A 55,673-nucleotide genomic window follows, 5' to 3' on the forward strand; every position below is an offset into this window, starting at 1 on the left:
GGGGCAGAGGCCCCAGTAGGGGTGGATCCAGGGGGATGCACTGATGCATGCGCACCTCTCTGATTCCTGCTCCACCCAAAGTTTAAAGCCTGCAGTGGCAGCAGTGTTTCTAGTCAGGCAGCGCTGACAGATCAGTGGACTTAATGGCTCACTTTCGTCTACCTGCTTCCTTCTGAACTCTTCACTCCGCAGCTGTTAACGACCCTCTCTCCTATGTAATGGCCTCAGTGTTCCCCCAGTCCAGCCAGGACCCGCTCTGCAACGCTCCTGGGCACGGAGCTCCTATTTTACAGCCCTGCTGACTGCCTTGAACTCATTCCAATAAAGTTAGATGGATGCAAAAACAAATCTTCAAGTGAAGACTACAGCCCCAGGCCCATGGCCTAGTAGGAAAAGGACGCAAGAGTAGGGGTTGACGTCATATACAGACTTCAGGAAGGCCTTCGATATGGTATCCCACCCCATACTGGTGAACAAGTTAAGAGGCTGTGACTTGGATGACTACACAGTCCGGTGGGTGGCGAATTGGCTAGAGGGTCGCACCCAGAGAGTTGTGGTGGATGGGTCGGTATCGACCTAGAAGGACATGGGCAGTGGGGTCCCGCAGGGCTCGGTCCTTGGACCGATACTCTTCAATGTCTTCATCAGTGACTTGGATGAGGGAGTGAAGTGTACTCTGTCCAAGTTTGCGGATGACACAAAACTGTGGGGAGAAGTAGACACGCCGGAGGGCAGGGAACAGCTGCAGGCAGACCTGGATAGGTTGCACAAGTGGGCAGAAAACAACAGGATGCAGTTCAACAAGGAGAAATGCAAAGTGCTGCACCTAGGGAGGAAAAATGTCCAGCACACCTACAGCCTAGGGAATGACCTGCTGGGTGGCACAGAGGTGGAAAGGGATCTTGGAGTCCTAGTGGACTCCAAGATGAACATGAGTCGGCAGTGTGACGAAGCCATCAGAAAAGCCAATGGCACTTTATCGTGCATCAGCAGATGCATGATGAACAGATCCAAGGAGGTGATACTTCCCCTCTATCGGGCGCTGGTCAGACCGCAGTTGGAGTACTGCATGCAATTCTGGGCGCCGCAATTCAAGAGGGATGTGGATAACCTGGAGAGGGTCCAGAGAAGGGCCACTCGTATGGTTAAGGGCCTGCAGACCAAGCCCTATGAGGAGAGACTGTGGCACCTGGACCTCTTCAGCCTCCGCAAGAAAAGGTTGAGAGGTGACCTTGTGGCTGCCTATAAGTTCATCACGGGGGCACAGAAGGGAATTGGTGACTTTTTATTCACCAAGGCACCCCCGGGGGTTACAAGAAATAATGGCCACAAGCTAGCAGAGAGCAGATTTAGACTGGACATTAGGAAGAACTTCTTCACAGTTCGAGTGGCCAAGGTCTGGAACGGGCTCCCAAGGGAGGTGGTGCTCTCCCCTACCCTGGGGGTCTTCAAGAGGAGGTTAGATAGGCATCTAGCTGGGGTCATCTAGACCCAGCACTCTTTCCTGCCTATGCAGGGGGTCGGACTCGATGATCTATTGAGGTCCCTTCCGACCCTAACATCTATGAAAACTTCCAGTTTCTTTTCACCGGGAGAAAAACGTGTGATGTGTCCTTTGGGAAAATGAACCACAGCATCCGCACCCCTTTTACCTCGGTCTCAGACCGTGGCTGAAAGGCTAAAGGGGCCCCAACACGTGGGCATCTTTCCCTGCAGGGTGGCAGGGCCCGCCCCTGGGTGCAGACATGCAGATCTCCTGGGGCAGCTGCCGGGGGAGCAGCATGCGCGACCCCCCGGGCGCCCAGCTTAGGCTTGGGGCGCCCGCAGCATCTTAGAAGCCAAGCAGGGCCCAGAAGGGTCAACACCTGGATGGGAGACCACAGTGGTGGGTTAGAGTAGGGGCGGGGCCACTGCGAGGAGGCAGCTCGGGGCAAGCGAGGCTCCACCCTCCTGCGCAGCCGCCAGCGATCACTCAGCGTTCGATTGGTTCCCGGCGCTCGCCTCCCGCACCACTCTCGGCGCTCCCAGGCCGCGCAGTGGCTGGCCGGCGGGTCGATCCCAGGCCGCGCAGTGGCGGGTCGGCGCGTCGCTCGGCGCCATGAGCCTGGCGGAGGGGAGGGCGCCGCGCCGCACCGCGGGCAACCGGCTCTCGGGGTTGCTGGAGGCCGAGGAGGACGAGTTCTACCAGACCACGTACGGCGGCTTCACCGAGGTGCGCCCGCACGCGGGAGGGACCCCGGGGAGGGCGGAGTTTGCCAGGGCGGGGCCTATGGGGTCATTTGCTAGGGTGGAGTGCTACTGGGGGCGGGGCCTACTGGTGGGGGTAATTGGGGGGCAGGGCCCACTAGGGTGGGAGGCATCTGGGGTGGGCACTATGGGGGGTTGGGGCATAGGAGAGTGGGGGAGAGGTTTTGGGGGGCACTTGGGAAGGGCTGGAAGAGGGGCGGGTCTGTGGGGGGTCCTTTGTGGCTGGGGCACGAGGCCCTTTGGGAGGGTTGGGGAAGGGGCCGATCCGGTGGGGGGGCCGGGGCTGACGGCAGTGTCCGGGCGGTGCCGCAGGAGTCGGGGGACGACGAGTACAAAGGCGACCAGTCGGACAGCGACGATGAGGTGGACTCGGACTTCGACATCGACGAGGGCGAGGAGCCGGCCAGCGACCAGGAGGACGGCGAGCCCAAGCGCAAGCGCCGCGTGGTTACCAAGGCCTACAAGGTGTGGCCGGGGCTCTGCTTCCCGTGGGGGTTTGGGGGAGGGGAGGCGCCCGCTCCACGGCGCAAGGGGCTGGATGTCTGGGACAAAGACCCAGGCATCCTGTGCGCCACGGGGCTTCCCGTCAAAGGGGGCTACAGATGCACTAGGGTCACCTGGATGTTTGAGGGAGGGGCGGCTGGGAAGGGGGTAAGGCCCGCTACAGCGGGAAGGGGATCGTTGGGGAGGCTTGGGGTCTGGACTCAGCAGCAGAGTTGGGGTCTGGCCTCCTGGGTTGCCTCCCTGGGAGGAGGAGGTGCCTGGTGGTAAGAACTGACCCATGAGGGGTAACAGGTGAGGAAGGTAGCATCCCCCCGGCAGCTCTCCCCTTCCTCACCCTGCTCTGCTGTGACTCCCCCAGGAGCCCCTCAAGAGCCTGAGACCCAAGAAGGCCGATGCCCCCAGCGGCAGCTCACAGAAGGCCCGAGAGGAGAAGGTGGCACCCCTGGAGCTGCAGGATGACGCTGGGGACAGTAAGTGCATGCATGGCACTCGCTAGCAGAGCTCCCCTGGCTCCTCTGTCTCTGGGAGCCTGGGGCTGCCTCCCTGCTCTGTGTCCCCCGTGCCCCCTGACCCCCCCCCCCACCTTGTTGTCCCCACCAGGCCGCAAGCACATGCGCCAGTCGACCACAGAGCACACCCGCCAGACATTCTTGCGCCTTCAGGAGCGTCAGGTGCAGTCCAAGCGCAAGAAGGGCGGCCCCAACTATGACCGTCCCCTGACACAGGAGGAGCTGCTGGAGGAGGCCAAGATCACAGAGGAGATCAACCTGCGCTCCCTAGGTGAGTAGGACCATGGCCATCACCCCATAGGGTACAAGGAGGGTGCTGGGATGGACCTGGGGCTATGGTCATGGAGGGATAGGGCTGGTGGGACCATGGCCATCACCCCATGGGGTACAGTGAGGGTGCTGGGATGGGCCTGGGGCTATGGTCATGGAGGGATAGGGCTGGTGGGGCTCACGGGCAGCAAAGGACCCCAGAAGACAGAGGCATTAGAAGCTGCCAGCCTGGGTTCCCTACCCAGAGGAGAGCAGGATGTGGTGGTTAGCGGTGGCTAGGACTCCTGGGTTCTTTGTCCAGCTCAGGTGCTACCTGGCTGGGTGATTCGTTTCACCGCTGACCCTCAGTTTCCCCCCAGTGTTAATTGGAAGTCTGCGGGTGATGTGAATGGGCACTGTCTCTTCTCACCGGTGCATGGTTGGGAACTAGATGATGATTGTGGCTGGCTCTGCAAAGGCTGCCTGCTAGGGGAGACCCCTGTCTCCCCCCTGGGTGGGGGGCACTGACCCGCCTGCTGTGACATGTCACCTTGAGTTGTGTCCCAGTGGTGGGCAAGTACCTGCAGGAGATGGGGCCTGGCACCCTAGGCGCTGAAGTGAGGTCCCCCCCAGGCCCGCTGTGCTGACATCCGGTTTCTTCATCCCTGCAGAGAACTACGAGCGCCTGGAAGCCGACAAGAAGAAGCAGGTGCAGAAGAAGCGCAAGTGCGTGGGGCCATTGATCCGGTACCACTCGGTGACCATGCCCCTTATCACCGACCTGGGCGTCAAGGAGGAGAACGTGGATGTGGAGGGGTAGGTGTTTAGGGCGCAGGGGGACCCTTGGGCCCAGTCCAGCCCTTCTCCATAAAATCCTTGTGCCCCTTCCCTTTGTAGATCCTGGAGCTCGGCTCCCGCATACCAACCTCTGTCCTTGGGCACTGCCCCCAGTCCTGGCCATGGCATCTCGCAGCTGCCAGCAACTCAGCTGCAATGCCCTGACATTCTGGCTTGCAGCTGCTCTGAGCTGGGATGGTCTGTGGACCAGAGCTGTGTGTGTATGGATTCACATAGGTCTGCCAGGGTGGTGTTTGGGGCCTGGTCAGATCCTTAGCTTGTACCAACCTGGATTAGACCCCAGGCTCTGAAGGGCGGGGTTGGGGATGGGGATGGACTGACCCAAGCAGAGGCCCTGGGGATCATGTAGGTGGCTGCCATGAGCGCAGGTAGCCCTGCTCCCTCTCTCCCTGGATGCCTGTGTCTCCTGGAGCTGAAGCCCAGACTCACCCCAGTGGTAATTCCCCCATGCCCAGGTTGGATCAAGATCTCCACCAGCCCTCAGAGGCAGCGCTGGCACCAGCTGTGGCCCCCATCACTGGGAAGTGCTCACGCACCTTCATCACCTTCAGCGACGATGAGACCTTCGAGCAGCTCTTCCCCAAGGGGCGCCAGCCCCGGCTGCCTGTGCGCGAGATCTGCCCTGTGACCCACAAGCCGGCCGTGTATCGCGACCCTGTCACTGACATCCCCTACTCCAACATCCGGGCCTTCAAAATCATCCGTGAGGCGTACAAGAAGTACATCACTGCTCATGGGCTGCCCAATGCTGCTGCCACCGCTGCCCTGGGAGCTGGGCCTCCTGGGGCTGACCCTGGCATCCGCGCCACCCGCCAGAAGATCATTATCAAGCAGACAGTCCCGGCTACATAGAGCCCTTGTGGGCGGGTGGGGGGCTCCTGTGTTCAGGGGGAAGGGGAGGAAGCTTTGTCTTTGTTTCTCAGGCCTGTGGGACTGAATCAGCTGCTATTGCTGTTATTTTTGGGGGTGAAGCAGACTGACCTCTCCAGGGGACACGGACTTATGTTGGAAGCCTCCATATGGCCCCGTGTCCTCTTCCTCCCTTTGCCTTTGTCAGGCTCAGGTGGGGGCTGCTGGTTGCTCTTTGTTTTTTTATTTATTTTTGTATAATAAATGCAAAGCCAGGTGGCAACCCTACAGAAACATAGAGGTGCGTATAGCCCCCAAGGTGACATGGGGTGGAAAGGGACCCTACAGAAGCCCAGACCAGCATGTACAGCTCCTGAGGCCTGGGACAGCCCTCGTAAACAAAGGGGGGGTACAGAGAGTCTACCGAAACACAGACTGCTGTGTACAGTTCCTGAGCCCTGGGACAGCCCTGGGAAATGGGTGCAGAGGCCCCACAAATGGTGGAGCAGGGCTGGGCTGTGTCCGTGAGCCCCGGAGTCCTGCGGGGCAGTGAAATGAAGGCTGCCTCTAGCAGAGTGGGGAGGGGTCTGGAGCTGTGACAGGCTGCTGCTGCCTGGCTCTTGCGGGGGCTCTGTGGCTGGAGCCGCTGCATGGGATCCATCGCTGAGATGCCCCACCAAGAGGTCAGATTGTAGCCAGTGGGGGGAGTGTCTGCCCAGTTGGGAGCTCAGGCCAGCTCCTCCCATCCTGCCCCCAGACCATTCACCTGCAGCTTTGCCTGGGTAGCACAGCCGGGCTGGGGTTTCTCAAGCTGGCGGTTGCAGGTGATGTCCTGTGGGTGGATGCGTGTCCCTGAGCTGCCTCCTGGCCCCAGCTCCAGCTGGCTGTATGCACCCAGGTGCTTCCTGGTGGGGTCCAACATGGCTAGAGCACCAGTGACACCCCAGCCTGTGGCCTCCAAAGCTTCCCCCACCCCAGCTCCTTGCGGCCAGGCTGCTCCAATTTCCAGCCCCCAGCTTTGTTACTAATCAATAACATGGTGCCTCAGATTCCCTGGGCTGCCCCTGGTGCTAGGCGCTGTACAAACCCCAAGTCCCTCCCTAGCTCAGCGGATTCTCCCAGCAGGGCTGGGCTGTGGTCTCTCCCTATCTGAGTCTGGGTGTGTCCAGAACAGGCTTATCCCCTCTTCTGCCTCCCTTGAGCTGTGTCCAGCCTGGAGCCTCCCATCACAGCCCAGTTCTGGCCCAGCAGGTGCCTGGTCCTTTCTCCCCTTGTCCCAGCTGGGAAGACTGAGGTCCTCCACCGCAGGAGCCAAGCTCAGCCCCTGGCACACCCAGCCTGATGCCTCCTCATGCTCCCACCTGCTTCCATCCCCTGTGAGCTCTGGGCAGGGGCTCAGTCTGTGTGGGCGGGGTCCAGGCCTGCCCGGGGGCTCCTGGCCGCTACGTAACACCAGCCATAATCCTCCCGCCCTCCCCTGCCCCCTCTCAGCTGTCCCCCTCCATCACGCCCCTCTCCCTCCCGCAACCAAGCTGCTCTGAATTCCAGCTCTGCCGGCTTCAAGGCACCGTTACTACAAGGCACGTCGGAGCCGCCTGGCCTGGTCCGGCCACCCCTTGCACTAGGGGCTGTACAAAGCTGGCAGTCCAACCTGTTCCCCTTGACCTCTGCCTCTCCCAGCCTGGGGGTCTCCCTGATGTGCACCCTGCTCAGCCCTAGCCCCCTGAGCTCTCCCTGCCTCCAGGCCTTGCACCTGGCCCTGGGAGGACAGAGGGGTTGGGGCACCTGGCACTGCATGGTGCTGCCTCCTGGCCAGCAGTGTGAGGCCTCGGCCACTGGGTGTCTGTCGGGCGCCGCAGGGTGCTGGGCGTGATTGATAAGGAGCCTGTATATGTGATCTCCGCTCTCCCACCCCCCACGGCCCAGCGGGAGCTAAAATAATAAAATGCTGAGCTCACGCAGTTTGCTGCCCGGATCCCTGGCCTCCGCACGGTGCTTCGCTTGCTGGAAGGCAGCGGCCCAGACGGCCTGGGAGAGGTAAGGCTGGGAGCCCGGCTCCTGGGCTGTATACATCTATGGGGGTGGTGTGGGTGGGGCTGGGGTCCAGCCTCTGCTTGGTGCCTCCTGGGCTCTCCCATTCTCTCCTTGCTGCGTTGTCATTTGCCGTGGGCTGTGCATCTCTCTCAGGGTGGCTGCTTTGCTGGGAGCTTTTGGCTGTGGCCATTGGGTTGGGTATCCAGGGGGCTTTGCAGCTTGTCTTCAAGCCTCTGAGTGTGTGTGCGAGTGGCCAGGTGTGCTGCTGTGCCTCTGCCTGCTGGGTCCCCAACACGCGAGCATGGAAAGCAGTCGCTGAGCTGTCACGGGAGCTTCTGGGGGCTGCAGGGATTCTGAAATGTGGCTGCTTCTGGGGTGGAGCGTAAAGGCTGTGCTGAATGCCTGGCTGCCTTGGCTGGGATTCCTGATAGGAGAAATTGTTACGGCGCACTGCTGGGCTCTGGGTTAGCCCCCGATGGTAGGCTGGAATTGTGGCCCAGCCTGTCCAGGCATCCCCGGGGCCGATCCCTGCTGACTCAGGAGAACGCTCCTATTACTTCTGCAGCTCTGCAGGGTGCTCTTATGTCCCCGGTCTCCCAGCCCGGCCTAGCATCTAGGTCCCACTGACAACCCAGTACAAAGGGATTGGAGCAGTGATGACAGCAATAGTATGCATGCAGGTGTCACCGTGTCTCCCAGCTGAGGCTGGAGAGCCCTGGCCCTGTACAGCACCTGGGGTGGGGTGGGGTAGGGAGGCTCCCTGCAACTTCCTGGACCAGGGTGGGGAAGGTGGCTGCTGTCAGGTCCCCAGAGCCACAGGGTCACCTTGTCTGAATGTGGAACCTGGGTCCCATATGGGAGCTCCTGGGCCCAGCAGGGAGATGGCCCCTGCACTGGTGCTGGGGCTGCACAGAGGCAGGCACTGGCTCAGCTAAATCCCTGTGTGGCAGGGGCCCCGAGCAGAGGCGCTGGGCTGGCCAGTCATGCTGGGGGCCCTGTCTGGCTTGGGCCCCTAGGACGCAGGCAGGGGATGGTGGCAGTCTGGAGGATGCAGCTTACAAGCAGGGAGCACGCAGGTCCTGGTGAGCGAGGCCTTGCTTTGCAAGCAGCTGTTGACACCACTGCATGCGCCCAGAGCTGGGCCTGGTCTCCCGTACACAGGCCTCCTGGAGGGGAGTGGTCAAGGCTCTTTCTCAGCCCCTCCCTGAAGCCAGGTGGTTGGCGGGATCTCAGTGTCCCTCACAGTGGGGTCCAGGTGCTAACCAGCACCAGGGCTTTGGTTGTGGTTGGGTGCTGGGTCCCAGGCTCCCAGGACAGAGCAGGGCAGTGGAGAGTCTGTTCTTGGTGGCTTTTCCATAGGACACTCAGGTCAAGGACCAGGAAACCCCTTCTCTGGGGAAACATGTATTGCACCCATTGTGCAGATGGGAAAACTGAGTCCCAGACAGGGGAAGGGGCTGGCAGAGTGCAGCTAAGACTGAGTAGGTTGGACCCCTGGCCTCTGAGACCAGCCCATCTTCCAGGGACAGGCCCAGAACCCAGGTGGGAGTCTGAGGGTCAGGACTCCTGGATTCTCCCAGCTGCAATGTCACTGGGGTCTCAGGCGCACGGTGCTGGGAGCCAGGACTCCTGGGTTCTAGTTCGAGCACTGCGGTGCCTCTATTTCCTCAGCAGGAGTCTGAGGCCCCTCCTTGTGGTGAGGCTGAGTTGCTCCCTGCTACCTTTGTCAGGCTAGGGGTGCCCCTTGCTCTATGGCCAGGAGATGCTTGGGGCCCAGCCCTGGGCTGGAGGGGTGGTGCAGTTTGCAGCTGGGGCTGGGCCCGGGCTGCAGGTCCCTGATAAGGGTGGGGAGATGCCGGGCAGGAGGGGCAGGGCTCTGTTTGTGCCCCTCTTGAGGGCTGGGGGTGGGGGCAGCCGGGGGGCTTGTGTCCGTGCAACTCGGGCCAGCGGCACCTTCAGTGCAGGGCATGAGACCAGCAGGGCCCTGGGCTGACCTCACTGCCTCCAGTGCAGGGAACCCCCTGGACCAACTTCACTGTGTCCGGTGTGGGAATACCAGACTTACCTGGGCCTGTGTGTCCGTGTCTGTGTGTGTGTCTGTGTCCCTGTCCGTGGGTCTGTGTCTGTGCCCGTGGGTCCATGTCTGTGCCCGTGTGGCATGCCAGGGCGAGGGGCCGCCGCCATGTCCTCAACCTCGTACCGCCAGGAGCTGGAGAAGTACCGGGACATCGATGAGGACAAGATCCTGCGGGAGTTGTCACAGGAGGAGCTGGATCAGCTTGACCTGGAGTTGCTGGAGATGGACCCTGAGGTGGGGTCAGGGGAGACAGCAGATCCCAATGGGTAGAGCAGGGGAGGGGCAGGATCCAGGACCTGTGTTCCCTTCCCAGCAGAGCGGGGGGTGGGGGCTTGGAAGCAGGCTGGGGGCGGGGGGTTCTTCAGCTCTGGGGAGACCCCACCCCCGCCTCAGTTACCCTGGCTTCCACCCAGTTCCCTGCGCCCATTCCTGGGCCCTGCACGGGGGCACCTGACCCTTGACCCTTGCACCCCCAGAATGTCATGCTCCCGGCCGGCATGCGCCAGCGCGACCAGACCAAGAAGAGCCCGACGGGGCCGCTAGACCGGGACGCCCTCCTGCAGCACCTGGAGAAGCAGGCGCTCGAGGCCGAGGAGCGCGAGGACCTGGTGCCTTTCACCGGGGAGAAGAAAGGTGCTGGTGGAGGGGGGGATGAGAGAGGGGGCAGGGGAGACCCCAGGGTAGGGGGAGGGGAGAGGGGAGCAGGGTAGGACTTATATTTAGCTCAGTCTGGCGTTGCGGCGGCTCCAAAATAGCCCTGCCGAGCAGCTCTGGTGTCAGTGCCGGGCTTGTCCCCCCACTACAAGAGGCCTGGGGGGGCTATACCAAAGCACAGGACACCTGGATTCCTTTCCTGCTGAGCTGCTGGGCTCTCTTTCCCGTGCCTCAGTTTCCCTGGTGTCTGGGCAGGCTGGGAGCCATAGGGGATGGAGGGGCTGGGTCTCCCCAGCGGGGTCTGCACAAGGGGGGCTGTGCGCTCCAGATGGAGGCAGAGAGACCCCCCACACCAAGGAGTTTGCCTGGGCCCCTGAGCCTCCCCAGGCTCCCCCAGGATGGCTGAAGGAGGCCGTGGGCAGCACAGGGCATGGCAGTGTGGCTCTACCCAGTTCAGAACTGGAGGAGCAGGGAGCTCCCAGCTGCACCAGGGCAGGGTATCTTCAGCTACCCAAGGCCCCATCTCCACGCCAAGCCTCTGGCCTGGGCCGCCCCCCCCCCCGCTGGGCGCTACGGCTGCTCCCAATTACACAGCGGATGCAGTGGCATTAACCCTCCTTAAGCAATTAGCGCCAGGGCCGTGGGCGCAGTGGCTGCAGCTGCCAGGCCCTGCCAGCCGAGCCTCCCGGTGAGACCGGGCCTGTGCCAGCCGCCCATGTTCGCGCCTTCCCCTGCCACGTGTGCCCAGGCCGCTGCCCCCCCGGGGAGCCGCTGCAGCCCCTCTGCTGCAGCCCAGCACTGAGACCCGTGACCAGCACTGCGGTGGCAGGGTCTCCACCTCCCAGGGCTCAGGGACGTGTCCTGCCTCCCCTTCCTGGTCTCTGCCCCTGCAATGAACAGCCCAGGTGCCAGGGATCCCCGGCTTGCCTGGCTCTTGGCATGGGCATGCAGCGCTTGGTGTGGAGCAGGGAGCAGGGTTGGGGCATGACAGGGACCCTGGCAGAGGCAGAGATGCCCGGGGAAGGCCTCTTTGCTGGTGTGGGAGTGCTGCCCTCTGGGATATCTTCACTTCCTGACCCAAACTCAAGGCAGTCATGCACAGTGGGCTCTGCCCCAGAGGCGGCTGCATTTGGAGGTGTGGCCTGGGGCCAATGGGTGCTTCTGTCCCCAAAGAATCAGGCTCAGCCAGGGTTGGGCGGGCATTGTCGGGGAATCCCTCTGTGGCATGGGGGCTGTGACACGTGGCACCACCTGCCCGCAGGGAAGCCCTTTGTGCCCAAGAACCCCAAGCGGGAGATCCCCAAGGAGGAGCAGATCACATTGGAGCCGGAGCTGGAGGAGGCCCTGGCCAATGCCACCGATGCCGAGATGTGCGACATTGCTGGTGAGGGATATTGTGTGCATGAGGCACTGTCATGTGCATGTCTGCATATGTGTGGATAGGCATGGGCAGGTAGCTATGAATGTGTGTGTGCATAGGTGTGGACAGGCAACTGTGTCCATGTGTGTGTACATATGCATGGTCAGGTGTGTGCAGGCAGCTGTGTGTCTATGTGTGTGTGGGTGAGTGTGCACAGGTAGTTCTCTGCTTATTTGTGTGTGTACATACATGTAGTAGATGTGTATGGCTAGCTGTGTGTGTGCATATATATGGGCAGGTGTGTGCAGGCAGTTGCATGTGCATGTGTATGTATGTGAATATGTGTGGGTAAGTGCATACAGGTAGCTGTGTATGTGTGTGCGTGCATGTGCACGTGTGCTGGGGGGCATGCATGTGGTGTCCCCATCCCTGTGTACAGGCACACACATGTGTGCTTCCCCAGCACTGAGCCATGAGGGAGCTGTGCAGCACCTGGCCCCGTTACAGCCCTTTGCTCCGGTGGTGGCAGCACCTCAGCTCCAGGGCCCTGATTCAGTCTGCCACGTGTGGGCTGGGGTGGGGTATGTGTGTGTGTGCATGCATGTATGTATGTGTCCCACCTGCATGTGCCTAGATCGGCATGCTGGTGCCCATACTCCTTGTGTACACCCACCCGATCGCACGTACACATTGTGCCCAAGTCCTGGCGTGTGCTATCTTTGCAGCTGTGTGAACACATGTCGCTATGTGCACGGGCCTCCCAGGGCCCTAGAGGAGCAGGCTCAAGAGCACACATGTATCTCCGTGTTTGCGTGCACTATGCCAGGTGAGGGGCCTGCAGGGGAGCCAATACAGCACTGCTCCTCTGCTTCCCCACCCCCATGCTGGCTCATGTGCTGGGCTCTGATTCCCAGAGCAGAGGGCACCGGGCCATGTGCCAGGCTAAAAGCAGCAGCGCCGGGCGCAGGGCTATCCACTTACCCACCGGCTTGCGTACACTGTGAAACTGCCCCACCCCCTTCTCCCCTCCCCCTGCTGGGCATGGCTGGGCACAGCACTGAGCATGTAAGGGAGTTCTCACCCACCTACAGCATGCAGCCAGTTCTGGGGTGGAGCGCGGTGGCTATATTTATCAGGTGTATCCCCCCATGGTCATGCAGCCAGTTCTGGGGTGGAGCGTGGTGGCTGTAGTAGTATATACCAGGTGCAGACCCCCCGGGAGTCATGCAGCCAGCTCTGGGGTGGAGCGTGCTGGCTGTATATATCAGGTGCACCCCACCCCCATAGTCATGCAGCCAGCTCTAGGGTGGAGCATGGCAGCCGTTTATACCAGGTGCAGCCCCCAGGGAGTTATGCAGCCAGCTCTGGGGTGGAGTGCAGTGGCTGCAGTGGTACATACCAGGTGCAGCCCCCCATGGTCATGCAGCCAGCTCTGGGGTGGAGTACGGAGAGGGGATGGATTAAGCAGGCCCTTAACCCCAGCCCACTGCTGTTCCCCCACCAGCCATCCTGGGCATGTACACGCTGATGAGCAACAAGCAGTACTACGATGCCTTGTGCAGTGGGGACATCACCAACACCGAGGGCATCAACAGTGAGTGATCTTGGGTTGGCAGGGGGGACGGGAGGATCCACCTGTCCCCCAGCTCCTGCTGGGGCCCAGCCTGGCTCAGACCCTTTGCTGCTAGGGTGGCGTCAGGCCTGAGACCCTGCTCCAGGACACAGGGGAAATGAATCTGTTCCTCACAGGAGGTGGGGAAGAGCCTGGCATCCAGCTCTCTGAGGAGGGAGGGGGGCAGATTCCCAGGGGGCCCAGGGGACATCTGCCCTGAGGTCTCTGCAGCCGGGGCCCTGCTGACCAGATGGGCAGAGGCTGATAGAGGCCAGCTGGGGATTGGGTCCAGCAGGGAGCAAGGGAGAGGGTTGGTTCTCCCTCCCTGAGCAGGTGGTGTGTGTGAGCATTTGTGCGCATGCGTGTCACCTCCCCAGGTGTGGTGCAGCCAGACAAGTACAAGCCGGTGCCAGATGAGCCCCCAAACCCCACCAATGTGGAAGAGACATTGCAGAAGATCCGGAGCAATGACCATGACCTGGAGGAGGTCAACCTGAACAATATCAAGGTGCTGTGTCCCCACTGGTGGCGGGAGGGGTGGGTGCCTGGAGCAGGGGCAGCAGTGTCCCTGGGGTTGGCCTTGGAGTGGGCAGGGCTCCGGGGCACAATCCTGCCCTCCCTGCACTCCAGGGAGATTTGCTACTGACCAGCCAGGATCTCTACCCTGGGCAGTGAGCCATGGGCAGCCACCCCGGGGGCCTCTGGCTCTGACTTTCTGGCTGGGGCAGGGCAGGCACTGTGCAGCCTGGCACCAGCTGGGTCCTGCTGTCTCTCCATCCATCCGTCCTTCCACCCACCCACCTGTCCATCCATCTGTCCATCCATCCGTCTGTCCGCTCATCTATCTGTCTGCCCACCCATCTGTGCACTTGCCTGTTCTCCAGACCATCTATTAATTCATCCATCCTACACACATGGCCCTCTCCACCCTTCCATCTTGGTGCTAGGTGGCTACCCACACAACACACACATGCACACGTGTTTGTGCACATGAACACACTCTCACCCCCACTCTCCCATGTTCCCGCAGGACATTCCCGTGGCGACGCTAAAGGAGGTGTGTGAGGCCATGAAAGCCAACACGCAGGTGAAGAGGCTCAGCCTGGTGGCCACGCGGAGCAATGACCCGGTGGCTCAGGTGAGTGCTGTGCCAGGGGCTACTGGACATCACACTGGCCACATCCTTCCCTGCAGCCCCCAGGCCCAGCCTGGCTCAGCCGTGGGCTGCTCTCAGTAGAGGCTGGGGGTTGGATTGGCACGGCCGGGACAGGAACCTCTCCTGAGCCAGGCTGTGGTGTGCCAGCTATGGGACACCAGGCCGCAGGGTACCGAGTCCGGGGCGCCCAGCTGTGGGGTGTCTTCTCCTGGCTGCCCCCAGCCATGCTAGCCAGATGTGGGCAGGCATTTGCTGGTTGGAAGCAGCCCCCTGCCCTGCCTGCCCCCACACCCAGTCACTGTGGGCTCCCGCAGGCTGTGGCTGAGATGCTGAAGGTGAACAAGACCCTGGAGAGTCTCAACATCGAGTCCAACTTCATCACGAGTGCGGGGATGATGGCAGTTATCAAGGCCATGCGGGAGAACAGCACGCTGGCTGAGCTCAAGGTGGACAACCAGGTGGGGCTACAGCCAGACCCGGAGGGACAGGGGAGCTTGTCTGGGAGGGGCTCATCTGCACCCCCTGCCTCTGCCAGCACACCATGGGTACCACAGCATATGGCAGAAGGAATGAGCCTGTCTCCAGTGGCACCGGGGAGGGATGGGGAGGTCTGAGGGAGCCTGGACCAGCAGCAAGTGGTGGACAGGTACATCCCCCAGCCATGGCCATGATGGGGCAGGTATGGGTGCCAGGTGTCTGCACAGACAGTGCCAGGCAGGGGGCAGGGCTCTGCACTCCCACAGGGGCAGCTAACAGTGCCTGTTCGGTGCCCACAGTGCCAGCGCCTGGGCGACTCGGTGGAGATGGAGATGGCCGCCATGCTGGAGAAGTGCCCATCTATTGTCCGCTTCGGCTACCACTTCACGCAGCAGGGACCACGTGCCCGGGCCTCCATTGCCATCACCAAGAACAACGAGCTGCGTGAGTGCTGCCCCTGCCCCACGTCACTGTGCACCCCTCTTGCTCCCCCCAGGCCAAACACCACTGTACCCAGCTCTGGAGTGCAGCTAGCTGATAGCTGCGCCCAGCTCTGGGGTGGACCAGTCTGGGCCCTCCTGGTCCTTCCCACTTCCTTTCTCTGTACCCTGTGTGTCACTTCTTGTGGGGAGCTGGAGCAAGGGGGGAGGTGGGTCCCACTGGCTTAAACTCCCCGCTCTGTGCCCCACAGGCCGCAAGCAGAAGAAGACCTAATGCCTGAGTCTGTGGGTGTCTCTGCTGCCCTGATGCCCAGTGCTGCCCACCCCCCACTCGCTGCTGGGAGAGACGGCGCTTAGCTGCCCCCAGCCCCAGCCCCCTCCGACCCAGACTCCCCTTGGATCTTCAGGACTTCTGTCCTCAGAGCTGTAAATAAAGAGATGGCTGGAGCAGCGGCTGGGCTCTGTTCTTGAGCCCTTGGATGAGGCTGTGTGCAGGGGAAGGGGTCTGGGAACTTCTACCCAGAGGAGCCAGACCCACTGGATTCCTTCCAAACCTCCCACAAGGGACCTCCGCCACCAGCTAGGGCCTCCAAGTCCCTGCCCCAATCAACTGCACACAGAAGAGGAAACTGAGGCACTGGCTTGTCAGCACGATGGAGCCCCCTAGCCTTGTGCCCCCAGCCAGGACCCTGCTGACTCCTGCCAGGGCAGGGATGGGGGGGGGTCCCCTGAGCCCCCATTCAGCCCCCCAGGATTGCCACAGAGCTCTTGGTCCTAATCTGGCCTAGCCTCAGGCCCCTGCTACAGGTACCATGCCCAGCTGAGCCCTCTCCTCCCTGGGGGGCTTCCTGGTTCTCGGGGCCCAAGGGTGATGAGTGGGTGGTAGGGCCCTGCCTATTACAGCTATCATGGGGAGGTCAATATGGACCCATAGGGACTAGGCCCTCATGCCGGTGCTGGGGGAGACAGGGAGCATGGATGCTGGGGTGCACCCTCTTCTAGCCAGGCACCTCAAGGAGACCCCCCAGGACAGCCCTGCAGAGGTCCTGGGGGTAGGGGCAACAGGAAGGGGGGCTGCCCCCTTCCATGGGGTCTGGGGAAGAGATGGGGCCTGTCTGCTGCCATTGTGGGGGTTAGACAGGACTCCTGGGTCCCCACCTGGAGCACTGCAGCTCAAACTGCTCTCAAGGCCAAACAGCATGGCTCAGTGGTTAGTGCATACCCAGGCAGGACACCTGGGTTTTATGGAGGGGTGGGCTCTGCCCATGCCCCCACAGGCACTGCCCCCCTCCTTGCCCAGAGCAGCTGGCACTGGGGAGGGGAGGCGGGAGGTGCAGGCAGGCAGCTCTAGCTGCCTGGAGTATTTATACCCGGGGGGATTGGGTTACAGTCTCCCTCCAGGCTGCAGTGGCCTCAGCTCTCCCCCTCCAGCACCCAGCCAAGGGGCCCTGCAGCAGCTGGCACCAAGACAGTGGCCAGGGCAAAGCAGCAGGGGCTGTTCTTGGGAGCCAGCCCCAGGCCCAGCTTCCTGGGGGGGGGGGGGGAATCTCTCAGCCAGGGGCGCTGTGGTGCCATCTCCCCCAAACAGCCAGACAGGGGCAGGGGCTGAGGAGACAGGGCAGGGGAAGCCAGGTCAGCTATGCCAAAGAGGCTGAAGGCAGGGGGGAGCAGACAGTGGCCTTGGGGCAGGCTGCAATCATGCACTTGCAGCTTGCCAAGGGGGGACCAACAGGCAATGGGAGAGCCCCTGTTCCCGAGCACTGCCGGGGGTAGCAAGGAACAATGGCCATAAATTGACTGAGAGTAGATTCAGGCTAGATATCAGGAGGCACTATTTCACAGTCAGGGCAGCTAGGAGCTGGAACCAACTTCCAAGGGAGGTGGTGCTCGCCCCTACCCTGGGGGTCTTCAAAAGGAGGTTAGACAGCCACCTAGCTGGGGTCATTTGACCCCAGCATTCTTTCCTGCCCATGGCAGGGGGTCAGACTTGATGATCTGCTTAGATCACTTCTGACCCTACCAACTATGAAACTGGCATCGGGGGGCAACAGAGCTCTCCCACCACAGGGGCAGGGTGCCAGGACTCCAGCGTTCTGTGCCCAGAGCTGCAATCCCTTGGTACTGCCAGTCTCCTGGGCAGCTCCGGGTTCAGGTGGCACCCAGGACCTGGCCCAGACAGGCTGGAGGGCAGGGGGGGCTCAAATGGCCCGGTGGCTTTCGGGAGAGGTGCCCCCTCAGCCAAGCACAGGGAGACCCAGAGAGGATTGGGCCCAAGGGGTCCCTGTAGCCTGACCTCCCCCAACACCCAGCTACACGTCTGAGGATGGTGCCATCCATGGGGCACCTGCCCCCTCAAGATCTGGCTGGGAGTCCTGGCACCAGTGCTTAAGGCCCTGGCACAGCCCACGGCCACCACTGGGAACTCGTGGTGCCAGGGGCTGTTGCTATTTGTAGTCAGAAGTCTGAGCTGCAGGGAGAGGTGCCCAGCCACACCCAAAGAGCAGGGGCTCTGGGTCCATGGCATGGAGCCCCCTCTCTGCCAGGGCACGGGGTATCTTGGTCCCTGTCCCAAGCAGGGAGGCTGCATGGGCATGGAGACCACAGCATGTGGCTTCAGTGTCATTGGTGTCCAGACTGCCTACCTGCCAGTTGTCCTCAGGCATGGGCATCTCCATCCTGCTGCCAAGAGGAAGGCACTGAAGCTGGGTTGATGGACCCCATGCTCGGTTCCCCCTACCCTGCCAGCAAGGCAGGGGATCGGGGTCCTGCTATCTCCCCCAGGCCCTGTATGTGCTCAGGCCACAGGGGAGCAGGGCAGAGAACCTGGATGAGGGGGTGCAGGGAGAAACCACAGGACAAGAGTGCAAATTGAGGGATCTTTTTGCCATCAGGACAAATCCATCCCCAAACAGCTCCCTGAGCCGGACTGGCTTTGCTTTTGTGTCTGTACAGCACCTTGCACCTGGGGCTCCTGAACAGGGAGGCCGGACTCCTGGGTTCTGCTCTGATCTCTTTCTCACTGCCTCACTTAGGCTGAGTGGCTGCAGCTTGGAGCTGGTTTCCAAGCTGAAAGGATTGGGAGCTTCACAAGTGGCCTTGGAAACACTGGGGACTGGGAAGCCTTGTCTCAGTCTGTCCCTCCCAGGAGCCAGTCCTGGCTCTGGGCTTCCCATGGTGATCCGATGAGCTGCCTGGAAACAGCCAGGCAGAGTCCAGTCTTATTGTCCCTGGTGACCCTGGCATCAGGGGGGTGTTGGTGCTGGTGGCTCGTCCTCGTCTGAGTCGAACTCCACGTTCTCGTCTTTCACCCACTTCCCTGAGGGGTCCTGGATCCAGCCCGAGCTGGGAATAAATGGATGGACGGGCAGAGTCAGTGCCCCCCATCAGGCAGTGTGAGATTTCTCAGCGAATGGGGCAGGGAGCCAGGACTCTTGGGTTCTGTACCCAGTGCTGGCAGCCCCGTGGTAATGCCCATGCCCTGGGCAGCTCTGGTCTCCAGCTGGCATCCAAGGTCCAGTGGGGGGTTCAAGTGGCCTAGCAGCTATGGGGGGAGGTGCCTTCCAGCTAAGTGTAGCCTCCTGCCAGTAGGCACTGCTGAATGCCAGGCTGAACAAGATAAATCCCCTAATTCAAGATTGGGGGGGGGCACCCCTTGGGCTCATCCCCTAGCTCCTTCCCTTACGGACCCTGCCAGGTCAGTCGATGCCACTGCATCTCTTCCTGCCCCTAGTTATGCTAGTATCTCATGTGCCCCTGTGCCTGTTTCCCTCACCTCCGCAGCAGCAGGTAGTGCTCCAGCTCCCGGCGCCTCTCAGGGCTGACAGGGTCCAGCTGAGTGGGTGTGGGTGGTGCCTTCCCTTTACCACTACCCTTGGGCCTTGAAGCAGCATCCTGCTGGGCATCTGCAGCAGAGAGAGGAGCGGGTCATGGGATCTGCTGGGCCAGAATGGAGCCCCAGTGCCCGGCTGCTGCTCCTCTGCAGGGGTAGGGTGGGCAGCATGCAGGGGCTGGCAGCAGGCATGTGCATGGTTCCCACAACAGCCCTTTGCCTCTCCACAGCCACCTAGAAGCCCCCTGCAAGCACCTCGCAGCCCTCTCCCCCAGGGAAACTGAGGCAGGGACTTGACAGCAAGGCAAATGGGTTGCAGGAGCCTCAGTCCTGATTCCCTGTACTCCAGTCTTACCCAAACCTGGAAGAGGAACCAGGAGTCCTGGCGCAGTCTGTGGGGTTCCAACCACTAGACCATCCTATTGCAAGCCCCCATGGCACCCAGGAGTCCTGCCTCCCAGCCCAGCCCAGCCGTGGATGGTGATAGTGGAGCATGTTCAAAGCAGGGACTCTTACCTGTTGCTTGGTGGTTGTGCCCTGGGAGCAGCACCACAGGGGTGGTATCTACAGTCATGCCACCCTCCTCACCCTGCGACTGGGAGCTGCTGAGCCCTGGAAGTGCCTTCCTGTCACCATGCCTGAGGCCAGGCCCCGGCTGTGCTCCCACACGGCCTCCATCGCACCTGGAACAGGAGGAGACAAGGCCTTGTTCAGCAGTATCTCATGGCCACGACTCCTCCTATGGGGACCCCACTGCCAAAAGAACCCAGGAGTCCCAACACCTGGCCTTCTGCCCTACTCTGTGACCCTTGGATCTCACTCCCTTCTCCCAGGTGACATCTTAATGCAAAGCAGGCCAGGGGGAGACAGCAGCCTCCCTGCGCTGTTTCTCTCATGTGTGACCTTTAGCTGGTATAAGTCAGCAGAGCACACCTGAAGACTGGGCCCCTAGAGCAGGCGGTGTAACAGCACCCTTACTAGGAGGTAATGGGATAGCTGGTGGTGCTTCCCAGAAGCAGCTGCCTTGTCCAGGCTGGGAGCAGGTCTCCCCGCAGCCTCCCGCCCATGGCACATATCCCCCAGCCCTACCTGTTCCTCCGGCAGCAGCTGCTGTAGGGAGTGGCTTTCAGCAGGGCGCTCTGGGTGATGGCGCGAGTCTGAGTCAGCAGGGGTGCAGGGCATGGGAGGACCTGCAGAGAACACAGACAGGGTGAGGGTGGGGCTGGGGTCACTGGTGGGGGGGGGGAGGCAGGGCCACGTGTGGGGCTTACCTGTGTGCCCGTCTCCTCTGCCCGCAGGAATTCCTGCTGCTGCCACTTCTGTAACTCATTCTCCCGTGAGTGCTTCCTCCCGTAGAAGGTCTGCAGGCCTAGAGACAGGGGGAGGCAGGGGCCTGGGTGAGCAGAGCCCAGCTCAACCCAGCTGGAGGCTCACGGTGGGGGCACAGACCAGGGCCAGCATGGGGGGGTCTCGAGCTGAAGCAATTGGACAAGGCAGTTCTGACATGCTGGGCTCTCTGGATGGCACATGGCAGTCTGCATGAGGGCTGGCCCTGATGAAATGCCTGTGGGAGCCCTGGGGCTGTGGAGGTGCTAGGAGGGCTCTGCTGTCAGAGGCAGAGAACAGCAGGGCAGGCAGCCAGGAGCGGTTTAATCCAGAGGTGCCAAACATATGGCCTGTGGGTCAGACCCAGGCTGTGGAGCTGGGTCATCTGGCCTGTGGGGCTCCCAGAAGGGCTGGGGATTCAGGGGTGCAGACCACGGCTGTGATATGAGGCTGGAGCAGTGGATAAGCTGCATCAGTGTGGTTCTCAGAGGAGCCCCTGATTTGGCCCATGGGCCAAGAGAGTTTGAAACCCTTGGTCTAATCCAGCCCCTGCCCCCAGCAGGACCTGACCTTACCCCAACCCCGATGGCTACTGCCCGACCTGCCAACGCCCAGGAAATCTGGCCTGGCGTTCTGCTATCTCGACCGGGTCAGCGGAACCAGTGGAGCCTAGCGGGTTTATAAGGGATTTGGTAATGAAATAGGCTGGGGCTGCTGCCCTGGCAGGGCCCTCCTGGCCCGGTGCCCCCAGGCTCAGTGCCCCCAAGCATTGCCTTACTGGCAACGTGCTTCTTGCCGGCGCGATGCACAGTCAGCATGTCCAGTGTGTCGAAGACAGGGCGGTGGAAGCACACGGTGCATGCGTACCTGTGGGGGAGACAGGGTCAGAGTGGGCAGGAGACATGGGTCCATGTGGGGAGACATGCCAGGCTCCTTTCTGGGGCATTCATACCCATAACCACGGCCAGCTCCCCAATGCAGCACAGCCCATGGGACTCGCTCCGTCCCACCCTTGTCTTTACCTGGGAGGAAAAGGCAGGGGCTCAGCGACCGCAGAGGGAAGAGAACTTGGTGTCCTAACCCCTCACTACAGGACTGACGGATCAGGCTCCCTCCCGCACAGTCTCGTTACCCTCAATTAAAAGCTGGGGGAAACTGAGACTGCAGAGAGAAGTGCCTCTCCCGGAGCAAGCCCAGAAGCACTGACTTCGTGGCCTCCTGGGATAAACCAAGACTTCCTGGGACTTTCCGAGAGGGGCCTGGGGTCTAACGAGGCTGAGACCTACCCTAATTGTGCAGCCCGACCCAGACAAGCAGCCGAACAGCAGCACAGGCTGGCGGCCTGGCCCCAGTGGGGCTGTGGCTGGGTTCCTCTGCCGGCCCTGGGGCTGCTCCGGCCCTGACCCACCTGCCAGTCCTCAGCAGCAGCGCCTCGTCCTCCGGGATGTAGTTGGCCAGCAGGTCGGACACTCTCCTTTTCTGCAAGAAACCCCTAATGAGGAGGGGGCCTGACAGGCCTGAATGAAGCTAAGGCCCAATGCGCTGGACCGCTCCTCTCTCGAGCACAGAAGTGACTGGTGTCACGGGAGCGACGGTCTGGGCCCAGGGGATGCTGCAGCACAGGGCAGGGAGGCAGCTGGACACGGGGAGGAGGCAACAACCGTGGACAAGACCCCTGTGACCACCGTGTTCCCGGCCCCGGCTCCCAGACCTGGGCGCAGTCCAGGCAGTCTCTGGAGGGGCAATGACAGCCCAAGGCCCAGGGGGCTCTGTGACGCGGCGGTGGGTCCCCCTCACCTCTGCCATCGGCCTCACGAGCCCCCCATCCCAAGGGAGCAAAGACCCCCGGGAGGGAGGAGCAACGAACTGCCCCCAGCCCCACAGACCCTGGGGGGGCAGGGTGTGCTGGGGGGGGAGGGGCAGGCCTAGGTGGGGGGGCCTGGGGGGGTGAATGAGCAGGGTCTTTGGGGTGGGGCTCGGGGGGGGGTCCCTCAGCAGCATGGAGGGGTGGAAAGGAACTGGTGGTGTCCCATGGCAGGGCTAGGGGAGGGGCTGGGGGGGTCCGTTGGGCGGCGGGGATGGGAGAGGGGAGTGCGGGGGTCTTTGGGCAGGGGTGGGGAGGGGCCGGGGTCACCCCAGGCCCCGCCCACCTGCAGCACACGGAGCTGGCTGACATCGTCGCCCTCGCGCTTGAAAGCCATGTCGCCCCGGCCGCGACTCCGCTCCGCGCTGCTGAACCCGCGCAGCCACCGTAGACCGGGCAGACCGGCCCTCTTCCGCTTCGGCCCCCACTTCCGGGCCGGCGCCTCCCGGCCTGCCTCGCGGCGGGGACTGCAGCTCCCGGCCTGCCTCGCGCTCGCCCGCGCCAACCTGGGACCCGCAGGCGGCGCCCGAGTCACGCCGGGAAATGGAGTCCTAGCGCCCTCACCCCGCCCCTCTGGGGGCGGCCATTTTGTGAGGGGGAGGAGGACTACGTGTCCCAGAGGGCTTTGCGTGTGTGGCTCTGCTCTCCGCTCTTCTGCTCTGCGAGGCTGCGAGCGTTGCGCTCTCTGGGGCAGGGGTGGGGGGCATTAGGTAGCGGGCGTTGAGGCAGGGGTGTGGGCACTAGAAAGGGGACAGGGGTGGGGGCATTAGGTAGGGGACACTAGAAAGGGGGTATTGAGGCAGGGGTGGGGGCACTAGAAAGGGGGCAGAGGGGCATGGGGTAGGGGTGGGGGCACTAGAAAGGGGGCAGGGGGGCATGGGGCAGGGGTGGGGGCACTAGAGGGGCTGGGAGCATTGCTCCCCCTGGCAGGGGCCCTGGCATGAGCTGCCCTGCGCGAGGCAGGTGCAGGCCGGGGCTGTGACCCCCTTTGGCACCTGCCCCCCGGGTCCTGCCCCAGCATGGCCTCCCCACCGGCCAGGCCGGGGTCCCCCGGGGCGGCGGGGCTGCTTCACGGTGGCCGGGCGCGCTCCTACGGCAGCCTGGTCACGTCGGCGGCGTCCCCGGTGCGGGAGCGGCGGCTGGAGCATCGCCTGGCGCCGGGGGACACGCTGCCGGGGCTGGCGCTGCGCTACGGGGTCACGGTGAGGCCCCGGGGAGCCTCCTGGGTTGGGTTCCTGGTGCTGGGAGGGCAGCGGGGCCGAGGGGTTAGTGCCAGGGCCCGGAGCCGGGACTCCTGGGTGTTGTCGCCGGGATGTCTTGGGCCCTGCTGGGGATCAGGTCTCCTTGCGTCTTTGCTGCTCCGTGAACTGCGTCCCTGTGACCTGGAGCAGGGCTCGTCCCTGCTCTGTGCCTCAGTTTCCCTATAGCAAAGGTGCCTCGTCGACCTCGCTCTGCGTGTGGGGGGAGCGCATGTATATGGGGTGGCTCGTTCCTACACACGAATGCAGGAGATGCTCTTCCTGATGCATCCCCTGGTCCTGATTGTGTGGACACACATGTGTTGTCAACCCACACGTGCGCATGTTCCCGCACGCCTACACACTTGTGTTCACACACTCTCCCTCTGTATCTCCTCTCCTTTCCCCTTTGGCACTTTCTGTGCGTGCCGGTCCTCACACGGCTCTCACAAGGGATCACTTTCCCTTCCCATCTGACTCAGCTGGCTTGGGGTGGAGGTCTGGGCAGGCCGTGGGCATGTGACTCTGTTTACTCATGGGATCTGAAATAGCCCTGGGCCAGCCCCAGGCCCTCCAGCTTGGGCAGCTCTGGCAGGGTCCTGCCCCACATGTGCTGCCCCCTGCTGGACTGCTCCTGCCACTGCCCCTGGGTTTCTGGGGTGCTTTGTATCCCAGTCTCTGTGCCAGCCTGGTTTGGGGCTCCAGCAGGGGAGTGGAAACCTCGCCCCCAGCCCGACTGGGACCACTGACAACAGTGCTGCCATCTGCATGCAGCTGGTCATGGTCCAAGTTTCGCGCTCTCAGTGAACTCCCACATCCTTCCCCCTGCCCTCTCCTTCTGCTGGATCCCACAGGGCTGGCTGGGTTCATGGGTGTGCTCAGCCCCAGAAGTGGTTGCATTTTGGCAGCAGGGTGTAGTGGGATGGGGCAGGCGCCTGATGGGAGCTTAACCCTGCATGTGCTTCTTCGCAGATAGAGCAAATCAAGCGCGCCAACCGGCTCTACACCAACGACTCCATCTTCCTCAAGCGGACACTGTACATCCCGGTCCAGGTGCGGGCAAAAGGCTTGATCCTGCAGGAGGGGGAAGGAGCCAGGCAGCCCCCTGAGGGTGAGGAGCAGCCGGAGTCACAGCCCCGGGATGGGGATGGAGCCAGGGCTGGTTCTGGCCTCCGCCACGATTTATCAGCCATGGATTTCCTGCGCCAGCTGGACTCGCAGATCAGCCTGTCCAAGGAGGCCGCAGCCAAGAAGCTGCGGGAAGGGAAGATCGCGTGAGTGCCGCTCTCGCGTTGCTGTCTCAGCTGGGGATCGAACCTACCACCTGCTGGCTAGGCTTTAAGAGACTCTTTCTTTGCCTCCTGCACGGGGTGGGGGTTCCTGGACCGCTCCATGGGGCAGGAGGAATTAAAGCCACCTCAGAGAAGTACCCAGGAGGGCATTTCCCCTGGTGCCTGAGTATACGGGACTCCCACTCCCCTCCAGGGGGCTCTAGTTCTAGGGCTAGCCCAGCCCAAGCCACACAGAGGGTGTGGGGCAGAGATGGGAAGTGTGGGGTGATGATATTTATTGATAACATCAGAAACTAAAAATGAGGGGGCGGGGCCTGCACCCCAGGGGGCTGGGGTTGCACCTTGCTCTTGCCCTCGAGGGGTATCTGTGTGGGGCAGAGCAGAAACACGACATCCCCTCCCTTTTTCTTGTGTGACATGCGGTGAGACGCCCCAGCTGAGACTGCAGCGGTCCCCATTCTGCCCCCCCATTGCCTAGGAGATCCTGTTGTGTTGCTATGGCCGCATGGTTTTCCAGGGAGACTTGCAGTGGGGGGATGTAGCTATCTATGGGGTCTGGGGGCACTAATAGGGGATCGTAGCAGGCAGGGACATTGGGACCCAGGCAGAGGTTTGTAGTGCATCAGAGAGCCTTGCCCTTCCTGATCAAGGCAGCTGGTTGAACCTCAGCCATGCTTTCTGGGGCAGGGAGGTTCTCTCCCAACTGGCAGCATGGGGCAGTGGTTGGAGCTGGCGGGGGTGCAAGAAGAGAGATGTGGGCGTGGGGGGCAGAGAAGAGCCAACAGAAGGCATGGGGAGCTCTGACTGCCTCTCCTCCCCCCCTCCAGCATGTCCGGGGCCGAGGCGGGAGCTGGTAGGACGGTCCCTGGGCGGAACGAGCCCTCGCCCCGCACCCAGCAGCGCTCTCTGCTGGGCCCAGTGCCGCTCACCAAGACGCTGCGGGCTACTGTGCTGCGGGATGAGGAGGATGAGATCTTCAAGCTCTGACTTCCCCGGATCCTTGTGGCTTTGGACTACTGGGCCATGGCACTGGTGGCGCCTGCAGCCTTCGGAGGAGCTGGTTGGAGGGCCAAACCCTCCCCCCCACCTTCATCCTGATGCACGGGTCTTGGTGAGCGTGACACACATGTGAAGGGCTTTCACAATGCTGCTTTGTTCCCACGTGGCCTTTCCTGCCCTGTCTCAGCCCTGTGGGCAGATTCTACCCGCCAGACCCCCTGCCCTATCCCTGCTGGGGCTCCCTATGTTCTCGCCCCACCTGCCCCACTCTCCCCTCACCAGGCAAGAGGGGGCAGTGCCAAGTTCCACACTGCCCTCCAGCCCCCTCACCTGCTGGGTCTCAGCTGAGGAGACCTGATGCCCGGTCCCCTGTCAGCACCCCCTGCTGATGTCCCCCAGCCCTGGTCCCCAGCCTCCCGGCCCCTGGTCTCTACCAGGCACTAGGCCAGTGGGAGCTGGACCAGTGCCCGTTGCCGGCCCACTCTGGCCCTCCACAGCAGGTCTGTTGACACCCATCTCCCTCCCCACTCATGAGCTGCCTGGCATTAGGAGAAAGGGCCAGGGCCTGAACTTGAACTTCTTCATCACTTTCCACCAGTTTGCTGTCAGAGGGTCCCTTACTGGATTCTGCTGACTGGCACCAGGACCAAGGGCAGGGAGACCCCAATCTGACCTGCTAAGGGTCACGGATGAAGGTTTCTTGGTCAGGGGGGTACGTGATCACCACAGCAGGCAGCAGTGTCAGGAGGGGAGTAGGGTGCATAGAACATATCTCTTGGGCTCCTTCAGGGGTGAGACACACCCCCCCCTCCCCCGTCTCCTTCACCTTCACGCTGGGGTTGGGGACCCTCCTCAGTGAACAGGGGCCCAGCCGAGCTCTGGTGCCCGTGCTTGTAACCAGCCCCTCTTGCCATGTACTCATCCCTGGATCTCTAATAAAACCTGGAGGAAATAACTAGGGTTTCCTTCCCTTTTATTTTCATAGCGACCTCCTAGTAGTGCCCTGGGGACCCTTTGGGCCCTGCCTGCACTGGTAGGGTCCTGAACCATGCCCGATCCCAGGCACTGTGTCTCCGGCAGGATCCAGCCCGCTGCTTCCATGCAGCTCCTGGGTTAGTACAGATGGGCTTAGAGAGCGGCAGTGAAGGGCACAGCTCAGCAAGGCCTGAGGGTGCAGATACATCCCTATGTGCTCAGAGGCTGAGCCAGCAGGGGCTGCCGCTCAGCTTGGATGGGCATCTGCAACGCTGGGGAGTTTTTTTGGCTGAGGGACTCCTGATCACTAGGGATCCTGGTTTTCTGTGATTAAAAAAACTCCCCAATTTTCAGTTAAAAATAGTAACCCCAAGTCCACATTTTTCTGTGATTAAAATGAAACTCCATTAATATATAGATATAGATATATATAGTGGTGTTTCATTTTAATCATGGAAAAAGTGTGGATTTTGGATTACTTTTTTATATCTGAAAAATAAGGATTTTTTTTTTTTTTTTATCAGAGAAAATCAGGCTCCCTGCTGATCACTGTCTCTCAGCCCTCTGGCAGCCATGGGTGGGAGGGTGGGGTATGCGCCCTGTCTGGCCAGCAGGGGGCAGTGTGTGCATGTTCATGCCCCAGCGAGGGGGGCGTGGAGTTGGTCTGGTGGTGCCCTGGGGCCTGGAGTTGCCTGCGTGCCTGCCCCCCATCCCGATTGCATCTGGGTCTATGGGCACAGCCACTGCCTCTGCCCTGCCCTGTGTATGGTGTGTGTGTGCAGGAGGGAACTGCCTGGGGAAGGGGCATGTGCAACTGGGCTGGGCCTCAGGCGGGTGAGGGGCTGGGATCTCCGCTTCCTGTGCCCGGGCAGGGGTGGCACCACTGGGCCTGGCGCCTCTGTGCCAGTGCAGGGCCCTGTGGGGAGGGACAGAGCTGGGAAAGAGCTGGGAGTGGTCCATGACCCTTGAGCCCTGCGGCTGGGGCAAAGGCCTGTCTCGGGGGCTGTCCAGTGCCCGGCACTGGGGCAGGGGAGACGGTGGCCCTGCTGTGTCTCTTTGTCCCCCTTGGAGCTGTAAGGGCCTCAACAGGACCTCTCCTGGGTGCCAGGAAATTCCTGCTGCTGGCGGGCACTGGGTAGGGCAGTCTCCTTTCCAGAGGCTCCCAGCTTGTGGGGCAGGGGGAGGCGCGTAAGTTAGTGAGAGGCTTTGGCGGTGAATGAAGTGCAAAGCTGGGACTCCACAGAGCCATCATCGGCCCCTGAGAGGAATCCCTTTGCTTCCCCGGGCCCTGGCTCCATGGCTGGGGAGTGATCCTCTCTTGTCTTTGCCATGTGAGCACGTGGGGGTGGGTCTGTGTCCTACTCAGTGGTGCTGGGTTCTCATTCACCCCAGCGCTGGGGTGGACCTGGAGCCATCTCAGTCCCTGCCCCTTGTCGCTCAGGCTGTATGACCCCTGACTCCTGTCTGGGGAAGCCTTTGGTCCCAAGGCACTGGCCTGCAGGGCTCCGGACATCTCTTGGCCCCACTCTGCTGATCTGTTACTGCCGCTGCTGCCTGCCCTTTCTCTGTATCTCACAGCCCAGCAAACGGGTCATTGATGGGATTCAAACCCATGGGCTCCCCCTGCTGAAGCCTGGTTGTATCAGCCCTCAGCCCCTGGCTGGGGACTTTTGGGCCAGCGAGAGGCCTGCTTTGTGTCCTGTGCAGTAGGCAAAGAGCCCAGAGGGGTGGGTGAGCCCTGGGGAATGGGGCTGGCCAATCAGGCTGTAGGGGCAGGGTCACAATTGGCCTCCTGCTCCTCCCCTTGCTGCCCTGACCATGTGGTAACTCTCTTGGTGCAGTTGATGCCGATTGCACCCCCCCTGCACTGCTGGCGCTGGCACCCTGCCCCTGGAAAGAACAGCCCTGCCAATCTGTCAAGCCTTCCAGGCCACTTTATTTCCAGTAGGGTGCCCATCCCTGCCCCTGCCCCCGCCCCGAGGCTGCGGGCAGGCTCCAGCTGCCTGGGGAAGGAGGTGGCCTCAGGTCCCTTGGGGCTGGACACGGGTAGCGGGTGGGCTGGCTCCGAGCTGGGTGGTGGTATTACCTCAGGCAGCTTCTAAGCACTGGATACCAGCAGGAGGTCATGTCTGTGCCCCCTTGGCATCTGCCCCTGAAACAGTCGGGGCTCCGCGGGGTCTTTATGGAAGACCCTGTCCCATAATGCACTGCAGAGGCTACATAAACCAGGCTCTGCGGGGCTTTACAGGGAAAGATGTCCCTGAATGCACTGCAGGGGGCTGGACCAGGCCCTGGGGGTCCTTATTATGGCAGAGGCTGTCCCATAATGCACTGCAGGGGCTGGACGAGTCCCTGGGGGTCTTTATGGAGGAAGCCACCCCAGAATGCACTGCAGGGTGTTAGACAAGGTCCTGGGTGTCCTGTGGAAGAAGCTGTCCCAGAATGCACTGCAGGAGGCCCCCAGGATTGGACCCAGCTGCTCTGCAGGCTCCTCTCTGATGCCCCCACCCCCAAGCGCACAACTCCCCTGGGCTCCGAGTGGCCTGGGGGGCTCAGAGCCGCCCCTCCTCCAGCATCTGGTTGAGGCCGCGGCAGAGGCGGTCGAGGTGGGGGCGGTAGGGCCCGGGGCTGTAGAGCTGGCTGAGCAGTGCGGCATCGCCAAAGTGGTCAAAGACATGGCGGATGCGGCCGTGGGACTTGGGCGTGAGGTGCTTGTCTACCAGGCGCAGCAGCAGGTCGCGGCTCTCGGCCAGCAGCCCGGCCAGCACGCCCGCCTCGAAGGTGAACTCCACCTCCTGGAAGCTGACGGCCGTCAGGGCGCCCTGCCGCAGCTTGCGCCGGAAATCCTCAGCAAGGTCCAGCTCGGTGGGGCCAAAGCAGCCGTTGCGGAAGAGCACGGCCACCTTCACCGCCACTTTCACCAGGTCCTTGATGACGCGCTGGGCTGTGGCTCGGTCCTGCGTGTGCTGCTTGGAGACGCGGTACAGCTCGTCCAGCACCTCCCCGCTCACCTCGTCCAGAAGCAGCGTCGCTGTTGCCTTGCCAGCCATGCGGCTCAGCACCTTCTTCTCTGCCTGCAGCACCAGGCTGCGGGCGCTAAACTCCATCGCTGCCGCGCCTGGTGGCCTGGGCAGGAGCTGCAGAGGCAGGGTGGAAGTGGTGACTGGGCTGCCATTGCTAGAGCCCAGAGCGAACAGCCCGATGCCATTGTGGGACTTGCTGGGGCTCAATATCTTCCCACATCCTCAAGGCATTGGGGAAAAGTGGGTGGCAGGGCAATGGTTGGCCATGGCCACGTGCACCATCACTAGGGTTCAGAGTCAACAGCCTAATGGAATAAGGTGGGGGAATCCTTTGACCCACTGCAGGGAACAGCCTGCTGCTGCTGCCAATGAAGCTCCCTGCCCCACAATGCCGGGCTTTTATGTGTCGCCCATCAAAAGCCCCTGTAGGGAGGCAGGACGTGCCTCTCCACCTCGGCCATTGGAGCTCCAAGCACTGACTGCCCTGCCTCTTTGCACACCTGTTTTGCACGCTTCTGTGTCAGAGGTCACTGTACTGCCCGGGGGGGGGGGCTCTGCACACTCGTTCTCCCTCAGCCTGTTTATACAGCTGCTTTGTGCCCTCTCCTGCCACGGCCCAGACATGCAGCTCTAACTGCGGATGCCGGGATCCCGCCCGTGCTCGGAGCTGCACTTCTGAATGGGGAAGGGGCACGAGCTGTGCTGGGACTGGGGGCCCAGACGGGGAGTCTGATGCCACCTACCAGCCGGAGCTTGGTTCAGACTGGGAGCCCCCCACAGCCTTGCCCAGCCCCCTCCTGCCTCTGCCCACCACAGCACAGAGCTGCCAGGAAGTGGCTTTCACCGCAGCCCCGTGTTGCACAAACCCAGGCCCAGCGAGGCCCCGGCCCCGGCCCCAGCCCACCCCCCAGCAGGCTCTGGACATCTGGGTTCTGTGCCCCTGTTTGTTGGAGGGGGGTGCTGGGACTGGGTGTTTCCCCCCTCGGTTTTCCACCATGCTGCCTGTCTCCCCTGCCCCAGTGCCAGGTGCTGGACAAACCCTGAGAAAGGCCCTGCCCTAGCCCCAGGGTTCAAGGGTCGAGCCCCCTCCCCCCCAGTTTGCCCCCAGATCCATCCCCCCCACAGGGCCCTGCATGGGCATGGAGGTGCTGGGCCCAGGTGTGCTGCCCTTGTCTTGGCACAGCAAGTGGAGATCCCAGCCCCCTCGCCCACCCAAGGGCCCAGCCCAGCTGCACATGCCCTTTCCTCAGACAGTTCCCTCCTGCACACACACAGACTACACACACACATAATACACGTGCACACACACACCTGTGCATATTCACACATGCACACAGCATGTGCCACCCAGGCATGCACCTACACACATGGACACACACAAACCCGTGCGCGCACACGCAGCATGCATGCTTGTGCACATGCACACACGAAAATATGTATACAATACTGCACACACACATGCAGATGTGCATATGCACACGTGTACATATGAAGTTACATGTGCACATGCACACATTGCACACAGCTGGCACACATGAACACACACTTGAATGCACATGAACACATGCATGCAGACACACAGCAAACATGAACACATAGGCACATGCACACAGTGTGCACGGACAAGCACACATACACATGAACTCATATGCACACTCAGCATGCACCCAGCAGGCACACATGCATACGCAGCATGCTTGTGTGCGCATGCATGCACACATAGAGCGTGTGCGCACACGCACACACAGAGTGCTCGACTTCCTGTTTTTCCCCTCTGCGTGGTGGCTGTCTGTCCCTTCCTGCTGCTGGGTCTTGGTGTCTCTGAGGCCTCTTACCCACATCCCCTGGCTAAAGCCCTGGGCAGATGGGGCCAGGAGAGGGCCTGGCCTCTGGTGGCCCCAGTGGCGGGGTGTGGGGGGTGTTCAGGGACCCACTACCTCAGCCCCACGTGCTCCTGGGTGTCTCTAGGGCCAAGCCAGTGAGAGTAAAGTGTTGAGACACGGCTGGGTTGGGGCCAGGACCTGGCTCTGACATTACACCGCAGTCTCCCAACCATCCAACGACTGTCAAGGCAACTGCCAACGTTAGGGCCCAGGGTGAACCGCCTTATGCCATCATGGGGATAACTGGACGCCCCCCCCCGATAACCTTAAGATCCCTCCACAATCCTCCCATCAGCAGGGAAAAGCAGCTGGCAGGGCAATGGTTGGCCGCAGCTATGTGCGCCATCAGGGTTCAGAGTGAACAACCCAGTGGAGTGGGGGGGTTTCTCTGAGCCAGCCCTCTATCTCCAACCCCACCCACCGCAGGTAACAGCCTACTGCTGCTGCCAGTGAAGCGCCTTGCCCCTCGATGACGGGTGTTTGAGCAATGACATAGGGCAGCGGTTCCCAAACCCTGACAGATTGCGTATCGCCAATTTAAAATGATACATCCTTAAGTACCACCAACAAATGTTTCAGTTCAGCCTTAAGTACCACCTGCAAATTTTTGTCATTTAAAGTAATTATAATAAATCTGTTAATGTGTACCACTAATAGGATGTCTACCTACCACTGGTGGTACCCATACCACAGTTTGGGAACCGTTGATCTAGGGGTTCCAGGTACCTGGGGGTAGATATCGTGCCTAGTGCTTGAAGCTGGGCCTGGGCAGCAGGACTTCTGGGTTCTTTCCCGGCAAGGGACAGCCATGTGCGTGTGTGTGCATGTGTCCAAAGCTGCACAGCGTGGCCCAGCTGGGCCCAGGGGGAAGTGAGGAGCCCACAGGGTCTCTGGGGGGACTTTCCTCCTGAGCCCTGCTGCCCACACCCGGACAGAGCGTGTCCAGCAGCTGGAGGAGGAGCCGGATGCCTGGGTTCCCTCTCTGGTGCGGGTCGGGGGGCATCTACTGGTGAGAGCAGGCGACTGGGAACTAGGACTCCTGGGTTCTCTCCTCTTGCCTGGCCTGGAGCACTTTGACGCCTGCTCTGTGCCTCAGTTTCCCCAGGCACAAGGGGGAGTGCATGCACAGATGTGCTCACATGTGTGCCTGCATCTGTGTGTATACAAGCACATATGCACATGCATGTACACAGACACGCGCAAATGCATGCACACCCATTCACACACGCACGTGCACATACAGGTAGATGCAACATGCACGTATACACATATGCATGCAGATGTGCACACACCTTAATACATGCATGCAACATGCACATGTAGATGCATATGAACACATGCACTCACGCACAGGTACACAGATGCGCACGCATGTGAACATGTGCACATACACAGAAATGCAGACAGATGCATGTGCACGCATTTGCACATGCATGCACACACCTCAGTAGAAACATATGAGCACATGCACATGCATGTTCAGACAGCTACAAGTGCCCACATACACACATGCCCACACATATGCATGTAGATACATACAAACACACACACACATAGACATGCACGCAGACACATGCACGTGTACACATGTAGATGCATCCGAACACATGCAGACACACGCAGACGTGCATGTAGAGCACAAGCACATGCACACAGAACACATGCACACGCCCGATGCAGATGAAAACATGCATGTTCCCATCAGCTCCTGCCTCTGCTCCCCCTCCTCCCCCTGTGACGAGGGGAAGGAAGTGGCTCTGGCCACAGGCCCTGTCACATGCAGGGATCTGGGTGTCTAATGCGGGGGTCCCCTCCCCCCACCTGCACCTGCCCCCCCCATGGCGCGCAGCACCACCCCATCCCAGCACAGCCCCCAGCCCCTCCTGCCCCACACGTTCCCTGGCTTGCAAAGGCCTGACCCTCTCCTCGCTGGGAGGGACCCAGGAGTCCTGGCTCCCAGGTCCACCCCCTCACCCCCATAACCACGCATCCCCTCCCAGAGGTGCCAGAGGAACCCAGGTGTTCGGGCACCCCACACCTACCCTGCTGTGGCTTGGCTGTCCTCAGAACTGGGGCAAATGCGGAGGGAGGAAGAGCAGGCCCTGGCCCCCCTTGCACAAGTGTGTGCGAGGCCCTGGCACGCTTGTGACCTGCCTCACGCCTACCTGTGACAGGGGGAATCGGATCCAGACCCCCGCCATCCCTGGCCCTGCTACTCACCACTGCCCCGCGGCGTCCCAGCGCGCACGGCTCTTGCACGAGGGCCTTGCTCGGGCCACGATGGAGACACTGGGTAGAGAAGCTGGTGCACGGCTGTGACAACCGCCAGGGACTTCCCCACCCCCCCCACAGCGGAGGGGGTGGCTCTGTCTGTGCATCTGTCTGTCAGGGCCTGGGTGAGGCTCTGAAATCCCTGCTCTGCCTGGGGGAAACTGAGGCACAGGGAAGGGGCTGGGACAGAGCCGTGGAAAGAACCCAGAAGTCCTGGAGGCCAGTCCCTTGTCCTCAACAGTGAGGCCTCCTTGGGGCTGGGGAAAGACCCCAGGAGCCTGGGCCCCCCATCTACCCCCTGAGCACCCCCAGGGCTGGCCCCTGTGCTCCATGCCTCAGTTTCCCCACACTGCCAGGCCAAGCCAGTGCTGAGCACGGGTGACACCTGCCCACTGGCCCCAGGCGCTGGCAGAGACCCCAGGGCACCAGGGCCCCATGTGGGGGGATAGACCGTGGGACTCTCACAGGACTCGTGGGCGCCCAGGGCTGAAGCCCTGGGTAGGGCAGGGTGGGGTGGGAGGTTTAACCCTTTCCTGGCTGATCTGCCCCACCCCCATCCTGCTCCGCCCCCACCCTGAGGCACCCACCAAGGGGGAACAGAAACTCCCTGCTTCCTCTAGGGTTTCCTGTCACCCCAGACCTGGCCCCTGGGGGGATGCAGAACCCAGGCATCCGGCCCCCCCTCCATAGCTCTGCCCTGGGGGAGGTCAGGAGAGGGGAAGGGGCTGGGGGGCCCCGAGGGGCTCTGATGGGGGAAACTGAGGTACAGGGGAGGTGACTGAGGTCTCAGGGGACGCGGTGGCAGGGGCTGGGTGCCTGCAGGAGGGGGCCGAGTGGGGGCAAGTGAGGAGGGGGCCCCATGGCCCTGCCCCCCTCCCCATGTTGCCCAACAGCTGTGGAAGTGTCGCAAGCCCCGACTTCTCCTTTCCCATTGCGGGGGGGGGGGGGGGGGCAGACCGCTTCTCCGCTGTCCCCTTTCCCCGCACGGGACTGCTCTGGGCACTAAGCCACACTGGGGGGTGGGGATGCACCCCAGATGTCCTGGCCCCCTAGCTCTAACCGTTGCACCCCCTCAGCTGCTGTGACGGGGGATGGGGGTCCTGGGGATGGCAGAGGGGGCATCCAGTTTGGGGATTGGGGTCCCTGGTGGGCTAGTGGGAAACTGAGGCACGATGGGGCGGGGGGGCTGTCAAGCTGCCAGAGACAGGCCCTGGAGCGCTTGCTCGAGTCTGCCCCCCTTCCAGAGCTGGGGGGGCAACCCGGAGTCCTGCCCCCTGCCTTTTACCGGCCCTGCTCTAACCATTAGACCCTGTGCTCATCTGGGGCTTCAGGGTGAAGGAGCCGCTAGGGGGCGCCCGGCCTCTACGCAGGGTGCTGGGCTGGCGGGTGGGCAGGGCAGTGCCTCCCCAGAGCTGGGTGACTTTAGGCACCCACTCCCCCCAAAACGGTGAGTTAACCCTTGCCCTGCCAGGCATACCGTGGGCTGTGTTGGCAGCATTCATGCTGGAGGCTAGAGAGCAAAGGCACAGTAGTGTGCGTGTGTGTACACATGTGTGCATTTGAGAATGTGTGTGTGTGTATGTGCACACAGGCATGTTGAGAAGTGTGTGTATGTGGGGCAGCGTGTGTGTTCACATCTGAGAGTGGGGGAGTGTACATGTGTGTGGGGTGTGTGTGCACATACATGTGGGGGAGTGTGTATGTACAGATGTGCATGTGGGGGAAGTGCGTGTATGCCAACATGCATGTGGGAAGTGTGCATGTGTGTGTGTGCGCACACGTGCATGCAGGGGAGTGTGTATGCACACATGTGGGGGAGAGTGTGTGTGCACATATGTGTGACGGGAGTGTGTGTACACATGTGCATGTGGGGGGGAGTGGGAGCATGTGCGTGTATTCAAGTGCACAGGTGTGTTTAAGGATGAATGTGTGCACATGTGTAGGGGGACTGTGTGTGTATATGTGCATGTGTGAGAGTTGCAGGCTGTGCATACAGGTGTATGTGTATGCAAGAGTGCACAAGTGCCTGTGAAGATGAGTGTGTGCACATGTGTGCACACTTGTATGTGTGTGTCAGGGCATGCACATGTATATGGGGAGAGGGTGTTTGCACATGTGTGTGGGGAATGTCTGCACGTGTCTGTGTGCGTGCAGGTACATGTGCGTCTGTTTTCCTTTGGAGGGGGCATCTGGTGGGGTGTCTGCATGGGTCTGTGTGTTTCAGTGTGCAGGGGGGTATCTGCGTGCATGCATGTGCATGTGGGGGGGTGCCTGTGTGTGCACATGCATGTGTGTGTGTGTGTGTGTGTGTGTGTGGGCAGGGGTTTGTGTGGGGTGTCTGTGTGTGTGTATCTGCACAGGCAGGCTGTGCAGATGTGTGCATGGACATGTGTGGGTCTGCATCAGTGTGTGTCGGTGTGTGTGTGTGTGTGGGATGTGTTTGTGGTACAACCTCCCCACTCCCCGCCCCGCAAGAGCTGGGAAGAGCTGTCTGGAGGGTAGGAAGGAAACTGAGGCAGGGAACAGGGGCCAGTGGTCAGTGGGGAGCAGAGACCAGGTCCTGCCAGGCTATGCCACCACCCATTTTGCTTCGTTAATTAACAAGCTATTGGTGTAGCTGCTACCTTTGGGGGCAGGTCCTGCATCCTGTGATGTCTTGAGGTAGACTCAGCATGCACCTGTGGGTCAGGGGCTGTATGCAGAGAGTGACGGTCCCTAGGTAGAACATGGGCTGGGGAAACTGAGGCACAGAGAGAGGAGTCATCCTACAAAGCCAGGGAGAGAACCCCGGTGTCCGGCACCCAGGCCCTACTCCAGACTACAGCACTGTCAGTGCTTCTGGGTGCCCCCTGGGAGCAGGGGTGATGGTTGGGTGGGGGGCGGGCTGTGCCAGCCAGATGCCAGCCAGGCGTGTGAGCACTGTGCCAGCCAGCTCCCATGCAGCCTTGCACAAGGGAATGGGGACAAAGGCAGCTTATGGCCTGGGGTGGCAGAAGGGGCAGAAGGAACACAGTGCCCAGGGGTTTTGCTGGTTCTTGCATGCGTGTGCATGTGTGTACAGGCAGATGTGTCTGAGTTCATGTGTGTGCATGCATGTGTATGCACAGGGAAACTGAGGCAAGGCCAGACTGGCAGCAGTACAAAGGGGCACAGCTCTCCAGGGCGGGGCCTCTCCATGCCCATATATTGATCTGCGGGCATGTAATGCTATGCAGGTTTGTCTGTGTGCACATATATGTGCCTGCGTGTGCTAACCTGCTTGTGAATGGGGGGGGGGATTTGCTTGCATTTACATATGTTGCACATTTGCATATATTTGCATGCACGGCTGCAGGCATGAATGGGCATGTGCATGCACTGGCATGGGCCTGGGCATGCCAACCTGTGTAGCCAGTTGCATGTGCATGTGTGTACACAGGCATATACAGGGGTGTGCATGTGTGTACACACATGTGCAAACACTCCAGGGGTGCTCTTTGTGTCTGATTGAATCTGAGGTGGTGACAGACCCTGTGTCCCCTTGCACAAACGTGCTCCCTGCATGCTTGACATCGTGGGGCTGTGAGCGGCCTGCCAATCGTGGCTGCAGCCGTTCCCTTCCCCAGAACTGGGAAGGGAACCCAGGTGTCCTGTGGGGTCCGGAAGGAGCGGAGCCCCCCTCCCATGCCAGCCCAGGTGCAGCTGGGGGAGTTGGAGCCTGTCTCTGCGCCAGGTGCTGCAGGGAGGATACAGCCGGGCCGGGGAGGGCAGGGGGCCAAGGCTCCGGCCTGGGGCTCCTGCTTCCTGTTGACACCTCCTGTGCCAAGGCCTGACCTTGGCCCACGGTGGTCCTGGGGGCAGGACCGGCCTGGCACCACTCTCTGGGGCTGCTCGGAGGCATAGGCAGCTGTGCCCATGCCTGGGGTAGAGCTGGGCTGGGGCCTATGCTCTGCCCCAGGAATCATCCAGCGGCTGTTAACGCAGACCCTGCCTCCCCCTTGCAGCTCCCTGCCCCCCTCCGGAGCCCAGGGAGATCACACGTGGGCAGAATCAGGTCCGTGCCATCCCCGCCTGGTCTGAGCCAGGCACAGGGGCTACCTGCTACTTCTAAGCTGCTGGCAGGGAGTGAGGGAGCCTGCGTAGAGCTGCTGCGACACATGGGAGGGGAAACTGAGGCATGGAGAGACCCTGAGGCTCAGGCCCAGCCTGGTGCCCTAGCCGCTGGATCATGCTGCCCCTTCCCGCGCATCCTGGCTTCAAGGCCAGGGGCTGTGGGGGGGCGCTGAGGGTATCTGGGCTGGAAGCTGCTGGGGGGATACAAGTTTGCTGGTTCTCAGCCTACTCCCAGAAAGGGGCCACGAGCCAGGCAGATGGCGCTCCCAGCGTGCTCCAGGGCACCACGTGGCATCACAGGAGCCATGAGCACCCCAGCCGGCTGGGATCACAGCAGTGGCACCTTCCACTCCTTGTGCCTCAGTTTTCCCACTCGCTGCACAGTCCCAGCAGCAGCCCGGCCGAGCTCCTGGGTGCCACTCCTTGCATGTGGCGGGTCTGCCCAGCCAGAGCCCACGGCCAACAGCTGGCTCTGCAACGGCCCGTGGCCACCTGTGCAGCTGCACCCACCCCCCAGCTCTGCTGCACAGCGCCAGCCCCCGGCCGCCTCCCACAGTGGAGCGTTCGAGGACGGTCTAAAAAGGGCCCAGATGGGAAAACAATTAAGGGGAAGAGGGGGAAGAATGCAGGTCTCTATTTTTAGCCTGTTTTTCTGGTATTTCTGGGCTAATGGATGGGGAAGGGATCCCACCTGCCAGCCCCACTCCCTCCGCATGGCTGGGAGGAGGCCAGAGCCAATCAGGCATGGAAGGAGCCGGGGAGGGAGGGGGTCAGGAGGGTGGGGGGAACCCTGGCTGTGAGAGGGCCAAGCCTGCCCTGGGGGTTGACAGTCAGTAGGGCCAGGCTCTCCCTTGTCCTTGCTGGATAGGGTCACCTCTGGGGTCTGACTCCAGATGCAGGAACCCCCACCCAGGCTCTGCAAGTGACAGTAACTTCAGCCCCTTCCCCACCGTCTGCTATGACCCCATTTTCTAGGTGGGGAAACTGAGACCTCAGAGGGTTTGCATCAGCCTGGGAGCCCCAGCTGGAATCCAGGTGTCCTGGCTCCCTGTCTCCCTCCACCCCTTGTGCCAGGCCTGCTGCACCCCAGTCCTCTCCTGGAGCTGGGGAAACCAGGAGTCCTCCTGCTCTCCACCCACCTGTTAGACCTCACTCCCCAGCATCCTGCCTGGATAGAGCCGCTCAAGGCGGAGATGCAAAACAGCCGGGCTCCTAAATCCCTTGAGCCCGGATGGGAGCTGCAATGGCAGTGAGTTGTCACAACACAGTGTGCCGACACTTGGGCTCTGCCCCTGCCAAGCCAAGTCACCTCGGGCAACTCCCTCCCCACACCCCCATGCCTCAGTTTCCCTGCCTGTAAAATGGGGGGTAATACTATCTGTTGCTAGCTCAGAGCTGGAGGAGGGCACAGTTAGCTTTGTCTAGGAGCTTTTCCCCTCCTTTCCTTTCCCCTCCCCCTGCCTGGAATCGCAGAAGGAAAAAAGCTTCTGGAAGGTGAAGAAATCCAGAGGTTTCCGTCCAGCAAAACAGAACCCGGCCCCTGGGCCCCGGCCGGGGCTGGCGCAGGAGCTGTTGCCTGGCTCTGGGTCCTGCTCCAGCGCCAGGAAGGGAAGGAAATGAGCAGCGCAGACATGGCGTGTGGCAGCCTGCTTGCTACCTGCCTCCGTGCTCGCCACGCACCGTCTGGTTGCCCAGATGGCGGCGGGGGAGAGCCGGTGGCGGAGCTGGCAGCCTCCCTCAGAGTTTCTTCGCATCAAACAGCCCCCGGAGCTGCTGGGAAGGCATGGTCACCTGCTTGGGGGTGGGGGAGGGGGACAAGGCCCACAGTAAAGCAATCCAGGCATTGCTGAAATGCAGCCACTTCTGGGGTGTGACACGGCTCACAGCAACATAGTTCAAGCATCATTTACCCAGCCCTGAAATGCAGCCACCTCTGAAGTGGAAAACAGCCTAGGCCTTTCTCATGCCCAACAGGTCCTTGCACAGCCTTTGCCCCTGATATTGCCACAGCCCCAGCTGCGGGGAGCTGGGTCAGCAGGCAGCTAATTGCTGCCGGCTGTCCAAGGTGCCTGCCAGGCCTGGCTGCTGGCTCATGAGCAGCAGCTGTGGCAGTGCCCAGAGGCCGCTCCATGGAGCAGCTGCCGCTGCTTTGCTGTTGATTCCTTCGTACCCAGTTCCTGCCTTTCATTCCTGGCTTCCCAGGCCCTGGTCCTGCTTCCTGGCTGCATCCTGCCCTCTTTGTTCCCCCTCCAGCCTGGGCCCCTGTTGCTTTAGCCCTTCCTGGCAATCCTGGCATCCTGGCCCGGGGGCTGGGTTATGCAGGGGTCCCTCCCGAGGAAGGCTTCTGATTGGCTGGTCCCCAGGAGGGGTTTTGCCCCGACTCCTGGGTTCACTTCTCCATGGTGCTCCTGCCCTGGAAAGGGGGGCCTTGTGCAAGGCTCTTCACCTCTCCAGGCCTCAGTTTTCCTGCCCCTGTCCTGGCCTCTTGCTCTGGGTCTGTACAGCACCTAGCACCAGATCTCTGCTCCAGCCCTGTTTGCACTGGGGAGCTGTCTTCCAGCTCTCTCCACCGTGGCTTGGGTAGCAGACACCACCTGCCTTCTCACCAGCTGTGTTGGCACAAGGGAATGGGGCAGATGGTTGGCGTGCCCTGGCCTGGGCCCCCCCTCGCCCCCTCTGTGCCATCTGGGTGGGCACGGAGCCTGGCTCCGGAGCTCTTCCTGATGGGGGGAGGGGCAGCACAACGCTTCCCGTTTAATTTCAGGTTGATTTGCATTTTAATAAGTGAAACTGCCCCCCCACCACACTCCTCCGCCCACTCTCCTGAGGGGCCTGGCGTGGAAAATGAAATCCAGGCCCAGGAGAGGGATTGATGAAGCATCTCCTTATGAGCCAGCACAGCTCCGGGGGCTTTTGTACATTGGTGCTCTGCTAGCCCGGGGTGGGGGGGGAGGCTGCAGGGCTGTGGGATGATACCAGTGTACCCCCTTCCTGCCAGGCTTGTGGCACTGGGATGCTCCTGATTTACCCCAGTGTCAGGGGGAGAAAGTTCTCTTAAGGACCCATGTTTTGGGGGGTTGAAAGGAGACTCCCCTTGCCCCCCAGGAGTGTCTTGCCTGTGTCAATGGGTTTACACAGCACATGGGGTGGGGCAGTTAGCCTGGCAGATTGCCAATTAGCCTGCCCATGCGCTAATGATGGCTGGGTAGGTGTGGCTATATGGCTTCTGTCTGTTATTCCCATTACCCAGGCAAGGCCAGGCTGAGGCCCATGGAAAGACTTGGGGTCATGTCTACATGCCCAGAACTTTTTGTCGATGCAGTCCCTGTTAACGCCTGGGTGGGCTAATTAGCTCACCCAAAGCAGTGTATGGACCAGGGGACATGGTTAGAAGGTCCTGAGCTCCTCAGGACATAGGAGTATCCCTAAATATCCCTCAGGATTTGGGCGCTCTGCAGAACCTGGGCACCAGGCTAGGTCTACTCACGGACTATGCTGTGGGCTTGGCATGGGTGGGTGCGGACAGGAGCTTGTCCAGAGAGGGAAAGTTCAGTCTTGGCTATGCAGCACCCAGCAGGGAGTCAATGCCATGTCTTGCTGCAAGGGGCTGCTGGTCAGAAGCCCCCAAAATTATTCTGTCAGTGGCTTCACTTGCAAGACAGGAGACAGAGCGGTGGGTGAACCCAGGCGTCCTAGGTCCTGAGGTATGTGCTGTCCAGCAGCAGTGGAAATGACAACGACAAGGACAGTGAGTGAACTCAGGATATAAACCCCAAATCAGGGTTTGGACTAAAGGACTTCCAGCCCTACCAACTATGAAACTATGACTGCGGGCAGGGGAGGGTGGAGGGTGGGTGCACAAGGGCGTAGAGGAGTGGGTGTATTTATTGTGATTTTAAGATGTGTGTTGGAAAGTTTATCATAGAGGATGCATATATATAACTTTCTCTCTATATATAGAAATGATAGAAATGATTTAAAAAAAAAAGTGCTGTTTCAATGTGGTGCCATTGCATGTGTCCAACACGCCAGGGCGTGGGTCACACATCACACACAGACAGAGCCTGGCAGGCAGCACTGGGGAAACCCAGGAGCCTGGACTCCCAGCTCCTGCTGCTGCTCTAACTGCTAGCCTGCATGCCCCGTCACCTTGCTAGTGATGGCTCTGATGTCAAACTGTGCTATTTACAACTGAGCAGCTTGTGCCAGCTTGGGCGTGGGCAAGCCCTAAGAAGCGCTGGACAAGCTGGTGTGGCCTGCAGTGACTATTCCCTTCCTAACAGGGCTTGCTGGAAGCCAGGCAAGATGCTGAAATACTGCTACTATTCCCCCATAGCATGTATTAATGTGAGGTACAGCCCACAAAAAGGACCAGGGGTTGGCCTGGTGGGATGGATGCTCCTAGCCATCTCCCCCCTGGCAGAGATCTTCCTTGCCTGGGGCACCTGCCCTGCTGCCTTCCGGCTGGAGCCAGCCGGTGCCGTGTGTCCTAACCCCAGACCGCTATGTTAGCGTCTAGTGTAGATCCTTTCCACCTGATGCAGCCTCTCCCACTGCCATCAGCAACAGGTTCCTGGCCCCCAAGGTGAGACAACCTGTTTAAATTTCCCTGGATAAATGTTTGCTCTTGGTAAATGGATTGGTTCTGTGTTTGTGTAGTGTTCTCCGCAACGGGACTTGGAGAGACTGCACCTTAACTCCTATGTCATTCCCAGCCTTTCTATACACTCATGGAAATCATACTGGCATCTGGAGTGGGCAGATGACCAGTTATCCTGGGATAGCTGCTGCAAGGGATGATGTTGCGGTGCCTAGCTGGTGGAAGAGCTAGGTGCTGCAACAGCATCTCTTGCACAACATGCACTTTCCCTCCCAAAAAAACCAGCTGCTGAAAATGGTAGTTTGCATTATACGTGAGAAATAGGGTAAAGGCAGTTTCAGTGGCTCCCTAGATGCAGCTACTGGCTACAAGGAAAGGGTTTTTTTTCTTCTATCTTAAAAACAAGGTGCAGGTTTTATTCCGGGCTGCACTGTATTCAAGAAAATATGGTAATAGCCTGTTTTCGTTGCACAAGTGGCTGCCCTGGGAGAGAAGCAGACAAGTGAGACTTATTCTGGCATAACTTATGCCCCTGCAGTTTGGCCACTTGTGACATTTGGCCATTTTGTGACATGTATCTAAGCAATGCATAACAGGTACAAGCGCCCTGGTTGTTGCTGTGGCTATTCTACCCTGAAGTCTAGTCCCAGCCTAAGAACAACTATGCCTTAAGAATGAACCCAAGCTAGGGGTGAGGTTTTATAAGCAGCAGGGTCTGTGCTACACATCACGGGGCCCTGTTTCCAACTCTTGCCACGTATAGTGGCTGCAGTTCAAATTTTCCATGCGGGGAGCCAGGGCCAGGCTGGGGGGACATACGTAATGGTTGAAGTAAACACCAGGCTGGGTGAGAGGGATATGGGAAGCCTGGGGTCTCTTGCTGGCTTTTTTGGGAGACCTGAAGCTAGGCATCCCCTTGCTTTCTGCCTCAGTTTCCCCATTGCATTCAGCCTCCTTTCCCCCCACCCTTTAAATCTTTGCAGGGGGGGAAGGAACCTGTAGGGGGGAGTAGCCATACCTCTGACACACTGCAGTTTGTAGCCCAGAGCAACCCCTGCAAGCCACAGTTAGACACCCAGGGCCTGGGCATACGTTCATTTTATGGCATGAAGGGATCTGCTTCCTGATCCCAACAACCATGTCTCATCCATGTCACACATGCGGGGCAGGACATGCAATTTTGGGATTGGGGATCAGATCCCAATTGCGCCGTTACTACTTGCTAGTGCAGGAGGCGCCTGGAATCGTGATCGTGAGTCTCAAACCGCCTCCAGGGAGGTCCCAGGGCCGAGTCCAGCAATCAGCTGATTGTGGGTCCCGGAGCTGGCTGGAGACTCTGGTGCTGTCCTGAGGCTGGGGGAGCTGTCAACCAAACCCCGCCATGCAGCTGGTATCAGGCATTCAGTTTAAGGCCCGATGGAAACCAGCCACACAGTTACCACACACATTTTGTGGAGCAGCGTTGTGGCCGGTTTCATGTTTTGTGGCGCCATTAATTGCCTGAATATGTGGCCAGGTGATGGCTTAAGATGTTTGCCAGGGGCCCTGAAGGGATCAACTGAGCAGATGCAGCTGATCATGAACATACAGGGAGGGGAAACTGAGGCACGGGGAGCGGAGGGGACACATTGGAGAGCTGAAAGCAAACCGTGCAGGCCGCTGCTCTGCTCATTAGACAGCACAGCTTCTGAAACTGTCAGCTGAGCAGGAGGGGGGGGGGCAGCGGGTGGGCCGGAGGGAGCGGTGGGGGGGGGGCAGGAGCTGCCACGCAGCAGCAGGAGCCGTCTGCCTGTGAGTGACATTTGGATTCCTGGCTGGCAAGCGCTCCGTGCCTGGGCACAGGCCCAGCGCCGCAGCTGCTATTGATCGGTGATAGTAAATAAAGCTGCCCTTTCCCCCCCGCTGTAATTGCATTGCAGAAGGAGCCCCGGGGGGGGGGGGAGCCCAGTCCCCCTTGTACTTCCCCCTCCTCTCCTGCCTCCCCTCTTCCCAGCTCTACAGGCAGATGGGATAGATACCCCACCAGGGGCAGATCCTGGCTGGGCTGGGACAGGACAAGAGCAGCCTCCTGCCTCCTGCCCGCCCCCCACCCCGCTCCAGATGGTTGCACAGATACAAACCATCCTATAAGTTATTCATGGGGGAGCATGGCCACAGCAAGCCTGGACTCCTGGGTCCTCTAGGAGGGGTCCAGTTGGTAGTGCAGGGGCCTGGGAAGCAGCGTCCCTGAATGCTGGTTTGTTTAAGGGAGAGGGGCAGGGAGCAGAGTTGGGATAAGCAGCTCTATCCCCTGCGGTGGCATGACAAGAGGGTGTAGTGGTTGGAGCAGCCCCTTGGGAAGCAGGACCCCTGGGTTCAGGTCCTTATGCCAGGTGAGAGTGCGTACCAGCGGGGCTGTTCGGGCATCTGCTTCCTACTGCTTGGGAAAGTCACGGAGCCTGCTCGTGTCTCAGTTTCCCCACTATCATGTTGCAAATGGTCTCAAGCAGCCATCTCCTTGTAGGTCAGCCAAGCCAGGTCCCCAGGGGGTGGGAATCAGTGCCACTGATATCCCCAGAATGGATCTACCCCAACACCGCAGGTAGCCTCCATTTCCTATCTTGCCATTCTCCCTCGCGCCCCATCAAAGGTGGGTGGGTGAGAAATATTTAGCATCCCTTTTCAACAAGACACATTTGTTTCCCTGAAACCAGCCTCCAGGTCCCAACTTGTTCTTTCTTTCTCTCATATTCAGCTCAAAAATGCACGCACGCACACACACACGCACGCACGCACGCACGCACGCAGAGCTGGCAAGAGGCCAGAGTTCCCAATTTACCACATACCCATCCTCAAATCATCTGATTGTTCTTCCCTCCGCATTTTGGGTCCAGATGACTTTGCGATCAAATGTTTCTTGCAGAAAATCCTTGCAGCAGCTGGGGGGAAATTGGGGATGGGGTAGATGGTATAACGGAGCAGGGCACAAGGGGGAGCGTGGTCCTGGTGAACCCGGACTCCTGAGTTCTGGAAGGAAGGGCTGCAGGGGGTGGAGAGCTGAGTTCTGGTGTTTTGGGGAGACAGGCAGGGCATGGGGGAGGTGGGGTATGAGGGTGGTTGGACACAAGGGTGTAGTGGTTAGAGTAGCCGCTTGGAAGGCAGGGTTCAGCCCTGTGTGCTGGCAGAAAGTGGATTTTCCAGGCAGATTTACAGCCTCTGAAACGCGGCCTGTCCTTCTCCACCCCTTCCCTGCGGGGACACGCTGGATTTATGCGCCGGGTTGTCTGCTGGGCTCTGGCGTGTCGAGCTGGCAGTCATGGCACCTGCATGTGTCAGACAGTCTTTGCTGCGGCTGTGGCACGTCCTCAGAGCGCTGAGGTTCGACTGGAGACAGAGAAATGTTCCCGGCCAGAAGGCAGAGCTCAGGCCCGTCTGCCGGCTCTCCTGGGCTGGCTGGGGACACTGGAAGGCGTGAGATGGTCGCTACCAGTTTGACTGGAGACCCCAGTGCAGAAGCGCAGCTGCTGGGCTGGCTCCCCTGTCACCTAGGAAGTCCCAGCTCGTTTCCTTTACGCTGATGTAGTGAGCTCACATGAGCCCACACCCCGTGATGCCCTGCCTGGATGGCATCAGACCCTCTGGACTGTGTCATGGGCCCCTTACTGCACAGGTGATTCTCCTCTGGCTGCAAGGGGCGGCCAGTTGCGGGGGGCCAAGCTGGACAACGGTCTCCCTCTGGATGAGGTGGCAAAGCTGGGACTCCCTCCGAGGGCTGCCTGGGCAAGGGAGCCCCACGAGCCAAGGTGGCTGCCTCTCCAAATGGTGCACAAGATGGATGCCCTTCATCTCCTTAGGCGCGGGCACCCCATTATAGCTAAGACGGCCTCACGGGGCAGACCTGTATCTGCGATGCAGGCTATTCCAGTGCCTAAGAGCAGGGCAGAGGGAGCTACGAGGGAGTCTCCCTCAGTAGGAACAGGTGCTGCCAGGGCTGAGACGTCCTCTCCCTCCTGCTGGAGGGGAATTGGATTGGGCTCCAAATCAAGGGGAAACTGAGGCACAGAATGGCTGAGGGGCTCAGCCCCAGACTGGCAAAGGGACTCGACCATTGGGCCCCGTCTCCCAGCTCCAGACTTCCTTCCTGACCCTATGGAGGCCCCAGTCCCATCCCCTGTCCCCCAGTGGGGGGGCACCATCTATGGCTGGTCTCTGAGAGCCCCTTCGTAGGTGCCGGGAGGGTCTCCTGGCTCCCTGCATCTGTTTCTGGGGGAGTCCAGCCTTAGCTGTGAGGCCCAAAGCCCCAGCCCCAGAGTAGCCAAAGACCGGGGCAGTGGGGCTGGGAATGGGCATTCAGGGCTGGGCGTGGGTGCCACTCATGACACGAGTTGGCAGGCTTCAGTCCTTCTTCCGCAACACAGGTCCCCCCCAGCCAAGAAGAGGGACCCGGGAGATCAAGTGCTGCACTGATGAGGGCAGGGAGGCCGGATCCCGCTGCCCTGTGGGGTGGGGGGGGGGGGGGGAAATGCCAGGGCTGACCTCTGGCATGGGGGGCTCAGAGGGAGGGTGTTGGTGTGAAGCCACAGCAGCCTCCGACATCCCTCCACCCCTGGCCTTGGCTTGCTGGGAGGGCTGCTGATATGCCCTGGTGACTGGATCTGGCCTCAAAGCTTCAGCTCCTGGGGTGCGAGGGGTGGAGACAGAGGGGGGTGGGTCCAGCTGCCCTGTCCTCTGGACTCTGGTGCCCTAGAGCCCGACGGCCCCAAAGCTACACCGCCCAGATGTGCCCGGACTCCAGTCACCCCTCAAATTCCCTTACCTAGAGATACCAGAGGCTCAGTACCCATTTCCCCTGCAGGCCCATACGGAGCAGGGGCTAGGCATCAAAGTGCAGTGGCTTGGGCTCTGTGTGCAGGGGGTAGTATGGTCCATGCATTCACATGTGTGCGTATTTGCCCATGCACATGCCAGCCGTCTCTGGAAGGGTTTCCAGTGATTTCTGCCTTTGGTGATCTCTCCAGACAGCAAGGATAGGTCACACCTAGCAGGGTCTGAATCTACACGCGTGTGTGTGCACACACGCACCAGCCATCTCTGGAAAGGTGTCTATGGCTCCTGTCTGCTGTCTCTCAGCAGATGGCCTGGGGCACACAGGGCCCTGTCTGGAGCTGATAGCCAGCCCCTCTTGGCCATGGTGACTCAAATTTGAAGCTCACCCCTGCCCCGATTCAGGCCCTGTAGCACCCAGCTGGGCAATGAGCAATCAGAGGGTGGTGGGGAAACTGAGGCAGGGGGTGGCAAAGCTGCCTGCCCATGGCCAGGCTGGGAAGAGAGTCATTGTCTTCCAGTTCCTGGGGTCCCATCTCATGCTCATGGGCAGCCTGGTGGCCAGCTCCTGCCAGGCTCTCTTGGGGACTGGCACAGTCCAGGCTCTGCCACGGGATTCCCTGCTCCACTTAGCACTGCCAGGGTCCCCATGGTACATACTCCCCTCCCAGCCCAGGCATTGTCAGTGCTTGGAGCCCTGTGAGAGAGGGGTAGAGGAACCAGAGGAAGGCAGAGAAACACCTGCATTGGCAACAGATGGTTCCTGCCCAAAATAGCTCTGCAAATCTCAGCTCAAAATACCCTGGCGCAGCCTTGTGAGGTGCCCAGAATAAACACGGCCACTTGCAATGGGGGAGGTTGAGGCCAGAGCTGCGGGCAGGCAGCACAGCTGGGCATCATGGCACCAGGAGTGTAGTCTAGGGACTAGAGCAGCAGGGCCTGGGAGCCAGGACTCCCGGGATCTCTAGTTGGCAGGTGCTTGCCCCACAGTGGCAGAGGGGGCTGAGCAGAGCCAGGAGTCGCTGGCCTGATGCTGCAGGGCCCCATCCTTACAGGGCAGGAGGGAGCTGCCTGTCTCCATCAGCTCAGAGGGGTTCCCGGGAGAGCACCCCCACCCCCGCCCCCTCCCTGTGCAGGGCTGCGTGGCCCATCCATTATTCATCCTGGCCCAGGGAAGCAGCCAGCGCCTAATGAGAGCCACTTTCTCTGGATGATGGATGCGACTCATTCACGCCACCATTCACCTTCCCTGGGGCTGTCGTGGTCCCCAACCCCAGCACCAGGCCAGCTGTGGGTCCCTGGCACAGAGACTTGGGACCCCTCCTTGTGCCCCTGGGCTCTGGGACACCTAATTAGGAGAGTGGCCATTAAAAGGCAGCTGCGTTCCACCGCAGAAGTGGCTGCATTTTGGTGGCAGGGAGCCATCCCTGCGCCGTGGTGTGTATGGCCCTTGGGGGGGCTGTGGCCTAGGAGGGGCTGCATTTCACTGGGCTGGGATGGACCCGCCACTGTGTTTTCCCGGGGGCCACTGAGCTCTGACTAAGGAAGCTGACCTCTGCTATCCACCTGTATTGGCAAGAGAGAGGCTCTGAGGTCCTCAGCCAGTCCCCTTCTGGAGGTGGTGTGGGCTGGATAGGCCCTGGGGCTGCCCCCTGCCTCTCTAGATTGGGTCTTGGGGGCCTGGTATCAGCCATCCCGCACACCGAGATTGGTGCCACCCCCCCCCAGCCCAGTTCCCAGTGTCTGGGGCCCTGAGTCTCTGTGCCAGGGCTCCAGACCCAAATGTGGCAGGAAGGGAGCAGAGCACCACTCCCCTGCCACCAAATTTCTGGAGCCATAGGGAGCCCTGGGGGCTGGGGAGCACAGCGCCTTCAGCTGGAGGTGGAGCAGCCCAGCGGCAGAAGCCCTGAGGCTGTTAATAGCATCATCCCTCCCAAATTCCTAAGCCCCATAGGGCCAAATCAGGGCTGGCCATGCCCTCTTCTCCCCCCACGGGGCTAGACCAGGGCTGGGTCACTGGGCATACCTTCTTGCCCCTCTTCCTTCCCTGAATAAGCCCTGCTGTGTGGTTACTGGACAAGGGAACTAAGGGCAGCAAGAAGCAGGGTGGGCAGGGCATGGGCATCAGAACCAGGGGAGTGGGCGCCTGGCAGCCTGTGGCACATGCCAGCCATGACCTTGCCCCCCCAGGGGTTCCAGCCTCTGTGCGCACCCTTGCTCTAGAACCCTGCAGCGTTCTCGACTTGTCCCACTGTGCAGCCCTCCAGGATCAGGCCTTACCTTAGGCCTGGGCAGGGCCCCCCCTGTCCAACAGCGGTGGGGGCAGCGGGGGTTTTCAGGCTAGCAGAGGGGGTCCTGGGCCTGGCGGGGGGTGTGGATCAGGGCAGGGAAGGAGTGAGTGCAGATCCCCTGGCATAATCTGCAGCTTGCCGTTCCCCTGCCCCGTGGTGGATCAATGGGTTCTTTGTCGGGGGGGGGGCAGGGGCAACCCTGCAAACCCATGACCTGGAGCTGCTGACACAGAGGCTGCTTGGCTAGGTTCTGCCAGCTCTGGGGCACACGACACTGCACCCTGATGCCCTGCACCCTGATGCACACGACACCCGCAATCCAGCCACTCACCACATCCTGGGGAGCCATACAAGGTGCCCTGGGCCACCCAAGGCCCCTGAGCGCTAGCTGAGAAGAGGGGTCCTGACAGACAGGCACCTTTACCCCAGCTTGGGGGGGCTTGGGGACCTCATGAATGACAGGGACAGCTGGGCAGTGCCCCCACTCTCCTCTCCCCAGGCGTTTTCACCCCACACTGGCCGCCCCCTGGCACAGCTCCATCAGGAGAGAAAGGCCACGGAGGTTATTACAGCTGGATAATTAGCCATGCCTGTTAATTGTGGCTGGCTCTGGGGAGGCACTATGCCAAGGGGAAACAGGCCTGGGCCTGGGGAAGAGGATGTGGGTGGAGAGCTGGGGGAACGAGGGGGCTGGTTGGTGAGGAGGGGTTAGTGTGGTAGTGTGTGCATGTGTTTGTGGCTGTGAGCATGCAGGTGTGCATGTGTGTGTGTGTGTGTGTGTGTGTGTGTGTGTACAAGCCTGTATGTATCTCTGCGTTCAGTTGCTGGCACGGGTATGCATCTCTGTGAGCGTGTGTCTGCCTGTGTGCACCTGGGTTAGGGTGGCCATCGAGGTACCTCAAGAGTAGAGGGCAGTGCTGCCCCAGCCTGGGGGGTGGCATGGTGAGCTCCCACAGGCGGTGTCAGCAGTGGGGGCATGGCGATGGCGAGTGGGGAGCTCCTGCAAGCAGCTGCAGCGGTGTTGGTGGCAGGGGAGAGGGGGGTGCCACCGAGCGCTGAAAAATAGAGGACATAAAGGCGTCTGATAGAGGACAGAGGACCAGAAAACCAGACTGCCCTCTATAAAACCGGATGAATGGCCACCCTAACCTGGGTGCAAGTGTGGCACATGTGTGCCCGAGTGCACATGCAAGCATCAGCACGGCCCCAGTCCACTCTCTCCAGGGCTCTGAGCCCTCAGCCCAGCCCAGCCTTCCTCCAAGTCCCATCTGGGCCAGGGTAATAGAAATGCCCCTGGAGGACCCCTGACACTGTGGTGCCCTGACCCCAGGTGCATTGTGGGTCACCCTTCTGGAACCTTAGGGCTCTGTGCCAGCTGTCCTCACCATCCAGGAGCCCCCATCTGCAATGCCCCGAGCCACCTCCCAGCCCCCTCCCTCCAAGCAAGGAGTTTGCTAGGTCTCAGCCCAGGCCCAGCCTGGACCAGGCACCTTCTCCAGCAGCTGCCTGGGAAAGGGGGGGTGCAGGAATCTGGCAGGGGGGGAGCAGGAGGCCATGCCGATCCCACTCCAGCAGGAATCCCAGGCTCCTGCAGGAAGAATGGGGCCTCTGTGTTGAACCCCCGCAAGACACCATGCCAGGCTCGTGTCTGCCACGGGCTCATGTCTGCCCCTCCCCTGCCCTAGTGCCGGACTCCTGCTAGCTGGCTCCTGGGGACAAGAATTCCCCCCCCCCACCCCCCGCCTCTCTGATCAGGGGCATCGGGGGTCCTGTTCTCACCCAGGGGTGGGAACCCCAATCGGGGTGGGGAGGAGCTTTTCTATCCCATCCATCCCAGTCCCAGGGAGGTCTAGGGTGGCTGGGAGTCAGGACTCCCAGGGTCTATCCCAGAAGTGGCAAGAGAGTGGAGGGGAGGGAGGACTCTGTAGCTTTTAGAAAGCAGATTTTTAAACCGAGTGCCCCAAGAACTGACACAAACACCTGGTTGATCAATGGGAGAAAGGCCTTAATAACAATACCACAAGCAAGCTATAAAACTAAATGACACAGAAAGACTCCTTTCCAATATAAAATGAGCTACTCTACGAAGTCCTAGTACATATTTAGCTGCAATAATGTTGTCTCACCAATGCAGGCAGAAGAAGCTGGTCCAGTTTTTTGGGGTTTTTTTGTAAAAATATTTATTTCTATATATAAAAATAAATATATATAACTCCGCCTCCAAGTCTTGCAGCCTTCACCAAGCAGGATCCACTGTTGGTTAAGCTGGGTGCAATGTTGCAGTGATCTCTCTTTCTCCTGGAGTTCACCTCTTGCTAGCAAATTTGCTTAGTTCTTATAGTGTTTAATTGTATAGCTTCAAAGCATTTTCCTTTGATAGCTGGCAGATTAGAGTCTGAACAAACAAGGAGGAAAAAGGTGACCATCATATTACGATTGTTAAATTGCCTGTTTATGGATTTGTTCAGGTGTAAAGACTTGTGTTTTTCATTGCTACCGATTAGCTTTAGCAATTAACTGTGATGGGCTTTGAGTGGTCAAGCAGAATACCTAGAGGCATTGGTTACTGGACTTGTCTTTGGGTATTTGTTTATCAGCAGAGCAAATTTGCAGTAGCTTGTATCGGTGATGGTCTATTTACAAAACTCCATACATACATTGAATGGTTAAGACATTTAGGCATTGGATGCCTGTTTTGAGAAATGTGAGGATGTCACATACAGGACATCTTTTCTGCACCTTTTACAGATTTCTCTTGAAATGCATATTTAGTCTTTTGTCTTCTTTACTTGCTAGTTCAATTGAAATGCATATGTGGTTTCCTGGCTGTAGGTTGTGGCCTTGTTGGTCTAAGGCCATAGGTAGATAAGGTTCTTTGGGTCAATCCGATATCTTTTATTATTTTTATGTGGTTTCCTGGGTTTTTGGTTATAGCTGTGTTGGCCTAAGGACATAGGCAGGCAAGGTTCTTTGAACAGATGTGATATCTTTTATTAGACTAACTGAATAGTTGGAAAAAAGTTCTTAGCGAGCTTTTTGGGCGCAAGAAGGGTGATTGCACCTGAAAGCTTGCTAAGAACTTTTTTCCGACTACTCAGTTGGTTTAATAAAAGATATCACATCTACTCAAAGAACCTTGCCTGCTTATGTAGTTTCCTTGCCTTCACTGGCTCAGCCTTATTTTTGTGTGGCTTTCTTAGATGTACACATGTGATGAGTGTGTCAGGTCTCTGTTAACTATGTTCTTGATTTGACATCATCTAGCACAGAGAATAAAACCAGTTGGGGTTGCTCTATTTTGTATGGCCTCAGCTGCCACCATGCATTTTTGTGCAAGACGCACTGTTTTTTTAATTTGGTCATAAAAGATTTTATATGTAGGCCTGGCCAAGCTGTTACTGTTTTTACCTTCATCCAACTCCTGGGGTCCATGCCAGCAGTGGGATCTGGCGGGCTGGCGGCCTGTGAGCCAGGACTCCTGGGTTCTCTTCCCAGCTTGGGAGGGCAGGGGGGTGTTTGGGGCGAGGGAACCAGGACTCCTGGCGGCAGCGATGCCCAAGGTGCCCTGTTTCCGCCCGCCCGGCGCATTCTCGGGCACATTCTTGCCTGCGTGTGCGTGGCCCGGCGGCCGCATTCCTGCCCTTCATTCCTCCGTGCCCCCAGTGCATTCCAGCCGCGCTGGCAGGGCCGGGGCAGGGCAGGGCCCTGGGGCTGTACCAGGGCCCAGCCAGACTGCCCTGCTCCTCCCTCCAGCTCCCCTGGCCTCAGCTCTGCTCTCACTGCTGGGCCTGGACCCCCTGCCCCACAGCACTGTCGGCCCCTTGGGCACTGGGGCACATGCTGGATTCATGACCCCCTGTTTCAGCTCCCTCTGTTGTGTGTGGATGGAGCTTGAGCCTCAGTTTCCCCACCTGTAGGATGAGGGAATGGGGTCAAAGGGCAGGGACAGGCTAGTCACTGGCGCTCAGATGCTGTCTGTAGTTACCCAAGGGGTTTAGCACAGGCCTTTGTTCCGGCTCAGTGATTCTCAGCTGGGGTTGCCGAAGCAGGTGAGATCCTCTTAAGGATGTGGCACAATATTAGCACTGTTAGAGGTGCAAACACATAGGCATTGCCCAAAAGAGACTGTATTTTCTGGTACACAACACACATCTGCCCCCCCACCCCCCAGCTGCCGCCAGTTGGGCTGAGCATTATAAGCTAGGGAATACGGTAATAACCATTTCTGTAGCTTAAGCTCCTGGGGAGGGGCACATGTAAGGCTGCATGTGCTCCTTAGGGAGCTGCACAATGAGTTGTGCTCCCTCCGTGTTGCTTCTCCGCTACTCCCCATTACGGACCAGCATTTTCAAGGAGAGAGCTTTCCTTTCCCCTTCATGCTGCCTTTCAAAAGCAAGGTGCAGGTCTTAGTCAGGAGGCGTGTTATACCTGAGAAGATACAGTAACCCCAGAGCTTTCCAATAGAAATCCATCCCTCCTGCCCTGCCTGCCGCTGGTGGAGATCTTTGCAGCAGAAGAATCACTCTAGGGTTTTTCTGGAGTCAAAACCTGGAGCAACAGCTGAGAGCTGGCATCTGCCAAGAGGGGCTGGAGTCTAACAGTGGAGCCTTTGCCTCCAAAATAGCTCATGTCTCAAGCTGTGTCTGCTTTTTCCTCCCTGAGGATGGGCACTTGGGACCCAAAAGCCTGTCTACACCCCCCTGATCCCCCCTGAGCTGGTCTGATACTAAAGATCACCCACAGAAGCTCTTGCCCCTCTAGATCATCCCTGCCCAGTGGTTGCCCAATGTCTCCTTGACTTGAACCCCTCCAGTGATGGAGAGGCCACAGCTTCCCTGGATGTCTGTTCCACTGCCTGACGGCATCACTGCTATTACTTTGGTTATTATTATTATTATTTCAACTTTAAAACCTTCTGACACCTTCCATACTCAGGAGGCTGCAGAGAAGGCTCTGCTATTTTTGGCCCCCTCACCCCAGGGGCACGCAGAGGCTATTTGTTAGGGGCAGTGGCCTGCAATTAGCTTCTGGAGAATGTCAAGCCGCTTCAGCTTGATACGTGGCTTGACTGGGGCTGAGAAGGGTTAAGTCATTTAATTAATTTGGTCAGGGCGGGAGCCGCAGGGAGGGTGAGAGAGAACCCAGAAGTCCTGGCTCTGGATCCTCTGGTCTCACTGTGATGCTGCATTCGCAGGCTGAGATGAGAATAGTAGACCACCCTGGTAGACCCCCCTGAACTAGGAAAGACCCCAGGTGTCCTGGCTCCTGGTTCCCCCCTGCTTTAGCTCATTAGACCATTCCCTCCCCTCCTGGGCTCTCTCCAGCAGAGGCAGGCCTGGGAGACAGCTGCGAGGACTGGGCCCTGTGTCTCCCAGGCTGTGGCCCTTTCTGCCTATAGATAGACCTTAAACCCTGTTAATGAGATGATCCCATTAGCAGAGAGGTGTGTGGGGGGGGAGATCCTTGGATCACCAGTGCCTTTGCACACAGGTGTGCACAAACACACACACATGCACACACGCCCTGCCCTGTCCCATGCATGGTATGTGTGCACTGCCAGGGGCTGCCCACCGGACCCTTTGGAGCAGCCAGGACCTGGGGGGGTGTGCTTAGCATGGTCCCAGGGAGGTAGGTGGAGCCAATGGGGATGGCCATGCCCAAAGCAAAGAGCCTCACCTCCTCAAGGGGTGGGGGCTGAGCTCTGGGTGGGGATTGGGTGAGGATCAGTGGGTGCAAGTGAGGGGGGGTGGTGTCCTAGGGGTGGAGCCTGAGTGTCTGACATGGCTCCCAGCAGGGGGTGATGATCTGCCCTAGGGGAGGTATGTGTCCCACCCCCACCCCTTGCTGGGGCTCTGTCCATGCCCCCACCCCATTCCATCCAATCCATCCATCCATCCATCCATCCATCCATCCATCCATCTGTTGTCCATCCATCCATCCACCCATCCACGCATCTCCCATCCATCCATCCATCCATCCATCCATCCATTCCCCAGCCCCAACTTCCCCCAGCCCTACCCCTCTACCCATTCACAGCCCTGCGCTTTCCCTTGATGGGTGTTCCTGGCCCCTTGGTCGCCCCTGCCTCGCGCTGACTGGCACGGTCAGGCAGGCACTATATTAATGGATGAGTGCGGCAGCTCCAGGGCCGCGCCGGCTGC

The 55,673-nt window shown here is 60.2% G+C and overlaps 5 protein-coding genes across 5 annotated transcripts; 3 read left to right on the forward strand and 2 right to left on the reverse strand.

The window, feature by feature from the left end:
- Nucleotides 1–2,022: 2,022 nt before the first annotated feature.
- Nucleotides 2,023–5,510, forward strand: VPS72 (vacuolar protein sorting 72 homolog). The gene is made up of 6 exons (XM_006275402.4): nt 2,023–2,212; nt 2,560–2,712; nt 3,110–3,221; nt 3,352–3,531; nt 4,181–4,325; nt 4,823–5,510. Exons 1-6 carry the CDS (start codon nt 2,099–2,101, stop codon nt 5,217–5,219), a joined length of 1,101 nt encoding a protein of 366 aa, XP_006275464.1. The 5' UTR covers nt 2,023–2,098; the 3' UTR covers nt 5,220–5,510.
- A 1,640-nt stretch (nt 5,511–7,150) lies between these two features.
- On the forward strand, nt 7,151–15,473 carry TMOD4 (tropomodulin 4). Its single transcript, XM_006275401.4, has 10 exons — nt 7,151–7,253; nt 9,416–9,561; nt 9,804–9,960; nt 11,243–11,365; nt 12,846–12,935; nt 13,331–13,461; nt 13,984–14,091; nt 14,424–14,567; nt 14,886–15,030; nt 15,278–15,473. Exons 2-10 carry the CDS (start codon nt 9,433–9,435, stop codon nt 15,298–15,300), a joined length of 1,050 nt encoding a protein of 349 aa, XP_006275463.1. The 5' UTR covers nt 7,151–7,253; nt 9,416–9,432; the 3' UTR covers nt 15,301–15,473.
- A 2,415-nt stretch (nt 15,474–17,888) lies between these two features.
- Nucleotides 17,889–22,505, reverse strand: SCNM1 (sodium channel modifier 1). The gene is made up of 8 exons (XM_059718227.1): nt 22,332–22,505; nt 21,590–21,660; nt 20,960–21,048; nt 20,127–20,224; nt 19,945–20,045; nt 19,372–19,538; nt 18,799–18,928; nt 17,889–18,368 (listed from the first exon to the last, which is right to left on the reverse strand). The coding sequence occupies exons 1-8, from the start codon at nt 22,380–22,382 to the stop codon at nt 18,269–18,271; spliced, it is 807 nt and encodes a 268-aa protein (XP_059574210.1). The 5' UTR covers nt 22,383–22,505; the 3' UTR covers nt 17,889–18,268.
- A 431-nt stretch (nt 22,506–22,936) lies between these two features.
- Nucleotides 22,937–26,529, forward strand: LYSMD1 (LysM domain containing 1). The gene is made up of 3 exons (XM_019479004.2): nt 22,937–23,247; nt 24,256–24,557; nt 25,403–26,529. Exons 1-3 carry the CDS (start codon nt 23,065–23,067, stop codon nt 25,560–25,562), a joined length of 645 nt encoding a protein of 214 aa, XP_019334549.1. The 5' UTR covers nt 22,937–23,064; the 3' UTR covers nt 25,563–26,529.
- A 1,931-nt stretch (nt 26,530–28,460) lies between these two features.
- TNFAIP8L2 (TNF alpha induced protein 8 like 2) lies at nt 28,461–34,199 on the reverse strand. Its single transcript, XM_006275398.4, has 2 exons — nt 33,676–34,199; nt 28,461–29,686 (listed from the first exon to the last, which is right to left on the reverse strand). Exon 2 carries the CDS (start codon nt 29,654–29,656, stop codon nt 29,102–29,104), a length of 555 nt encoding a protein of 184 aa, XP_006275460.1. The 5' UTR covers nt 29,657–29,686; nt 33,676–34,199; the 3' UTR covers nt 28,461–29,101.
- Between the last annotated feature and the right edge of the window lie 21,474 nt (nt 34,200–55,673).

Source organism: Alligator mississippiensis, chromosome 15 (genome assembly GCF_030867095.1).
Source record: "Alligator mississippiensis isolate rAllMis1 chromosome 15, rAllMis1, whole genome shotgun sequence".
Taxonomy (NCBI): Eukaryota; Metazoa; Chordata; order Crocodylia; family Alligatoridae; genus Alligator; species Alligator mississippiensis.

Bases quoted from the DNA above. Each gene is read 5' to 3' on its own strand.
- VPS72 (XM_006275402.4), top strand. From the start codon at position 2,099: ATGAGCCTGGCGGAGGGGAGGGCGCCGCGCCGCACCGCGGGCAACCGG. The intron at 2,213-2,559 runs GTGCGCCCGCAC...GCGGTGCCGCAG, and splicing joins CGTACGGCGGCTTCACCGAG to GAGTCGGGGGACGACGAGTA. The intron at 2,713-3,109 runs GTGTGGCCGGGG...TGACTCCCCCAG, and splicing joins TGGTTACCAAGGCCTACAAG to GAGCCCCTCAAGAGCCTGAG.
- TMOD4 (XM_006275401.4), top strand. From the start codon at position 9,433: ATGTCCTCAACCTCGTACCGCCAGGAGCTGGAGAAGTACCGGGACATC. The intron at 9,961-11,242 runs GTGCTGGTGGAG...ACCTGCCCGCAG, and splicing joins TTTCACCGGGGAGAAGAAAG to GGAAGCCCTTTGTGCCCAAG. The intron at 13,462-13,983 runs GTGCTGTGTCCC...ATGTTCCCGCAG, and splicing joins TCAACCTGAACAATATCAAG to GACATTCCCGTGGCGACGCT.
- SCNM1 (XM_059718227.1), bottom strand. From the start codon at position 22,382: ATGGCTTTCAAGCGCGAGGGCGACGATGTCAGCCAGCTCCGTGTGCTG. The intron at 21,661-22,331 runs GTGGGCGGGGCC...GGTTTCTTGCAG, and splicing joins GCCAGCTCCGTGTGCTGCAG to AAAAGGAGAGTGTCCGACCT. The intron at 18,929-19,371 runs GTAAGAGTCCCT...TCTCTGCTGCAG, and splicing joins GCACAACCACCAAGCAACAG to ATGCCCAGCAGGATGCTGCT.
- LYSMD1 (XM_019479004.2), top strand. From the start codon at position 23,065: ATGGCCTCCCCACCGGCCAGGCCGGGGTCCCCCGGGGCGGCGGGGCTG. The intron at 23,248-24,255 runs GTGAGGCCCCGG...GCTTCTTCGCAG, and splicing joins CGCTGCGCTACGGGGTCACG to ATAGAGCAAATCAAGCGCGC. The intron at 24,558-25,402 runs GTGAGTGCCGCT...CCCCCCCTCCAG, and splicing joins CTGCGGGAAGGGAAGATCGC to CATGTCCGGGGCCGAGGCGG.
- TNFAIP8L2 (XM_006275398.4), bottom strand. From the start codon at position 29,656: ATGGAGTTTAGCGCCCGCAGCCTGGTGCTGCAGGCAGAGAAGAAGGTG.